General features: G+C 39.8%; 3 protein-coding genes across 3 annotated transcripts; 2 read left to right on the top strand and 1 right to left on the bottom strand.

Moving 5' to 3' along the window:
* Positions 1-5,991: 5,991 nt before the first annotated feature.
* On the top strand, positions 5,992-7,227 carry LOC309840692 (olfactory receptor 10A6). The gene has a single exon (XM_082683006.1). The coding sequence runs from the start codon at positions 6,002-6,004 to the stop codon at positions 6,962-6,964; it is 963 nt and encodes a 320-aa protein (XP_082539132.1). The 5' UTR covers positions 5,992-6,001; the 3' UTR covers positions 6,965-7,227.
* Positions 7,228-27,389: 20,162 nt separating this feature from the next.
* On the top strand, positions 27,390-31,537 carry LOC309840693 (olfactory receptor 10A3-like). The gene is made up of 2 exons (XM_082683007.1): positions 27,390-27,479; positions 30,354-31,537. The coding sequence occupies exon 2, from the start codon at positions 30,542-30,544 to the stop codon at positions 31,484-31,486; it is 945 nt and encodes a 314-aa protein (XP_082539133.1). The 5' UTR covers positions 27,390-27,479; positions 30,354-30,541; the 3' UTR covers positions 31,487-31,537.
* A 2,192-nt stretch (positions 31,538-33,729) lies between these two features.
* LOC309840696 (olfactory receptor 5M5-like) lies at positions 33,730-65,880 on the bottom strand. The gene is made up of 3 exons (XM_082683010.1): positions 64,858-65,880; positions 41,690-41,810; positions 33,730-33,777 (listed from the first exon to the last, which is right to left on the bottom strand). Exon 1 carries the CDS (start codon positions 65,823-65,825, stop codon positions 64,890-64,892), a length of 936 nt encoding a protein of 311 aa, XP_082539136.1. The 5' UTR covers positions 65,826-65,880; the 3' UTR covers positions 33,730-33,777; positions 41,690-41,810; positions 64,858-64,889.
* Between the last annotated feature and the right edge of the window lie 664 nt (positions 65,881-66,544).

Below are 66,544 nucleotides of genomic sequence, written 5' to 3'. Positions count from 1 at the left end.
TGCTCATGGATTGGAAGAACAAATACTGTTAAAATGTTCATAGTCCCCAAAGCGATCTACAGATTTAATGTAATCCCTTCAAAATATCAGCAGCATTTTTCATAGAACTATAACAAATAATCTAAAAATTAGTATGGAACCACAAAAAACCAAAAATAGCCAAAGCAACCTTGAAAAAGAGGAAAAAATCTGGAGGTATCACAATCAAACCCATGATTATATGGTCAAATAATTACTGAGAAAGAAGGCAAAAATTATGCAATAAGAAACAGATAGTATCTTCAAATGGTGTTGTGAAAACTGGATAACACATACACAAGAATGAAACAATCATTTTCTTACACCATACACAAAGGTAAACTCAAAATGGATTAAAGACCTAACCATGAGTCCTGAAACCAAAAAGACCTAGAAGAGTGGACAGGCAGTAATTTCTCTCACATTGGTTATAGCAACATTTTTCTATATGGTCAATTAATCCTCGACAAAGTAAGAAAGAATATCCAATGGCAAAAAGATGGTCTCTTCAACAAATAGTATTGGGAAAACTGGACAGCAACTTGCAGAAGAATGAAACTGGACCACTTTATTACACCATACACAAAAGTAAGATCAACCCATTAAAATCCTAGAGGAGAATACAGACAGTAATAATCTCTTTGACATTGGCTGTAGCAACTTCTTATTAGATATATCTCTTGAGGAAAAGGAAACAAAAAACAAAAATGAACTATTGGGACTACATCAAAATAAGAAGCTTCTGCACAGCATAGGAAACAAGCAACAAAACGAAAAGGCAACTGAATGAATGGGAGAAGATATTTGCAAATGACATAGCTAATAAAGGGGATTGTATCAAAAATATATAAAAACTTACATGACACAACATCAAAAAACCCATAATAATCGTTAAAAAATGGACAGAGGACCTGAATAGACATTTTTCCAAAGAAGACATTTAGATGGCCAAGAGAAACATGAAAAGATGCTCAACATCACTCATTGTCAAGAAAATGCAAATCAAAACTACAATAAGATATCATTTCACACCATTCAAGAAACAACAGGTTGTGGGAAAGGATGTGGAGAAAGGGGAACCCTCTTGAAATAATGGTGGGAATGTAAACTTGTAAATACATTCTGGAATATGGTGTGGAGGTTCCTCAAAAATTTGAAAATGGGGGACGCCTGGGTGGCTCAGTGGGTTAAGCCGCTGCCTTCAGCTCAGGTCATGATCTCAGGGTCCTGGGATCGAGTCCCGCATCGGGCTCTCTGCTCAGCAGGGAGCCTGCTTCTCTCTCTCTCTCTCTGCCTGCCTCTCCATCTACTTGTGATTTCTCTCTGTCAAATAAATAAATAAATAAATCTTAAAAAAAAAATTGAAAATGGAACTACCATACAATGCAGCAATTGTACTACTAGATATTTATACAAATGATAGAAGAATACTGATTCAAAAGTACACAGGCACCCAGCTGTTTGTAGCAGCATTATCAAAAATAGCAAAATTATGGAAATAGCCCAAATGTCCATTGACTGATGAGTGGATAAAGAAGATATGCTGTATCTATCTATAAAACTACATATATATATATACATATATATATATGTATATATATATATATGAAATTAGTTATAGACATAGATATATAGTGAAAGAGATAGATAAAGAAGATATGTTATCTATCTGTAGATCAAAATATAGGTATAGATAGGTGATTGACAGATGATATATAGATAGATAGATGATAGATAGATAGTGGAATATTATTCAGCCATAAAAAGAATGAAATCTTATCATTTTCAATGACATGGATGGAGCTAGAGAGTATTATGCTAAGCAAAATAAGTCAGTCAGAGAAAGACATACACCATAGGAGTTCACTTACATGTGGAATTTAGGAAACAAAACAGATGAGGATATGTGGCAAAAATAAAAAAGAGAGAGTCAAATGTCTTTATACACTTTTCATTTCAGTCTAATACACATGGAAGAAAGTGTATAATTGTGACCCTACATGTTGATGAACGCTCATAACATGTACATCACCTGTGTTACCATCACTGACACAAAAAACTGACCATATATGACAGAAGCTCCCATGGGAACTATGGGGCATGAATCATAGAGAATACATATGAGGCAGCATTCCCCTGCCTGGGGCATAGGACTGTTTCACAATGGGGTGTAATTCCACCATGGTGAATGACATGGGAGGGATTCCTGGATTCCTGGGTTGGAATGTGGAAGTGAAAATCCCTTTACCTCAGGATAATGGCTCTATTTCCCACTGGACACAGAGTAGAGAGAATGAATCCCTAAGTGTTGTTGGCAGCCTTATTGCTATGGGGGGAGGTGAGCTTCCTTGAGAATGGAACCTGCTTTAGGAAAGTGCAGCGAGAAGTAGACAAAGGTAACCTGCATTCAGTCACAATGTCCAGTTCAGCACAGAGCCAGATCTGCAGAGTGATTCAGCTCTTCACTCTGTGGGGACTGAGCCAAATGGTCTCCTTGATTGTTCACCCAGTGTCGACTGATCTCTGAATCTCTTGATTTTCCTATATATTCAATGAGATTCATCACATTATGTTTATTTTATGGAGAAAGTTATAGAAGCAGTAAACGTTAAATGATTTGCTCAAATCTCACAACTAGTCCAGATCATTGGAGTCATAGTTTGAAAGCTCTTGCAATACAATCAATTTTAATGATATTTTTCTCACAAGTTTTCAGTGGCTCTATATTTCTTCTACAAATGATTGGAAGTTCTTGGATGGTGGGAGTAAACATTCAGTTGTCTAGAACTCGGCTTCAATCCACTTGCCTTAGCTAGTTTCCCACCATGACCCAAACTGTGCATTTCACCCAATCATCCTCTACCTGTAGCTCACCTGCCTTCCCTCACACTCTCACACCACTGATCTCTTCTTTCCTGGTTTACAACTATTAGTCAGCCTCTGTGTTCACCTCCTACTGGAGATGTCATGGTGAACTGAGTCTCTTGTGTGAAGAGGTACTTATCCCCATTAGGAATATGAAGGAGTATGCTCTTGAGGATTCTCATGGGGTTCTCCAGGGGTGTGCTCTTGAGGGTTCTCATGGGGGCAAGATCAAGCCTCTTTAGTCATCATGCAAAAATAGGAGAAGGTGTTTATGACACGATTCCATGTTCTCCAGGGAGCGATTCTACAGGGCATATGATTCATTGTCATATAATGTTCTAGAATCAGTGCCCTGAAGCACTGAATTGTATGTATGAGCAGGTGGCTTTTGAGTAGAGGTAAAACTTCTGGTACAGTACCGAGAAATTTCAAGAGACAGAGTCAATAGGTAAGAAAGGGAGGATTCTGCTGTGTGTGTGTGTGTGTGTGTGTGTTGGTGGGTTTTCCATTTATAGTTCCTCTCCAACTGATCGTGGAGATGCTGTTGAAGTGATGTGTCCATGCTCAGGAATCACTGGACATAGCTGACACATTGCCATAAGTAGACTCCTTGGTTTTGATGCTGGTGAATTTTCTTTTCTCTTTTTTTTCAGAGAAAAATTGAGGCAATAATTAGAGATGTAAGTACTCTGCACACATCAATCTCAAATCTTAGACTGTTGCAACTGAAAGGGAACTTGGTATAAGTGCCACTCCCATCTCCTCATCTGGAAGGGTGAAACCTACTTAGGGAGTGATCTGCCTAAATCTTCCTGTTGGGAGTTCTGCAAGACAGCATTGGGCCTCTAACTTCCAGAGCAAAGGTGCAGACAGGGCAGTCAGTGGCTTGTTACCAGTCATGAATGGCTTTTTTTTTTTTCTTCATAAGATGCTTATAGTCCATTTTATAAAGTTTTTCTATTTTATTTACATTACACTTTAAATTTTCCAATTTTCAAGATCTATCCACTTCTAAATATTTGGAACTAAATACACTTTATTCTTTTTTCTCATCAGAAATGGATTTCAAGTGTTTGATCCTGTGACTATAATTTACTGATTTCAGGAGTCTTTTCAATATGCAAATGATAATTAGCATGGTTAGTATAGACATTTACTCTTTTAAAAAAAATTTTATTTATTTTTTTCAGCATAACAGTATTCATTGTGGACATTTACTCTTAATGGATGATATGGTCAAATGTAGAAATAAATCAAGCTGCCTTCTACTGTCTGCTAATGCCCTACTGGTCTTTACTCAAGGTGACATGAGCTGTGTCCTGTTCTCTTGGGTACCTCAGCTCCCACAGTGTACTTCTGCTGGTTTTCAAACATCACACAAAGGCTAGTAGGTTTCCATTGAAACACTAGGGTGTCATCAAATACACGTGCTTTGAGTAGAACCATCTTCTTCCTTATGCCTTTTTCCTTCCACCGACTGTACCTTCCCCTGGTGACATGCTATGATTCAGTTATTCACACTCCCTCCACATTGAGAAGTATCAAATCCCTTACATAAATATCTCATAAACCCTTGTTATTACCTCTGCTTGCCAGTGTTGTATGTTGGCTTCACTCTTCTTTTTGGTACTCTCTTTCTTAAAGCCAGAGTGGATTTCCTCATTTTTTTATTCCATCATTCATCAAACATTGGTTTAGTATCAATTATAGGTCAGGGACTATTGTAGACATTGTGAATATAGCAATGAAGAAAACAAAATCTTGGATTCCTGGAGTTCATATTCTGTAAGGGAGTAGGACTTCATGTATCTATAATATATAAATATTATCATTAGGCAATATATACATATTTATACATGTAAAATGTAGCTTCCTCACTTAAAGGTGTCAGCTGGAGATAATAGAGGAAAAACAGAGCAAGATAGAAGAGATAGGAATTCAAGAACTGAGAAAACAGTGGAATGATATTTTATGTATTATTTCAAGCTCTCTGTGGAGTGTGAAATCAGTGTATCCCTGTGATTACTGAGCCCAGAACATTGTAGGTGCTCAAACAGTATTTATTTAATAATTAATGATTAAATCAACTTCTTGATCAGAAAGGTAGTAGGAGAGGGAGAAAAGGAAGACAGAGATAGCAGAGACAGAGGAAATGTTTAAATCACATTTTCAGAATGATCGAAACTACATGATTCTATATTATTATGGTCACAAGGATTAGCCATTGAGAAGTGGCTCTTAAAACTTCCCATATAGGCCAGGGCACCAGGGTGGCTCAGTTGGTTAAGTGTCCAACTCTTGATTTTGGCTCAGGTCATGATCTCAGGGTGGTGAGACTGAGCCCCTCTTGGGCTCTGGGCTCTGCACTGGGCACATAGCCCAAGATTCTCTCTTTTCCTCTCTCCCTCAGTTCCTAGCACATTTTCTCTCTCTTAAAAAAATCATGCAGGTCAATCTCACTAGAATTGGCCATGACAGGCTGCAAAATCAGTAAACCTAAAGGCATTCACACAATTTACAGATTGCCTAAGACAAGTACATCCAAGTTCAAAGCCCTCTATTCCTGCTGAGATTACAGGAATCAAGTCACACATAGGCATTTTGAACATGGTGAATATTCATAATAAGTCAATTGTCCTATAACTTTAAATTATTAGGTGGTTTGGCAACTTGCATATCTTTTCTCATTTCACTACCTTTTAATACTTTGACATTTGTAGTTTTAAAAATTTCTACTTACATAAAATTGAGAAAAACAGATGATATTAATAGATAGCAACGTTGTGGGAAATGGAACCTCAGTTATAAATATTGACGTTTACTTTAAGGCGGGTTTAATTTTCAAACTGTTTAATGTACACATCACAAAAACATTTTGATAATATTTTGTGCTTTTCAGACAAGACTCCAGAACCGGCATTCTTCACTTTCTCTTTTTTATTTAAAACGTTCATTATTCAGAGTGATTGGCCATTTCTAAAATCACCAAAATGAATTTAGTCAGGACGTGTTCCTCTTTACATCTTCAGCCAAGAATATTTGGGGGGAATTGCAGACGCAGACTCCCAGCTATTGGACTCTGACTTCATAATTTGTATACAATGTCCCTAAAAACAAAATGCTCTCCACCACTGAAATGAAAAGGCAAAATCAAAGCTCTGTGGCTGAATTCATCCTCCTGGGCTTTTCTAACTTTCCTGAACTCCAAGAGCAGCTCTTTGGGGTTTTCTTGGTTGTCTACCTGGTGACTCTGTTGGGAAATGTCATCATTATAGTCATCATCTCCTTGGAACAGAGCCTCCACGTGCCCATGTACCTGTTCCTCCAGAACTTGTCTGTGGTGGACGTGAGTTTCAGTGCAGTCATTATGCCTGAAATGCTGGTGGTCCTCTCCACTGAGAAAACGTCAATTTCATTTATAAGCTGTTTTGCACAGATGTATTTCATTCTTTTTTTTGGTGGTGCTGAATGTTTTCTCCTGGGGGCGATGGCTTATGACCGATTTGCTGCAATCTGTCATCCTCTGAACTACCCAATGATTATGAACAAAAGGGTTTTCATGAAACTACTTATAATGTCATGGGCCTTAGGTTTCATGTTAGGTACTGTGCAGACATCATGGGTTTTCAGTTTTCCCTTCTGTGGTCCCAATGAAATCAATCATATCTCTTGTGAAACCCCAGCAGTGCTAGAACTTGCATGTGCAGATACCTTTCTGTTTGAAATCTATGCATTCACTGGCACCATTTTGATTATCATTGTTCCTTTTGTGTTGATTCTCTTGTCTTACATTCGGATTCTCTTTGCCATCCTGAAGATGCCATCAGCCACTGGGAGGCAAAAGGCCTTTTCCACCTGTGCCTCCCACCTCACGTCTGTGACCCTCTTCTATGGCACGGCCAGTATGACTTATTTACAACCGAAATCTGGCTACTCCCCAGAAACCAAGAAGCTGATGTCATTGTCTTACTCACTTCTTACACCTCTGCTGAATCCACTGATCTACAGCTTGAGAAACAGTGAGATGAAAAAAGCTTTGATGAAACTGTGGCGCAGAAAAGTGGATTCACACCCATTCTGATAGTACTGAGAAGACATGTGATATTTGGTCACTGTTTGACTGAACTCGATATAAAATGGCCAAACATTCTATATTCCTATGTATGAACATGTTTAATTTGATTTTTCCACATTCAATATTAGGGATCTTCAACAGTGTACTGCTGTTATTCATTTTTTATAGAACATAGAATACAACACTTGATCCATTCCTGTACTACAACATCCAGGGCATTAGTGGACTGTGTCATTAGAAGGACGTTTCAATAAACAACTTCAACCCTCCATTATATGTACTGATATTTTATTTCTGATACATTCTTCAAAGAGATTCTGATGAAATCAAAAGTATGTGTCACATAAACATGACAGTTAACATTCTTTGAAACCCATTTCCTGTGATTGGCCGGACACAAGGACTCCATGTGGGATGTAAAAATGTAGACTCTCAACTCCCACCAAAGACTTCATGAATTCCAACTGCATGTTAAAAAGATCCCAACTTTAAAGTGGGGGAAGCATTGGTGTATAGCACAGCTTATATCCTTATAATAAAGATGAGTTTGTTGTTCCTTTACTACTGCTCTGCCATCAGATCATCAGAACTCACATTGCCCCATATTATCCTCCTGACAGACAGCTTCCAGAAACTGTGACATATTTGTGGGATCCTCTGATCATCCATGCCTACCTACTTTTCCCTTTGTCAGAGTAGGTCCAGGGAAACCTTTGAGAACCCTAAGTTCTAGAGAACTCTTCTAGCTTTGTCCAAATTGTCCCCCATGGAATCCCCTCTGAGTCTTCATGCATCATGTTTTGACCCTCACTGTTTTCGACAACCCTTTTCTCATACTGTAATTTTGGATAAGACATGTAGCAGTTGCTTGGTATATGAATTTGAGGTTTACATTCTCATTAGTATTGCCAATTTAGGGAAATTTCCAGGATGCTAATACCATCTCTACTCTGAATTTTATGCTGCTGCATTTCATGTTGTATTTTTAAATAGAAACCTTGCCTTTAATTTTTTACAAAAGTACTTACTTTTTTAAAATTAAAAGAGTACATAGATATATAAACTAATGCAAAAGTCTCTCAAAAATACCTCAACTCTCATCCCGATTCCATTGCTAGAGCTAATCACTCTAAATTATTTATGTCCAGGCTCTTGATTTTTCCTGTGCATGTCCAAGGACTGGGCAGGTTTACATACAGTTCTTTTTATCAGAATAGGAGGAGAAGAGTTTAAACCCTGTTTTCCAAGTCTTCCATTTCATGTCTTTTTTCAAGGATATCATTTGTGTCTCTATGCAGATTGTTTTGTTCTTTTCAATAAGTGCATCATATTCTAAACGGGTAAACATCACATTGTGACCAATTTCCTCAAGAGAATATTTTACTTCCAACTTTTCACTCTTATGAAACTGTTGACATGAAAATCCCTCTACACACCTCCACATGCATTTACTGTGTATCGAAGTTGAGGAAATAGAATGCCAGATCAAAGAATGTCCTACTAGATTACTAATAAATGGTAGTATCTTAGATTTTCCTGCAGTAGGGCTTAACCAACCACATCTTCCAACAGAGTATGAGTGTCCCTTTGCAAAGTTCTTGCCAGTTCTAGGTATTCTGTCCCACAATGCTTTGTTCATCTCATTTGCATGTTTAATTACTAGTAAGACACATTATTCAAAAACAAAATCAGATGCCAACCACTCTGATAATCACGCTTGAAGCTCATTGCATTTCAGAGCTACTCCATGCAAACTTTAATTCACATATTTCATTATGGACTTTTTCTACCCATTGATTCAGTAATTGGACTACTGGGTATTTACTTCCACGATACAAAACACTAATTCAAAGAGATACCTGGACCCTTACATTTATTTCAGCATTATTTACAGTAACCAAATTATGGAAAGAGACCAAGTATCCATGGGTATATCAATGGATAAATAAGAAGTGGTATATATATAATGGAATATTACTTAGCCACAAAAAAGAATGTAAGCTTACCATTTGCAACAACATGGATGGAGTGAGAGGATATAATGCTAAGTCAGACAAGTCAGTCAGAGAAAAATAGATACCATATGGTTTCACTCATATATGTAGAGTATAAGAAACAAAACAAACAAACAAAGAGAAAAGGAGACAAACCAAAAAACCAGACTCTCAACTCAAGAGAACAAACAGGTGGTTACCGAGGGGAGGCAGGTGGGGGTAGTGTGGGTGAACTAGGTGAAGGGGATCAAGAAGACCATGTGATAAGCACTGAGTAAATATAAAGTATTGTTGAATCACTCTATTTTACATCTGAAACTAGTGTAACACCATGTTAATTATACTGGAATTAAAATGTCAAAAAATCATAAGGAAGAGAAAAAAGAACCTTTGCATCTTTAGGTACATTGATTATGCATGCATTGGATCTTTTTTGTTAGCTTTACAAATTTATGTTGTTTACCTTGATCATTTAAAATGAGTTCATTTTAGTGCCTTCTTAACGCAGTAGGTAGTGCATTAGTCTCATAAATTGTGTTCATTTTATTTCATTTTGCTTGGCTAATCTTCTCTCAACTACTATGTTTGGGCAGTGTCTATTTTGTTTTTCAGTACTTCCAACATGGACATCATATTTGTGAATATTTTGAAAAAATTCAACATCTTTCCTGAACACTGCCAACTAAAGTTTCAACAGTGTCTGTTGTTTTACTTTGTTTTCCCCGAGCATGTGTGATTTTTCCTTTGTGCTCGTCGTTACAGGAGCAGTAACTTCCTAAATGGTAAACATTCCTGGCAATATTCTTGCTGATAAATTTTATCCACTTTGTGGCTACACTTTCTAGTGAGTGTTTTATTCATCATTTGCTTTTCCTGTTCCACTCCTCCTTTTACCCTTTAGTTTCTGTGTGTTACACTGGTTCAGCATCTCTCTGATATCCCACAGTTGGAACACAGTGTACTCCCTCTCGACCAGCCATTTGCAAAACGTTTGTGTGGAGATGTGCCAGGCCATATTTCACAAGTTCCCAGGAATTAGCCATAGTGAACACTAGCACTCTTTCGAAACCCGTTCCTCAATTATGGGTCAGACATAAGGGCTCCATGTGGGATGTAAAAATGTAGACTTTCTGCTCCCACCCAAGACTTAATGAATTTCAGTCTGCATATTAACAGATCCGCAGGGCCCGTGGGTGGCTCATTCTGTTAAGCCTACAACTCCTGGTTTCTGCTCAGGCCCTCATCTCAGGGATGTGGGATGGAGCCCAGAGCCCTGGGTTGGGCTCTATGCTCAGGGTGGAGTAGCCTTCAGATTACACATACTCTCTCTCTCTCTCACAAATAAATAAATAAAATCTTTAAAAAAAACAAAAACAAAAAATAAAATAGAAGGATCCCCAGATGACTTGGATACACTTTGAAGTTAGAGTAACATTAGTGTACAGCACGGCTCATATCTTTATAAGAAAAATGTGTTTGTTGTTCCTTTACTACTCCTCTGCCAACAGATCATCGAACTCACATTGCCCCGTATTTTCCTCCTGATAGACAGCTTCCCGAAACTGTGGCGTATTTGTGGGATCCGCTGATAATTCATGCCTACCTGCTTTTCCCTTGTGCCAGAGCAGGCCCAGGGAAGCCTTTAACAATAGCATACCCACCCAGCTCTCTTTGTTGCAAACAGCAGGATGATTGTCCTGTCCTCTTGGTGTGCTGCTCATGCTGATTCCCAGGTGTGGTTATGATGCACAGACTCATCTGGATGGAGATAAAGACCCTGATTGCAGGCCCCACCTAAGGAGTCTGTTTCAGTAGGTCAGTAGTGGCCCCTGCTAAGTTGCATGTGGAGTAATTCCCCAGGTGGTTCTGAAACTGTTGGTCCAGGGACTACATTTTGAGAACCCTAAGTTCTAGAGAACTCTTCTAGCTTTGTCCAAATTGCCCCCGTGGAATCATGAATCATGTTTTGACCCTCACGGTTTTTGACAACCCCTTTCACATACTGTAAATTTGGATAGGACATGTAGCAGTTGCTTGGAATATGAATTTGAGGTTTATGTTCTTATCAACATTGTTGATCTGGGTAAATTTCTAGGGCGCTAATGCCATCTCTACTCTGACATTTTTTGCTGCTGTATTTCATTTTGTATTTTTAAATAAAAACCTTGCTTTTAATATTTTACAAAAGCAATGAATTTTTAAAATTCAAAGAGTACATAGATATATAAACTAATGCAAAAGACTCTCAAAACACCTCAACTCTCATCCCGATTCCATTGCTAGAGCTAATCACTCTAAATTATTTATGTCCAGGCTCTTGATTTTTCCTGTGCATGTCCAAGGACTGGGCAGGTTTACATACAGTTCTTTTTATCAGAATAGGAGGAAAAGAGTTTACACCCTGTTTTCCAAGTCTTCCATTTCATGTCATTTTTCAAGAATATCATTTTGTGTCTCTATGCAGATTGTTTTGTTCTTTTCAATAAGTGCATCATATTCTAAACGGGTAAACATCACATTGTGACCAATTTCCTCAAGAGAATATTTTACTTCCAACTTTTCACTCTTATGAAACTGTTGACATGAAAATCCCTCTACACACCTCCACATGCATTTACTGTGTATCGAAGTTGAGGAAATAGAATGCCAGATCAAAGAATGTCCTACTAGATTACTAATAAATGGTAGTATCTTAGATTTTCCTGCAGTAGGGCTTAACCAACCAAATCCTCCAACAGAGTATGAGTGTCCCTTTGCAAAGTGCTTGCCAGTTCTAGGTATTCTGTCCCACAATGCTTTGTTCATCTCATTTGCATGTTTAATTACTAGTAAGACACATTATTTAAAAACAAAATCAGATGCCAACCACTCTGATAATCACACTTAGAGCTTGTTGTTTTTCAGAGCTACTCCATGCAACCTTTTTTTTTTTTTCAGCATAACAGTATTCATTATTTTTTCACCACAACCAGTGCTTCATGCAATCCGTGCCCTCTATAATACGCACCACCTGGTACCCCAACCTCCCTGCCCCTTCAAAACCATCAGATTGTTTTTCAGAGTTCATAGTCTCTCATGATTCACCTCCCCTTCCAATTTCCCCCAACTCCCTTCTCTCTAACTCCCCATGTCTTCCATGCTATTTGTTATGCTCCACAAATAAGTGAAATCATATGATAATTGACTCTCTCTGCTTGACTTATTTTACTCAGCATAATCTCTTTGAGTCCTGTCCATGTTGCTACAAAAGTTGGGTATTCGTCCTTTCTGATGGAGGCATAATACTCCAAAGTGTATTTGGACCACATCTTCCTTATCCATTTGTCCATTGAAGGGCATCTTGGTTCTTTCCATAGTTTGGCGACCGTGGCCATTGCTGCTATAAACATTGGGGTACAGATGACCCTTCCTTTCATGACATCTGTATCTTTGGGGTAAATACTTAGTAGTGCAATTCCAGGGTCATAGGGAAGTTCTATTTTTAATTTCTTGAGGAATCTCCACACTCTTCTCCAAAGAGGCTGCATCAACTTGCATTCCCACCAACAGTGTAGGAGGGCTCCCCTTTCTCCACATCCCCTCCAACACATGTTGTTTCCTGTCTTGTTAATTTTGGCCATTCTAACTGGTGTAAGGTAATATCTCAATGTGGTTTTAATTTGAATCTCCCTGATGGCTAGTGATGATGAACATTTTTTCATGTGTCTGATAGCCATTCGTATGTCTTGATTGGAGAAGTGTCTGTTCATATCCATGCAACCTTTAATTCATATACTTCATAATGGACTTTTCCATAGGATAGACTTTAGACAGCTTTTTTTTTAAAAGATATATGCTCAGAAGTCCTTGATTCTTTTGATTCTTAGATATTTTTAAATTTACATTTTCTAATATTTTTGCTTGTGCATAAACAATAATTTTGCAATGGTGATCTTGTCCTTTTTGATTAGATTTACTAGTAACTTGATACTTCAGAAATTTTTAGATTCAGTTTTATATCATTTGCTGCTGGTCTTTAGATATAACATTTACTTTGGTTATTGATTCCTTATCTAGAACACTTGTCAAACTCTGTTGTTAATAGCAATACATCATTCCAGGATCACTAAGGTGTTCTGTGCACACAATCATGTCATATGTGAAAATGAGCAGTCTTGGTTCCTTATTTCTAATCCTTATATTTGGAATTTTTCCTTTAGCATTACAGGCTACAAGTTCTAGGGAAATATTGAGACAGCAAGAGTGGGGATCTTTCTTGTGTTCAGCATCTGAACGGGAACAGGTTTTTATTTTTTCCCTATTAAAAGCCATTTTTGCTATAGTTTGTGGATACCCATCATCAGACTGAGGGACTTCTCCCACATTCCTAGTTTACCAAGAGTTTTTGTCAGGGATGGATGTTCAGATTTGCAAGATCTTTTCTGCATCAATGTAACAATTAGGAGATTTTTCTCCTTCTATCCATAATGTGGTGAATTTGCTGATTGGTTTTCTTATACTTAACCAACTTTGCATTCCTGGGGTTAAGCAAACTTGGTCATGATGTATTACCATTTTATATGTATTCCATCACTTAATTCACTGATGTCTCACTTAGGATTTCTGTACCCATGTTCACGAAGATTAGCCTGTGATTTTCCACTCATGTAATTGTCCTTGCTCTGTTTTGATATTACAGTTATGTGGACCCCCCCAAAAGCTGGGAACTGTACCCTATTTTTAATTTTCTGATAGATTCATGAAAGATTGAATTTATTTCTTCTGTAAATGTTTGGCAACAAGTACTAACAAATCTATTAAGCATGGAGTTTACCTTTTTTTTTTTAAGATTTTATTTATTTATTTGACAGGGAGAGATCACAAGTAGGCAGAGAGGCAGGCAGAGAGAGGAGGAAGCAGGCTCCCTGCTGAGCAGAGAGCCCGATGCGGGACTCGATCCCAGGACCCTGAGATCATGACTTGAGCCGAAGGCAGCGGCTTAACCCACTGAGCCACCCAGGCACCTGGAGTTTACATTTTTTTTTCTTTTAAATTTTTTATCTTTTATAAACATATATTTTTCTCCCCAGGGGTACAGGTCTGTGAACGGGGTTTACATTTTTAACCTGTAAAGGTTTAATTACCCATTTGATATCTTGAGTGGTTTTGGGTCTATAGGTTTTCTATTCTTGTCTCAATTTGGATAAGCTCTATATTTCTAAGAGGTCATATGATCTAAATTTCATATTTATTGTGCAACATATTGTCTGCATGTTCCATGGTGATATCCTGTTTTAAAATGCTTGATAATGGTTATAATTCATTTTATCTTTTTTTTTTTAGATTTTTAAAAAAAGATTTTATTTAATTTTCCCAGCACCATTTATTGAAGAGGCTGTCTTTTTTCCATTGGACATTCTTTCCTGCTTTGAAAATTGGACAGCCACATGCAGAAAAATGAAATTGGACCATTTCCTTACACCACACACAAAAATAGACTCAAAATGGATGAAGGACCTCAATGTGCGAAAGGAATCCATCAAAATCCTTGAGGAGAACACGGGCAGCAACCTCTTCGACCTCTGCCGCAGCAACATCTTCCTAGGAACAACGCAAAAGGCAAAGGAAGCAAGGGCAAAAATGAACTATTGGGATTTCATCAAGATCAAAAGCTTTTGCACAGCAAAGGAAACAGTTAACAAAATCAAAAGACAACTGGCAGAATGGGAGAAGATATTTGCAAACGACATATCACATAAAGGACTAGTGTCCAGAATCTATAAAGAACTTAGCAAACTCAACACCCAAAGAACAAATAATCCAATCAAGAAATGGGCAGAGGACATGAACAGACATTTCTGCAAAGAAGACATCCAGATGGCGAACAGACACATGAAAAAGTGCTCCATATCACTCGGCATCAGGGAAATACAAATCAAAACCACAATGAGGTATCACCTCACACCAGTCAGAATGGCTAAAATCAACAAGTCAGGAAATGACAGATGCTGGCGAGGATGCGGAGAAAGGGGAACCCTCCTCCACTGTTGGTGGGAATGCAAGCTGGTGCAGCCACTCTGGAAAACAGCATGGAGGTTCCTCAAAATGTTGAAAATAGAACTGCCCTATGACCCAGCAATTGCACTATTGGGTATTTACCCTAAAGATACAAATGTAGTGATCCAAAGGGGCACATGCACCCGAATGTTTATAGCAGCAATGTCCACAATAGCCAAACTATGGAAAGAACCCTGATGTCCATCAACAGATGAATGGATCAAGAAGATGTGGTATATATACACAATGGAATACTATGCAGCCATCAAAAGAAATGAAATCTTGCCATTTGCAACAACATGGATGGAACTAGATCATATCATGCTTAGCGAAATAAGTCAAGCGGAGAAAGACAACTATCATATGATCTCCCTGATATGAGGAAGTGGTGATGCAACATGGGGGCTTAAGTGGGTAGGAGAAGAATCAATGAAACAAGATGGGATTGGGAGGGAGACAAACCATAAGTGATTCTTAATCTCACAAAACAAACTGAGGGTTGCTGGGGGGAGGGGGTTCGGGAGAAGGGGGTGGGATTATGGACATTGGGGAGGGTATGTGCTTTGGTGAGTGCTGTGAAGTGTGTAAACCTGGTGATTCACAGACCTGTACCCCTGGGGATAAAAATATATGTTTATAAAAAAAATAAAAAATTTAAATTAAAAAAAAAAGATTTTATTTATTTATTTGACAGAGACAGAGAGAGAGTACAAACAAGTGAGTGGCTGACAGAGGGAGAAGCAGGCTCTCAGCTGAGCAGGGAGCCTGACATGGGACTTGATCCCACGTCCCTGAGATCATGACATGAGCCAAAGGCTGATACTTAACCGATTGAGCCATCCAGGCACCCCATGTTTGGCTCTTTTGATCCTCCCACTATATAGTTCACTTTCCATTTTATTAAGAGATACTTCTTCACTAATAATCTTCCAGGTCTATGTCCTATGTTTTTTTACTTTTATGAAACATCTGGAAGTGCTCACTAGGCTCACTGTTCTTCATGCTGACTTTAGGGCAATAGAGGTATTCTGTGCCTCATTCTTGCTTTGCATACTCTCTAATTTTCTTGCCTCCTCTTTCTTTCTCACATGTTATGTAGACAAGTATTTCTCAGGTTCAAACATGTGGTTATTTCACAGTTATATTCAATTATAGAGTCTCAACAGAAGGTACTGTGATCGCACAAACTCCCATGGAAGGTGAATCCTTTAATGGTTGTTGATCATTGCTTTGTGGCCCAGGGTCCTATCAGGTTCATGAATACTGCATGTGACTGGAAACAATATGCTTTCTTCCCAGGGCTTGATACACTGTTCTCTACATGTGCACTAGGCTAAGGTGTGGTGTGAGTATTTTCTTACAAGTTAGTTATTTCTTGTAAAGATTATGCAAAGAAGCATGTTGGGTTCTCTGGCTATGGCTGACAGTCCTTTAGGTTTCCTTGTGATTCTGTTGATATTTGCTTAATATTGTTGCTATCATATTATTGCTTACTTGCAGGTTTCTAATTGTTATATCTTCTTGGAAACAGTTGCACCTTTGCTCGTTACAAAGTGACTCTCCTTATCCCTAGTAAGTTTCTTCCTCTGAAGTCAGCTTCTTCTGATAATAATATAGTTGAATAAATTTCCCTTGATTAGCATCTTGGGCTATCTTTCTCCACCTTTTTATTTTTAACCTTCCCATGTCCTTCTTTAGATGCATCTCTGCTGAGGAATGCTGTGGAGAAAAATAAGTCAGGAGAGTAGAGTAGAGTTGGGGTTGGAGTTGATTTTCACGAGCATTGACTTGGGAGGAGCTCCCGGAGGAGATATCCCTGGGACCAAGGGACATAAGTGAGTTAGCATTTTGGAGAGTAATAGTCTATGTTCAGGGAAAAGCATGGAGAATGCTCTGAGAGGGGAACACAGCTGTCAGATTCGAGAACTAGTAAGGAGGCCAGCATGGCTGGATGAGAAGGGACAACAGGATGTAGTGAGCTCAGAGAGTAACAGGGAAATAGATCTTTAATATATGAATTTGGCTTCTCACCAGAAGGGATAGTGTGCTATTGGAGGGTTTTGAGCACAGGCGAGGAAGGAAGAAGGGAGAAACTGAGAGACCATGGCAATTATCCAGTTGAGAGACAATAGTAGCTTGGACCAGGGTGATAGGCCAAGTAAAGGTAGAATGTTCAGTTTTTGGACACACTATCAAATGAAAATGCAATAACTTCATTTGAAACTGTTATTTTAGTAGTCTGAATTTCATTTCTAACTTCCTGTTAGCTAGAGATACCTTCAGAGTGTTTTGAAATTTCCAAGGCTCCAGTTTTCTTTTTTACATTTGGCTGTGGTTCTGTTGTTTTATTTCACAGTATGTTATGTGTTTTAACCCCAAATATTTGAATTTGTTGCTATATCCTTCTTACAATTATATCATGACTTTTTACCATATTTTATCCCATAAATATTTTGAAAGGAAAACGTAAACTTAGCAGCATAAAAAGTGTTCACTCTCATATTTACTGTTATTATAATCTGTTAGAGCAATATTTTATTATGATAACCTCATTTCAATATCTTTTTGGTCTATTTTATCTATCAATCATTGAGGGAGGTGTTTTTTTTAAATTTTTTATAAACATATAATGTATTTTTAGCCCCAGGGGTACAGGTCTGTGAATCGCCAGGTTTACACACTTCACAGCACTCACCATAGCACATACCCTCTACAATGTCCATAACCCCAACACCCTCTCCTGACCCCCCTCCCCCCAGCAACCCTCAGTTTGTTCTGTGAGATTAAAAGTCTCTGATGGTTTGTCTCCCTCCTGATCCCATCTTGTATCATTTATTCTTTTCCTACCCCCCAAGCCCCCCACGTTGCATCTCCATTTCCTCATATCAGGGAGATCATATGATAGTTGTCTTTCTCCGACTGACTTATTTCACTAAGCATGATACCCTCTAATTCCATTCACATTGTCGTGAATGGCAAGATTTCATTTCTTTGGATGGCTACGTAGTATTCCATTGTATATATATACCACATTTTTTAAAATTTTATTTTAATTTTTTATTTTTTATAAACATATATTTTTATCCCCAGGGGTACAGGTCTGTGAATCACCAGGTTTACACACGTCACAGCACTCACCAAAGTACATACCCTCCCCAATGTTTATAACTCCACCCCCCTTCTCCCAACCCTCCTCCCGCCAGCAACCCTCAGTTTGTTTTGTGAGATTAAGAGTCACTTATGGTTTGTCTCCCTCCCAATCTCATCTTGTTTCATTGATTCTTCTCCTACCCACTTAAGCCCCCATGTTGCATCACCACTTCCTCATATCAGGGAGATCATATGATAGTTGTCTTTCTCCGCTTGACTTATTTCGCTAAGCATGATATGATCTAGTTCCATCCATGTTGTCGCAAATGGCAAGATTTCATTTCTTTTGATGGCTGCATAGTATTCCATTGTGTATATATACCACATCTTCTTGATCCATTCATCTGTTGATGGACATCTAGGTTCTTTCCATAGTTTGGCTATTGTGGACATTGCTGCTATAAACATTCGGGTGCATGTGCCCCTTTGGATCACTACGTTTGTATCTTTAGGGTAAATACCCAATAGTGCAATTGCTGGGTCATAGGGCATTTCTATTTTCAACATTTTGAGGAACCTCCATGCTGTTTTCCAGAGTGGCTGCACCAGCTTGCATTCCCACCAACAGTGGAGGAGGGTTCCCCTTTCTCCACATCCTCGCCAGCATCTGTCATTTCCTGACTTGTTGATTTTAGCCATTCTGACTGGTGTGAGGTGATACCTCATTGTGGTTTTGATTTGTATTTCCCTGATGCCGAGTGATATGGAGCACTTTTTCATGTGTCTGTTGGCCATCTGGATGTCTTATATAGTTGGCTGCTCCCAAGTTGGAGGCATAGATCTTCTTGTTGGACAGACCCTTTGAGTATGATATAGTGTCCTTCCTCATCTCTTATTATAGTCTCTGGCTTAAAATCTAATTGATCTGATATAAGGATTGCCACTCCTGCTTTCTTCTGATGTCCATTAGCATGGTAAGTTCTTTTCCACCCACTCACTTTAAATCTGGAGGTGTCTTTGGGCTTAAATGAGTTTCTTGGAGGCAAAATATAGATGGGTTTTGTTTTTTTATCCATTCTGATACCCTGTGTCTTTTGATTGGGGCATTTAGCCCATTAACATTCAGTGTAACTATTGAGAGATATGAATTTAGTGCCATTGTATTGCCTGTAAGGTGACTGTTACTGTATATTGTCTCTGTTCCTTACTGATCTACCACTTGTAGGCTCTCTCTTTGCTTAGAGGAACCCTTTAAATATTTCCTATTTCCTGTAGAGCTGGTTTGGTGTTTGCAAATTCTTTCAGTTTTTGTTTGTCCTGGATCTTTTTTTTTTAATTTTTTATTTTTTATAAACATATATTTTTATCCCCAGGGGTACAGGTCTGTGAATCATCAGGTTTATACACTTCACAGCACTCACCAAAGCACATACCCTCCCCAATGTCCATAATTCCACTCCCTTCTCCCGAACCCCCTCCCCCAAGCAACCCTCAGTTTGTTTTGTGAGATTAAGAGTCACTTATGGTTTGTCTCCCTCCCAATCTCATCTTGTTTCATTGATTCTTCTCCTACCCACTTAAGCCCCCATGTTGCATCACCACTTCCTCATATCAGGGAGATCATATGATAGTTGTCTTTCTCCGCTTGACTTATTTCGCTAAGCATGATATGATCTAGTTCCATCCATGTTGTCGCAAATGGCAAGATTTCATTTCTTTTGATGGCTGCATAGTATTCCATTGTGTATATATACCACATCTTCTTGATCCATTCATCTGTTGATGGACATCTAGGTTCTTTCCATAGTTTGGCTATTGTGGACATTGCTGCTATAAACATTCGGGTGCATGTGCCCCTTTGGATCACTATGTTTGTATCTTTAGGGTAAATACCCAATAGTGCAATTGCTGGGTCATAGGGCATTTCTATTTTCAACATTCTGAGGAACCTCCATGCTGTTTTCCAGAGTGGCTACACCAGCTTGCATTCCCACCAACAGTGGAGGAGGGTTCCCCTTTCTCCACATCCTCGCCAGCATCTGTCATTTCCTGACTTGTTGATTTTAGCCATTCTGACTGGTGTGAGGTGAAATCGCATTGTGGTTTTGATTTGTATTTCCCTGATGCCGAGTGATATGGAGCACTTTTTCATGTGTCTGTTGGCCATCTGGATGTCTTCTTTGCAGAAATGTCTGTTCATGTCCTCTGCCAATTTCTTGATTGGATTATTTGTTCTTTGGGTGTTGAGTTTGCTAAGTTCTTTATAGATTTTGGACACTAGTCCTTTATCTGATATGTCGTTTGCAAATATCTTCTCCCATTCTGCCAGTTGTCTTTTGATTTTGTTAACTGTTTCCTTTGCTGTGCAAAAGCTTTTGATCTTGATGAAATCCCAATAGTTCATTTTTGCCCTTGCTTCCCTTGCCTTTTGCGTTGTTCCTAGGAAGATGTTGCTGCGGCTGAGGTCGAAGAGGTTGCTGCCTGTGTTCTCCTCAAGGATTTTGATGGATTCCTTTCACACATTGAGGTCCTTCATCCATTTTGAGTCTATTTTCGTGTGTGGTGTAAGGAAATGGTCCAATTTCATTTTTCTGCATGTGGCTGTCCAATTTTCCCAGCACCATTTATTGAAGAGGCTGTCTTTTTTCCATTGGACATTCTTTCCTGCTTTGTCGAAGATTAGTTGACCATAGAGTTGAGGGTCTATTTCTGGGCTCTCTATTCTGTTCCATTGATCTATGGGTCTGTTTTTGTGCCAGTACCATGCTGTCTTGATGATGACAGCTTTGTAATAGAGCTTGAAGTCCGGAATTGTGATGCCACCAACGTTGGCTTTCTTTTTCAATATCCCTTTGGCTATTCGAGGTCTTTTCTGGTTCCATATAAATTTTAGCATTATTTGTTCCATTTCTTTGAAAAAGATGGATGGTACTTTGATAGGAATTGCATTAAATGTGTAGATTGCTTTAGGTAGCATAGACATTTTCACAATATTTATTCTTCCAATCCAGGAGCATGGAACATTTTTCCATTTCTTTGTGTCTTCCTCAATTTCTTTCATGAGTACTTTATAGTTTTCTGAGTATAGATTCTGTGCCTCTTTGGTTAGGTTTATTCCTAGGTATCTTATGGTTTTGGATGCAATTGTAAATGGGATTGACTCCTTAATTTCTCTTTCTTCTGTCTTGTTGTTGGTGTAGAGAAATGCAACTGATTTCTGTGCATTGATTTTATATCCTGACACTTTACTGAATTCCTGTACAAGTTCTAGCAGTTTTGGAGTGGAGGTTTTGGGTTTTCCACATATAGTATCATATCATCTGCGAAGAGTGATAATTTGACTTTTTCTTTGCCAATTTGCATGCCTTTAATTTCCTTTTGTTGTCTGATTGCTGAGGCTAGGACCTCTAGTACTATGTTGAATAGCAGTGGTGATAATGGACATCCCTGCCGTGTTCCTGACCTTAGCGGAAAAGCTTTCAGTTTTTCTCCATTGAGAATGATATTTGCGGTGGGTTTTTCATAGATGGCTTTGATGATATTGAGGTATGTGCCCTCTATCCCTACACTTTGAAGAGTTTTGATCAGGAAGGGATGCTGTACTTTGTCAAATGCTTTTTCAGCATCTATTGAGAGTATCATATGGTTCTTGTTCTTTCTTTTATTGATGTGTTGTATCACATTGACTGATTTGCGGATGTTGAACCAACCTTACAGCCCTGGAATAAATCCCACTTGGTCGTGGTGAAAAATCTTTTTAATGTACTGTTGAATCCTATTGGCTAGTATTTTGTTGAGTATTTTCGCATCTGTGTTCATCAAGGATATTGGTCTATAGCTCTCCTTTTTGGTGGGATCCTTGTCTGGTTTTGGGATCAAGGTGATGCTGGCCTCATAAAATGAGTTTGGAAGTTTTCCTTCCATTTCTATTGTTTGGAACAGTTTCAGGAGAATAGGAATTAGTTCTTCTTTAAATGTTTGGTAGAATTCCCCCCGGGAAGCCGTCTGGCCCTGGGCTTTTGTTTGTTTGGAGATTTTTAATAACTGTTTCAATCTCCTTACTGGTTATGGGTCTGTTCAGGCTTTCTATTTCTTCCTGGTTCAGTTGTGGTAGTTTATATGTTTCTAGGAATGCATCCATTTCTTCCAGATTGTCAAATTTATTGGCATAGAGTTGGTCATAGTATGTTCTTATAATAGTTTGTATTTCTTTGGTGTTAGTTGTGATCTCTCCTCTTTCATTCATGATTTTATTTATTTGGGTCCTTTCTCTTTTCTTTTTGATAAGTCGGGCCAGGGGTTTATCAATTTTATTAATTCTTTCAAAGAACCAGCTCCTAGTTTCGTTGATTTGCTCTATTGTTTTTTTGGTGTCTATTTCATTGATTTCTGCTCTGATCTTTATGATTTCTCTTCTCCTGCTGGGCTTAGGGTTTCTTTCTTGTTCTTTCTCCAGCTCCTTTAGGTGTAGGGTTAGGTTGTGTACCTGAGACCTTTCTTGTTTTTTGAGAAAGGCCTGTACCGCTATATATTTTCCTCTCAGGACTGCCTTTGTTGTGTCCCACAGATTTTGAACCGTTGTATTTTCATTATCATTTGTTTCCATGATTTTTTTCAATTCTTCTTTAATTTCCCGGTTGACCCATTCATTCTTTAGAAGGATGCTGTTTAGTCTCCATGTATTTGGGTTCTTTCCAAACTTCCTTTTGTGGTTGAGTTCTAGCTTTAGAGCAATGTGGTCTGAAAATATGCAGGGAAGGATCCCAATCTTTTGATACCGGCTGAGTCCTGATTTAGGACCGAGGATGTGATCTATTCTGGAGAATGTTCCATGTGCACTAGAGAAGAATGTGTATTCTGTTGCTTTGGGATGAAATTTTCTGAATATAGCTGTGATGTCCATCTGGTCCAGTGTGTCGTTTAAGGCCTTTATTTCCTTGCTGATCTTTTGCTTGGATGATCTGTCCATTTCAGTGAGAGGAGTGTTAAAGTCCCCTACTATTATTGTATTATTGTTGATGTGTTTCTTTGATTTTGTTATTAATTGGTTTATATAGCTGGCTGCTCCCACGTTGGGGGCATAGATATTTAAAATTGTTAGATCTTCTTGTTGGACAGACCCTTTGAGTATGATATAGTGTCCTTCCTCATCTCTTATTATAGTCTTTGGCTTAAAATCTAATTGATTGATATAAGGATTGCCACTCCTGCTTTCTTCTGATGTCCATTAGCATGGTAAATTCTTTTCCACCCCCTCACTTTAAATCTGGAGGTGTCTTCGGGCTTAAAATGAGTTTCTTGGAGGCAACATATAGATGGGTTTTGTTTTTTTATCCATTCTGATACCCTGTGTCTTTTGACAGGGGCATTTAGCCCATTCACATTCAGGGTAACTATTGAGAGATATGAATTTAGTGCCATTGTATTGCCTGTAAGGTGACTGTTACTGTATATGGTCTCTGTTCCTTTCTGATCTACCACTTGTAGGCTCTCTCTTTGCTTAGAGGACCCCTTTCAATATTTCCTGTAGAGCTGGTTTGGTATTTGCAAATTCTTTCAGTTGTTGTTTGTCCTGGAAGCTTTTAATCTCTCCTTCTATTTTCAATGATAGCCTAGCTGGATATAGTATTCTGGGCTGCATGTTTTTCTCCTTTAGTGCTCTGAAAATATCATGCCAGCTCTTTCTGGCCTGCCAGGTCTCTGTGGATAAGTCAGCTGCCAATCTAATATTCTTACCATTGTATGTTACAGACTTCTTTTCCCGGGCTGCTTTCAGGATTTTCTCTTTGTCACTGAGACTTGTAAATTTTACTATTAGGTGACGGGGTGTGGGCCTATTCTTATTGATTTTGAGGGGCGTTCTCTGGACCTCGTGAATTTTGATGCTCGTTCCCTTTGCCATATTGGGGAAATTCTCCCCAATAATTCTCTCCAGTATACCTTCTGCTCCCCTCTCTCTTTCTTCTTCTTCTGGAATCCCAATTATTCTAATGTTGTTTTGTCTTATGGTGTCACTTATCTCTCGAATTCTCCCCTCATGGTCCAGTACCTGTTTTTCCCTCTTTTGCTCAGCTTCTTTATTCTCTGTTATTTGGTCTTCTATATCACTAATTCTTTTTTCTGCCTCTTTTATCCTAGCAGTGAGAGCCTCCATTTTTTATTGCACCTCATTAATAGCTTTTTTGATTTCAACTTGGTTAGATTTTAGTTCTTTTATTTCTCCAGAAGGGGCTTTTATATCTCCCAAGAGGGTTTCTCTAATATCTTCCATGCCTTTTTCAAGCCTGGCTAGAACCTTGAGAATTGTCATTCTGAACTCTAGATCTGACATATTACCAATGTCTGTATTGATTGATCCCTAGCCTTCGGTACTGCCTCTTGTTCTTTTTTTTGTGTTGAATTTTTCCGCCTTGTCATTTTGTCCAGATAAGAGTATATGAAGGAGCAAGTAAAATACTAAAAGGGTGGCAACAACCGCAGGAAAATAAGCTTTGACCAAATCAGAAGAGATTCTCAAATCTTGAGGGTGGAGAAAGGGGATAAAAAGAGGTTCAAAAAGAAATAAAGAAAAAAAAAAGAAAGAAAAGAGAAGAATTTAGAAAAAGAAAACAAATAAAAATATAAAAATTAAAATATATATATATTAGATAAACTAGTTAAAAACGTTAAAAAAGAAAAGGGTAAAAGTAAAAAAAAGTTTAGCAGAAGAAGAGAAAAAAATGAAAAAGAAAAAAATTAAATTAACGGCAAGACTAAAAAAATCACAGGAAGAAAGCCATGAGTTCCGTGCTTTGCTTTCTCCTCCTCTGGAATCTGCTGCTCTCCTTGGTATTGAAACCGCACTTCTTGGTAGGTGAACTTGGTCTTGGCTGGGTTTCTTGTTGATCTTCTTGGCGAGGGGCCTGGTGTAGTGATTCTCAAGTGTCTTTGCCCCAGGCGGAATTGCACCACCCTTACCAGGGGCTGAGTAATTCGCTCGGGTTTGCTTTCAGGAGCTTTTGTTCCCTGAGCGCTTTCCGTAGAGTTCCGGAGTATGGGAATACAAATGGCGGCCTCCTGGTCTCTGGCCCGGAGGAGCCGAGAGCCCGGGGCCCCACTCCTCAGTGTGCCCTCAGAGAACAGCGTCCAGTTACTCCCGTCTGCCTGACCTCTGGCCGCGCTCCGAGCTCACTGAGCCTGCGACCGGTTCAAAGTAAGGCCGAGCTGTGATCTTACTGTTGGCTCTGTCTCTGTAGCCGGCTTTCCCGTTCCAATACCCGCAAGCTCTGCGACACTCAGACACCCCCGATTCTTCTGTGACCCTGCGGGACCTGAGGCCACGCTGCCCCCGTGTGGGCTTCACCCTGGTTTAGCCTCTGGAGCGATGTCCCTCAGCGGAACAGACTTTTAAAAGTCCTGATTTTGTGCTCCGTTGCTCTGCTGCTTGCCGGGAGCCGGCCCCTCCCCCCGGGGTCTATCTTCCCATCACTTTGGATTCACTTCTTCTCCAGTGCTACCTTTCAGAAAGTGGTTGTTTTTCTGTTTCCAGAATTTCTGTTCTTCTTCTTTTCGATCTGCCGATGGATTTGCATGTGTTTGCAATCCTTAGATAATCTATCTGGCTGATCTCCTGCTAGCTGAAGTAGTCTCAGCCAGCTACTTCTCCGCCATCTTGACTCCTCCCCATACCACATCTTTTTTATCCATTCATCTGTTAATGGACATCTAGGTTCTTTCCATCGTTTGGCTATTGTGGACATTGCTGCTATAAACATTTGGGTGCACGGGCCCCTTCGGATCACTATGTTTGTATTTAGGGTAAATACCCAGTAGTGCAATTGCTGCGTCATAGGGTAGCTCTATTTTCAACTTTTTGAGGAACCTCCATGCTGTTTCCCAGAGTGGCTGCACCAGCTTGCATTCCCACCAACAGTGTAGGAGGGTTCTGAGGGAGGTGTTTTAATATTTCCACATTTTGATCTTTCTTTATTTAGTACTATTGGCTATGACATTATAGTTTTATATTAATACAATTTCCTTTTTATCCTGCTTGCATGTATCTGATTTTTTTCCACACACTTTCATTCAAGCCTAACATACATATATGAAGTGCACAGATCCTGACCCTACATGTTGATGAACGCTCATAACATGTACATCACCTGTGTTACCATCACTGACACAAGAAACTGACCATATATGACAGAAGCTCCCATGGGAACTATGGGGCATGAATCATAGAGAATACATATGAGGCAGCATTCCCCTGCCTGGGGCATGGGACTGTTTCACAATGGGGTGTAATTCCACCATGGTGAATGACATGGGAGGGATTCCTGGATTCCTGTTGGAATGTGGAAGTGAAAATCCCTTTACCTCAGGATAATGGCTCTATTTCCCACTGGACACAGAGTAGAGAGAATGAATCCCTAAGTGTTGTTGGCAGCCTTATTGCTATGGGGGGAGGTGAGCTTCCTTGAGAATGGAACCTGCTTTAGGAAAGTGCAGCGAGAAGTAGACAAAGGTAACCTGCATTCAGTCACAATGTCCAGTTCAGCACAGAGCCAGATCTGCAGAGTGATTCAGCTCTTCACTCTGTGGGGACTGAGCCAAATGGTCTCCTTGATTGTCCACCCAGTGTTGACAGATCTCTGAATCTCTTGATTTTCCTATATATTCAATGAGATTCATCACATTATGTTTATTTTATGGAGAAAGTTATAGAAGCAGTAAACGTTAAATGATTTGCTCAAATCTCACAACTAGTCCAGATCATTGGAGTCATAGTTTGAAAACTCTTTCAATACAATCAATTTTAATGATATTTTTCTCATAAATTTTCAGTGGCTCTATATTTCTTCTACAGATGATTGGAAGTTCTTGGATGGTGGGAGTAAGCATTCAGTTGTCTCCAACTAGGCTTCAATCTACTTGCCTTAGCTGGTTTCCCACCATTGCCCAAACTGTGCATTCCACCCAATCATCCTCTACCTGTAGCTCACCTGCCTTCCCTCACACTCTCACACCACTGATCTCTTCTTTCCTGGTTTACAACTGTTAGTCAGCCTCTGTGTTCACCTCCTACTGGAGATGTCATGGTGAACTGAGTCTCTTGTGTGAAGAGATACTTATCCCCATTAAGAATATGAAGGAGTGATGCTCCAGGGGTGTGCTCTTCAGGGTTCTCCTGGGGGGGCCAAGGTCAAGCCTCTTTAGTCATCATGCAAAAATAGGAGTAGGTGTTTATGACATGATTCCACATTCTCCAGGGAGGGATTCTACAGGGCATATGATTCATTGTCATATAATGTTCTAGAATCAGTGCCCTGAAGCACTGAATTGTATGTATGAGCAGGTGGCTTTTGAGTAGAGGTAAAACTTCTGATACAGTACCGAGAAATTTCAAGAGACAGAGTCAATAGGTAAGAAAGGGAGGATTCTGCTGTGTGTGTGTGTGTGTGTTTTCCATTTATATTTCCTCTCCAACTGATTGTGGAGATGCTGTTGAAGTGATGTGTCCATGCTCAGGAATCACTGGACATAGCTGACACATTGCCATAAGTAGACTCCTTGGTTTTGATGCTGGTGAATTTTCTTTTCTCTTTTTTTCAGAGGTAAGTACTCTGTGTATATTTTTTAAAAAGATTTTATTTATTTATTTGACAGACAGAGATCACAAGTAGGCCTAGAGCCAGTCAGAGAGAGAGAGGGGGAAGCAGGCTTCCCGCTGAGCAGAGAGCCTGATGCGGCGCTTGATCCCAGGACCCCGAGACCATGACCTGAGCTGAAGGCAGATGCTTAACCCACTGAGCCACCCAGGTGCCCCAGTACTGTGCACATATTAATCATCAAGTCGTTTAATGTTGCAGTTGGAAGGGAACTTGGTATAAGTGCCTCTCCCACCTCCTCATCTGGAAAGATGAAACCTACTTAGGGAGTGCTCTGTCTAAATCTTTCTGTTCAGGAGTTCTGCAAGACAGCATTGGGGTCTCTAAGTTCCAGAGAAAAGGTGCAGCTAGGGCAGTCAGTGGCTTGTTACCAGTCATGAATGGGTTTTTTTTTTCCCCTCTATAAGATGCTTATAGTCCATTCTATAAAATTTTTCTATTTTATTTACATTACACTTTAAATTTTCCAATTTTCAAGATCTATCCACTCCCTAATATTTGAAACTAAATACACTTTATTCTTTTTTCTCATCAGAAATGGATTTTAAGTGTTTGATCCTGTGACTATAATTTACTGATTTCAGGAGACTTTTCAATACACAAATGATAATTAGCATGGTTAGTATGGACATTTACTCTTTTTTTTTTAAAGTTATTTATTTATTTATTTATTTATTTATTTATTTATTTATTTATTTGAGAGAGAGAGAGAGAGAGCTTGAAAGGGAGAAGCAGACTCCCTATGGAGCTGGAAGCCCGATCTGGGACTCGATCCCTGGACGCTGGGATCATGACCTGAGCCAAAGGCAGTCGCTTAACCAACTGAGCTACCCCGGTGCCCTGGACATTTATTCTGAATGGATGATACAGTCAAACTTAGAAATAAATCAAGCTGCCTTCTATTGTCTGCTAATGTCCTACTGGTCTTTACTCAAGGTGACATGAGCTGTGTCCTGTTCTCTTGGGTTCCTCAGCTCCCACAGTGTATTTCCGCTGGTTTTCAAACATGACACAAAGGCTAGTAAGTCTCCATTGAAGTGCTAGGGTGTCATCAAATACATGTGCTTTGAGCAAGACACCCTTCCTCCTTATGCCTTTCTCCTTCCACTGACTGTACCTTCCACTGGTGACATGCTATGATTTGGTTATTTACACTCCCTTCACATTGAGAAGTATCAAATCCCTTACATAAATATCTCTTAGGCCCTTGTTATTACCTCTGCTTGTCAACAGTGTTGTATGTTGGTTTCACTCTTCTTTTGGGCACTCTCTCTTTTTTTTTTTTCTTTAAAGATTTTATTTATTTATTTTACAGAGAGAAATCACAAGTAGATGGAGAGGCAGGCAGAGAGAGAGAGAGAGAGAGAGGGAAGCAGGCTCCCTGCTGAGCAGAGAGCCAGATGCGGGGCTCGATCCCAGGACCCTGAGATCATGATCTGAGCCGAAGGCAGCGGCTTAACCCACTGAGCCACCCAGGCGCCCCTGGGCACTCTCTTTTTTAAAGCCAGCGTGGATTTCCTCATTTTTTTATTCCATCATTCATCAAACATTGGTTTAGTATCAATTATGGGTCAGGGACTATTATAGACATTGTGAATGTAGCAAAGAAAAAAAAATTCTTGGATTCCTGGCGTTTATATTTATTGATGGAGTTAGATTTTGCTCATATGGAATCTGTAAATATTATAAACATACAATATATAAATTCTAACCCCTTTATTCACACACATACACACACATACACACACACACGTCAATTGCTGACAATGGAAAAACACAGAGCAAGGTATAATAGATAGAAACTGAATTACTGGCATAACAGTGGAATGCTGTTCTATGTATTTTTTCCCACTTTTTGTTGAGCCGAGGATCCAATGTTTGCCTATGATTACTGAACCTAGAAAATGGTACTTGTTCAATCAGTGTTTGTGGAATAATTAATGATAAGAAGGAAAATAGGAGGGAGAGAAAAGACAGACAGACAGGAAATGTTTAAATCAGTTTAGAATGATCAGAATTGGGTGATTCTTAAATATCATGGTCACAAGGATTAGTCATAAAGAACTAGCTCTTAAAATTTCCATTGCAGGCCAATCTCCATATAATTGTCCATGACTAGTGTTTGTAAAATCAATAATCCTGAAGCAATTCACACTATTTACAGATCATCTAAAATAATGAAATATGAGATATGAAAACTGTGCAGGAATCCACAACTGCAGTTGAACTTAGATATATTTTTCATATTTAATAAGCTTTGTACTGGTATTTTGAAATGATAAATATTTATAATAAATATAAATCAACTGTGCTGTATCTTTGAGTCATTAGGTTGTCTGAAAAATTTTTGTGGATATCTTTTTCCCTTTGTCTATTTTCAATACTTTATTTTTATTTTTGGTAGTTTAAAATACAACTATTTATATAAAATTGAGAAAAACAGATAACTCTGATAGCAATGTTATGGGAATGGAATCTCAGTTATAAAATATCAATGTTTGTTTTAAGGCTAGGTTTAAAATCAAACTATATAACATGTAAGTTATAAGAGCATTTTGATAATATCTTATACTTTTCAGGCAAGACTCCTGAACTGGCATTCTTCATTTTCTCCTTTTTATTTGGAAGGTTCATTATTCAGAGTGATTGTCCATTTCTAAAATCACCAAAATGAATTTGGTCAGGACGTGTTCCTCTTTACATCTTAGGCCAAGAATATCTGGGGGTAATTGCAGACGCAGACTCTCAGCTATTGGACTCTGACTTCATAATTTGTATACAATGTCCCTAAAAACAAAATACTCTCCACCACTGACATGAAAAGGCAAAATCAAAGCTCTGTGGCTGAATTCATCCTTCTGGGCTTTTCTAACTTTCCTGAACTCCAAGAGCAGCTCTTTGGGGTTTTCTTGGTTGTCTACCTGGTGACTCTGTTGGGAAATGTCATCATTATAGTCATCATCTCCTTGGAACAGAGCCTCCACGTGCCCATGTACCTGTTCCTCCAGAACTTGTCTGTGGTAGAGGTAAGTTTCAGTGCAGTTATTATGCCTGAAATGCTGGTGGTCCTCTCCACTGAGAAAACGTCGATTTCATTTATAAGCTGTTTTGCACAGATGTATTTCATCCTTTTTTTTGGTGGCACTGAATGTTTTCTCCTGGGGGCGATGGCTTATGACCGATTTGCTGCAATCTGTCATCCTCTGAACTACCAAATGATTATGAACAAAAGGGTTTTCATGAAATTAATAATGTTCTCCTGGGTCTCAGGGATCATGGTGGCTACTGTGCAAACATCATGGGTTTTCAGTTTTCCCTTCTGTGGTCCCAATGAAATCAATCATATCTCTTGTGAAACCCCAGCAGTGCTAGAACTTGCATGTGCAGATACCTTTCTGTTTGAAATCTATGCATTCACTGGCACCATTTTGATTGTCATGGTTCCTTTTGTGTTGATTCTCTTGTCCTACATTCGGATTCTCTTTGCCATCCTGAAGATGCCATCAGCCACTGGGAGGCAAAAGGCCTTTTCCACCTGTGCCTCCCACCTCACGTCTGTGACCCTCTTCTATGGCACGGCCAATATGACTTATTTACAACCGAAATCTGGCTACTCCCCAGAAACCAAGAAGCTGATGTCATTGTCTTACTCACTTCTTACACCTCTGCTGAATCCACTGATCTACAGCTTGAGAAACAGTGAGATGAAAAAAGCTTTGATGAAACTGTGGCACAGAAAAGTGGATTCACACTTACTCTGACTGCGCTGAGAAGCCATGTGATACTTGGTCACTGTTTGACTGAAATCTACTTAATAAATGGTGGCAACAATTTGCATTTCTTGGTGTGTGATGCTTAACCTCTTGATGTCTACATATTGGTTATATATTCGAGGTATCTTTATATATTAGTGTTTTATTTCTTTTTTAAAAATAAATGTATGATGTTCATTAATATTGGATATAAAAGAGTCTTTAAATTTCATTTATTGGTGGCCATATAGGTGTTTATGTTAGGTTTTTCCCCTTGCAGTATGGTAAATAAACTAGTTGTAAGCACATAAAAAAGGTGGCTTTAATTTCTGTAGAGGAGGTTTCATAATATGGGTTTAATGGGTCAAAGCAACTGAGAGTTTGCAAACTTTTATAAATATTACCAAATTACTTTTAAAATTGATTTATTTATTTTAGAGACAGAGAGAGAATGTGGGCAGAGGGGAGCAGAGGGACAGAGACCATCCTGAAGCAGGCCCCCGTTGAGTGCAGAGTCCAATGGAAGGCTCCATCTCAGGATCCTGAGATCATGACCGGAGCGGAAATCAAGAGTTGGCTGTTTAACTGACTGAGCCACCTGGGTGCCCCCAAATTACTTATTTAAAATGTAATTCAGATTGGCTTTGAAGGCCCATTGTGCCCCACTGACTGGATTGAGTGCTAAGAAAATAATAAAGAGATGGGCTTTTTTTTTTTTTGAGTGAAAATCTGTTCCATGTATGAGTTGAAAAGAGCAGTTCTTTACTGAAAGGATCACATGGCTCTATGGCTCTATTCTGGGACCTACAGAAATTATAGCCCATATTTAGCTTTCATCATGTTATCTTAGAGCATATTCGCCTATGACACCTAGGTGCCTCAGTGGGTTAAGTGGCTGCCTTTGGTATAGGTCACGATCCCAGGGTCCTGGGATTGAGCCTCACATCGGGCTCCCTTCTCAGTGGGGAGTCTGTTTCTTCCTCTCACTCTGCCTGCTGCTCCCTTTGTTTGTGCTCTCTCTCTCTCTCTCTCTCTCTCTAACAAATAAATAGATTAATTAAATATTTGTTTTTTTAAAAAAAGAATATTCACCGAGTGTGTGACTGGAAAGCAGCATGGGATTGTTTTTGAAGATCATTTATTTGTTTAACAATATTTGTTGAATGACTTCTATATATCAGAAACTGTACTAGGTCCTGAGAGTACAAAGTTTAGTAAGATAGTCTCATGAGAGAGATAACTACTAAACAAATAGCCACTGAAAACATAATTAGAGTTGTGATAACTGTTAAACAGGAAAAGCACAAGATACCATGGGATCATCACAGGAAGGCTTTATCTGATTTGGAGCGGCTGTGGAGGAGAGCAGTGGCATTGGGAATGACTTTCTCAGGAACCTCCCTGAGAAAGTGACATTGAAACTGAGCCTCAAGGACAGGTAGGAGTTATCCTGGCTCAGCTCCAGCATGAGGGGGTAGAGTCATCCATGTGGAAAGAAGGATGTGTGATGGTCTGGATGGGAAGGAACTTAATGTCATTCCAGGAAAGGGAGGAGAGTGTGCAGCGAGGGAGGAATGAGATGATGATATGAAGAGGGAGGCATCAACTAGACCAAGTAAAATCTTGTCGATACAAGAACTCTGAACTCACCTACTAATGATAGGTGGTCAGTGAGTTAAGTGAAGCAGCAACACAGACATGTCTGTAGTTTTAAAATGTCTTTCTGGCTTATTATTAATATTATTATTATTGATATTAAGGTTCAAGAGTGGAAACAGGCAGGAGAAGACAATTGCTACAGCCCAAGTGAGAGTGATGTGCTTGGTCTGGGGTGACAGCAGTGAAGGTGAGCAGTGTAGATATATACTTAAGAAATCAAATTGACATCACTTCATAAGGGATTGTATGGGGGAGAGGGTAGGAGAGAGAAGAGTGAAAGATGAACCCACATTTCTGGTTGGAGCAGAAAGCGCATGGGGTTTCCATTTGTTGAGAGAGGGAACACTGGAAACTAAGAATTTGGGAAGAGAAATCCAATTTTGGATGAGTAAATTTTGGGATGTCTGTGTGAAATCAAAGTTAAGTTGATTGCTGGGATATACAGGTCAGGCTCAGAATGGAGGTTCTGAATTAGGGGAACAGAGCTACAGGGTAACACCTAGAGAGGGATGCATGATTCAGGGAAGGTCTTCTTAAGATGAAGAGACTCTAGAATGTCTGAAGTTACATGGAAATAATCCAAAAAAGCAGGAGATGTGCTGAATCGGTGTGTCTCGGACCTGGTGCTGAGATGATCCTACCTGAGGAAGAGAAAGATACAAATGGACAAAATGTTGCATAGATCCCAGAGGGAGAAAGACAGAGCTGTGAAGTCGTAGGGATTCCAGGGACAAAAGAGCTAATAGGAGGAGGCTGGGGGAAGAGTATCAGGAATAAAGGAAGTGGATCTGGAAAGAAGGGTCAGGATGGTACCTCTAAGCCTTAAAGGAATGAAAGCTCCAGGAGGGATTTATGAACTCTGCCAAAGGATGGACTAAATTCTTACTGCTGTCTAGTGGCTCAAGCATATAATTGCTTTAATCTCAGGGCTGAAAGCTCAGGGAGCTAAACCTGTTCGTGGTTCACCAGTATCATCTCTGGTGAACTCAGAGAAAGTAATAGAAGCAATCACATCAGTCCTGGGGTCAAAGAATGTGGGCAAACGACAAATGCAGTGGCAAGTTTCATGTCCTTAATAGGTGTAGATGTACCTTTTTTGTCAGGCTGAGGAGCAGAAAGGCTGAGGGTCATATTCATTCTTCCCCTTTTCCCACCTCCTTTCTTTTGCCCTCCCCCACCATGACCACCTCCATCCTCACCTCTATCACTACCTTCACCACCACCATCACCATCACCATAAGCATTATCTCATGTCCCACACATTACACATTCACAATAGTGCATTATGTCTGCAATCTCACTTGACTATCCATTCATAAAATCAAAACCATTTGTTGGGTACCTAACATGTGTCCGTTGCTGTGTAGGATGTTAGGCAAAACTTCTAGGAGATTACTTGAGTGATGAAGCAAATAAACAAACCCTTAACAATATTGTGTGGTGAGTGTTAGAACTGTGGTTAGCACTTGTGCTGTGAGACTTCACTGGATAAGACTCTTAGGACTAGGAATCCAGGAAGACTTCCTGGAGGAGATGATTGTGGTTATAGTTTGTAAAGACTGACAAGAGTTAGTTATTTGGCAAAAACAAGAAAGAAAACTCTACACCTAGAGAAAAGCTGGTCTGAAAAGCATGGTGGATTTTTTTTTTAAGTAAACACTATTTTTTAAAATTTATTTTCAGCATAATAGATTAATAGTATTCATTATTTTTTCACCACACCCAGTGCTCCATGCAATCCGTGCCCTCTATAATGCCCACCACCTGGTACCCCACCCCAACCTTCCACCCCCCCGGCCACTTCAAACCCCTCAGATTGTTTTTCAGAGTCCATAGTCTCTCATGGTTCACCTCCCCTTCCAATTTCCCCCAACTCCCTTCTCCTCTCTAACTCCCCATGTAACATGGTGGATTTTAAGATCTTGAGCGGAATTGTGTAACAGTTGCATAGAAGACTTGAAGAATGACAGAAAATAAATTCAGACTGTGAATGACTTTATGAGCTAAACAAAGGCATTTGAACTCAGTGAGTCACTGAAGGATGTTCCATAGGGGAAAGACAAAAATCAAACTTGCATTTTAAAAGTAGCTAGTATTTATAGGATATTTACTACATATCTGGCTAAGCCCCTTATGTGGTTGAGCTCATTTTATTCTTCACAACAATACCATTTAACAGAGGAGGTGAGAATATTAAATAATTTGTCCAAGGATTCAAGATTATTTTGCGGCTGTATAGGATGAGAACACATGTTTCTTGGATGTCTGCTTTCATGCTTTTGGACCATCCGCTGCTTTATTGTATCTTCCATAATGGAACCAAAAGAAGTGAAAACACTCTCAAGTTGGGCTTACGTGTCCCAGGCATTTCTCCTATGGCCACACCCTGAGCTGTTATCCCAGGGTACATCCCAGGCTGGAGCACCCTCCTGGAGGGGGCCACAGTGCCTAGCGCTGTAGTGCCAGAGCAGGTCATTAGCAGAGATTGTGGGCAGAATGGTTAAGATCAAATACAGCTTAAAAAAAAATTTTTTTTTGAGGCTTCATTTATTTGACAGAGAGAGACACAGTGAGAGAGGGAACACAAGCACGGGGAGTGAAAGGGGGAGAAGCAGGCTTCCAGCTAAGCAGGGAGTCCGAAGCGGGGCTCAATCCCAGGACCCAGAGATCATGACCTGAGCTGAAGGCAGACGCTTAATGACTGAGCCACCCAGGCACCCTCAAATACTGTTCTTGCAGGAGAGACAAGACCTAGGATCATCACGTGGTCCTCGTGCAACTCTCCTGACACTCCATGTGAACAATATGGGCACAAGAAATAGTTGCTTTGTGGTTCTAGACAAAGGTAATTCTTTTCAGAAACCTCACATCTCCCCTAATTTTTGACTTTTCCACCAGGCCTTAAGAGGGGACAGCAGGCATTCGTTGCACACAAAAATTCTTTCAATCTCTGTTGTTACTGTTCCCCAGTATGACCTTCTTCTTTTGCCAACATTTTAGCCTTTGCGACTAAACTTCGTAGACTTGTGATATTCAGCAATTTATAGACTATCAAGTCAATGTTTTAAAATAAAAATATGCCAAACTTGGTTTCCGTATTAGGGCTTCTAGATGGGCTATTTCTCTGATTTTCTGATTATCACCCACAAACAGGAGCTGACCATCCCTGGTGCCATTATGGCAACATCCCAGCAGTAGGCCAGAACTCCTTCTAGGTCGCGATGGTCAAAAACAGTGGAAATATCAAGAGTAGGGCACAGATACTTCCATCTTAGTACCTGCAACCTTTTTTTTCTTGCTCCATTTCTTTGTTTCATTTAGAAATAAACTCTTCAGGGACCATATTTTATTGCAGTTTTGTTTAGAACAGTGGTTCTCAAACTTAGTTTGGGGACTCCTGACAGATGCTGAGACCCTTTTAGGAGTTCTGTGAGATTAAAAATTACTTTAAAGATATTATTTGCCTTTTATCTCTCATTCTCTCAGAAATGTACAGTAGAGTTTGCCAGAAACTACATGATACATCATATCACAACAGACTGAGAATTCAGCTATGTCCTATTAAGCCAGACATCAAAGAGATTTGCAAAATTGCAAAAACAATGCCCCTCTTCTAAATGCTTTTTGAAAATATAATTATTTTCCATCAAAATATGTCTTGTCTTTTTTTTTTTTTTTGGTTTGAAGTGGCGGGGGGTGGGAAGTTGGGGGAACCAGATGGTGGGTATTAGAGAGGGCACGGATTGCATGGAGCACTGGGTGTGGTGCAAAAATAATGAATACTGTTATGCTGAAAATAAATTACAAAAATTAATCACTCAAAAATATGTCATTTCTGTTCATGTGGAATGGATCACTATTGTTATTTTTAAAGGAGTTAAGTAAATATTTTAAAAATGTCTTTGTTTTCATTTCTAATATAGTAAACATCAGTTACTATAATCTGTATGAATAAAAGCTCTTTGAGGTTCTCTATAAATTGTCAGAGGATAAAAAAGTCCTGAGACTACAAAGTTTGAGAATGGTAGTCCTAAGAATTCACTGTAGACAATTTCTCAATGATTTTGGAGAAGGCTATATCCCTTGATTTGCTTGGCATCCCCCTTATGCTAAAGGAAAACAAAAGGCAGCAGAAATACACATGCTTACAACTTCCTGGTCAAATATGGCTCCCTGTACAGCTGATCTGTTTCCTTGGTAACTAAACTGTACCTGCCATGTGCGGTCTACTAACAACCTCCCTTGGCTAGCTGGATTCCACAGGGTGATGGCTGTCTGGGAATAATTAGGGAACTTGGTAAGGAAGTTTCCTCAAGCAGGAAATTGGTTCCTGTGGAACTTGTTAAACATTAACTCTACAGTGAAATCATGAAAACATTTACTGAAATCAGTAATAGTGTTCAGGACCTCTGGGAACATTTACCAAGGGCGAACAGTGTCAGGAACCAGGGATATGAGTTTATTCTTAAAGGTTTAGGTGTCAGTTTTAAGCTGTGATGAGGGAGCAATTAGGTTAAAATGATTCCTGCGTTTCTAATGAAGCCACACTTTGAAGCCTCTTCCCAGAGTTAAAACCCTGGTCTAGAGTAGTGGTGTGTGATGTAATTAAAGTCTACTTAAATCCAGATGTTCCCATTCACTGAGCCCCTTCTGTCACCGCTGACAAGTCAGACTCACAAACGCTTGATCCTGGAGAAGTTGGCCAAATTTCACCAAGCCTCAGTCAATCATGAATTTCCGACACCTTGGCCAATCTCAACTCCGAGGAGAAAGCAACAGTTTTCCCTAGCTAACTCTTCCAGGCTTTCAGACTTGTCTAACACAAGCAAACACAGCTCTGTATTCCCTAAAACAAAAACAAAAACAAAAACAAAAAAACAACCCCTGAGAATACAATACAGGTGAAAAAAAAAAAAAAGACAAAGAGCAGAGCGTAGAGACCCCCACCTCAGGACACATTCTGTGAGCCCCAGAAGGAGTCCGTTCTGGGGCTGCAGCCTGTGCACCCCCGCTCTGCACCCCAGCCATGGTAGTGCTGTCATCTCCTGTCTGGGTGTCATTCAAATGCTTTATAGATGGGCCCAAAATGGAAGTTTCAGGAGCCCTTGAAAGGTCAGCAAATCACATTGAAAAGCATGTGAGCAAACAGGGAGAACATGTCAATGTGAAGATTTTGCAATAGAAGAAGAAAAATAAAGAAGGATGAAAATATAGTAAGTCACACTTTGGAGTGCCTGCTAGGAGCTGGGCCTGCGGGAGTGCTCTTGAGCCCTCTGTTAATGCTCTTAACGATCCTGTGGCTTGTGACCCCCCTTTTACACAGGAGGACATCTAGCTGTGGATAGCTTACAGACGCTGTCCAAGGATAAGCAGCAAAAGTGGAAATAGAGGGTCTTTTCCTCTAATCCCAAGTTCTGAGTTTTTGACCAGCGCCTATGCTCATCAGGTCCCACTGACTTCTTTATTCAACTACTATGTACTCAGGCGTCCCTCTGTGTCAGACTCTCAAATATGGAACCAAGATACTGTGTTCCTGCCCATGGTAAATCACAAAAGACGCAAATCAAATAATCACACAAATGTGCATATCGTTCTAAGTCAAGATGTGCATGAAGGAATATATAATGCAAACCAATGACCACACACAGACACGCGTGTGCACATGCACACACACACACACACACACACACACACTTCTCCTTGCTGAAGAGGTCAAGAAAGACATCTATGAAAGTGATATTTGCCTTAATATCTGCAGTTTAAGTAGGAAATCGCAAGAAAATCTGTGGAGGGCAGGAGGTAGGAAGAGTGTTGTGAGCAGAAACAACAAAGGCTCTGCGGAGCAGGCCGCCCATCCCAGGAAAAGAACCCAAGGAAGTCGAGTGTGGGATTCATGACTGGAGAGGTAGCGGGAGCCAGGCATGTAGGACCCTACTGGTGTGTTAAAGAAGATACTGAAAAAGTTCTGTTGCTTTGCTTTGATTTTGAGTTTGGTTTGGTTTGAGATTTTTTGGGCTGTTTTTCTCCTGTGAGAAATAGTTCATGTATGGAGTACAGAGAAGACTGTGAAAGCTGTTCATGGAACCACTACCAAATTAAGTGAAGCATTATCATTAGAGGATGCTTTGGCTAATATGATCTCAGCTCTAATTGAAGTCTCTTGTATACCCCAATGACACTGAAAAATTTTAAGCCAAGGGCAAGCATGAACAGACTGCGTTTTGAAAATGTCTTTGGGAAGTTGTGGAGTAGAGAGTGAATTAAAAGGGAATCAGCGTGGATGCAGACATTCCCATCAGCTGACGGATGAGGCTGTCCCAGTGAGTGGGGTGCTGGCAGAAGGGACAGGGATGACAGACTGGGGAGAGAGTAGGATAATACTGGCACGACCGAGACTGAGGGATTGGTGAAGAGGAATAAGGCGCTGGGATGGAGCTGAAGAGAGCTCCTGAAATGCTCTCTCATGAAATAAAGTGCTATTTCTAGGAGGAGAGGTATTGGTTCTTAATGATGATCTCCAGAATTAAGAAAAAAAAAAAAAAACCACAACCGAATTAAAATAGACACAGAACAAATAAGGGGATTGTTGAAAGCATACAGTTAGATTATGCATATTTTCAACTTTTCTAGATAATAGTTAACTGTATTCCAAAGTGGTTGTACTAATTTGCATCCCAGTGTAAACTGGTGAGTTACGTTTTTGAATGAGTTAAATTCTTAAAACTTTCAACTTGGGTTTTAGATTGATCCATCACTCACCAACATCTCTATCTACCATATCCTTCTCCTTCAGTAAGATTAAAACCTTAGCACGCTCTTGTCTCCTTCCTCCCCAAACCCCCTCCCTCACCCTGAATTATTATCTGCCATGTTGAGATTGCTTGCAGCACTGGTTACTTGGGTTGAGTTCTATGGTTTACTTGTTTCTTACTTAGCATTTTGGTGTGTGTATGAGAGAGAGAGAGAGGCGGGGGGGGAGAGGGAAGGAGAGAGAGACCTTCCTTTAGTCAGGTATACCTGGAGTATATCTTTGAGTAGTCCTTTCAGGAAGATTCTGAGAACAATAAACTTTCTGAGTTCTTTTATGTTTGAAAATGCTCTATTCTTTATCTCTACTATGTGCTATTTGGATGCAGAGCTTTAGGTACAAAAGCAGCTTTCCTCAGATTTTTTTTTTGAACATGCTACTCTGCTGTGTTCTTGAAACAAATGTGTTGCTGAAGAGCAATGTGGATTTTTTTTTCCTTTTAGTTCTTCAGAGTGAAATTATATTTTCTCTCAAGAAAAATTTGTAGCATTCCCCTTTATTCTTGCTACTCTGGACTTTATCATGAGATCTACATTTGAACCTCCATCCATCACGCTTACTATTCAGGGAGACTTTGTGACCTAAAGACTCTGTGTTTCTTCAGCTGTATGGGGTTTTCTTAAAGTTTGACTGTTTCACCTCCTCCATTGTCTTCATTTGCTTTTCCTTGGAACTCCTCTCAATAAAGCCTTGGGTTTCTGGATATATCTTTCATATATCAACTTTTCTCATATGTTTTCCAAATCTTTTCCTTTTTAAAAAAAATGTTTATTTTAGTAACCTCTGCACCAAAGTGGGGCTCGAATTCACAACCCCAGGATCAAGAGCTGCACACTCTGCTGACAGAGCCAGGCAGGCACTCCCCCAAATTTTGTCTCCCTGTGTTGCTTTTGGGAGCAAATAACTTGACTTACTTTTCTAGCCCACCCATCCCTTCTTTGACATTACTCACTTCTATAGCCAGTCCATTCTCTTTCTTATCTAATAAGTTTTCTAATATTTTTTTCAATGGTTATAATTTAAAGTATTTCTCATATAGTGGAAGCATGATTTTGTAAAACATATATGATTATATTAATTGAAATAATTTTTACCATCTTTTTTTTTTGTGATGTTGTTAGGTATTATCTCTTCTGTTTATAAAATTGGGTTCCTCTTTTTCAAAGCAAAAGCTTTCCTCCAGTGCTTCGTGTTTCTTGATTTTCATCTCACCTTGGGACTGAAAATTCCAATTTATTTATCTAGGGATATGGTTTCTGATGAACTTCCCTTCATCTGTTTGGAGGAACAGAACATGCTACTGCGTGGAGTTGGGCCAATGGTTTTAAAATTTGTTTTGATTGTTAGTACATCCATCCATCATGGTTTTCTCACTCTACCTGGAAAACTATCCTGAGTCTCTTTTCCCCTTACCCACATAACTGCTTTTGTTTCACAGAAAACGAGATTTTGGCCTACTGTTCAGCGGAAGAAAAGGAAAAGGCATTGACCAACCACTGGTAATTCCTCACTAACCATTCTGGTAATTAGCTCCAATGTTTCCTCCTCATGCTTGTATGTATTGATTCTGAGTTTAGAGTTCCCTTGAATAACCCCCAATGTTTCTGCTTCTGGTTCTTTCTTGGGGTGCTTCCTATACTTTTCTCTGCCAATTTAGATAATAATATCTGAAAAACATGATAATTTTGGTCATTTTGTTTCTTTCTTTCAGCATTTTCTTCCTTATTATCTCCCCTTACCCTCACCTTGGTACGTTGCATGGTCCAGGACTTCTAGAAAAGAGCTTCCAACTAGCTGACCATAAATATAGAGGTGCTGGGATGGCCAGAGTCATAATGCCTATTGTGTCCAGGAACAAATAAAATCCTTTAAAAAAAAAACAGCATTATAACCTTAATATTATCATTTCCAAATATTCTATGATGTGAGAAAGATTGGAAACTACTGCTCTAACACAGTATGGACAATAACCCCCTTCATTTATATTTCTTAAATTATATGTTACAAAATGGTACATAGCATCATATTGAATCTAGCAAAGTATTTTTACCCCTGTGGTGATATATTTTTCCTCATTCATATTTTGCATTTTCTTCTCTCTTTTCCTACATCATCTCCTCCTCCTCCTCCTCCTCCTCCTCCTCCTCCTCCTCCTCCTTCTTCTTCTTCTTCTTCTTCTTCTTCTTTTTTTTAACTTCTTTAGACAGACTCGCCCAGGAGGTGCCAATTATTGGTCATTTCATAGAAGTATTTTATTCCCCCATTAAATCAAGTATACTGATTTTTTGTAGTTTATCTAATTTGTACCTTTATATATATATCAGTTTATTTTTTTTACATTAGCAATAATATTTTTATATTTTTCTAGCACTTTGAGTAAATGTTTCATTTTATAAATCACACTCATTTTATAAATCAAACTCATTTTATAAATCACACTCATTTTTAAATAGTGTTAAGGCTAAAAATTATCTTCAGTTTACCACTTTGGAAGGCAGCTATGCTCACCACTATACCACCAACGCAGTTTACCACTTTGGACAAATAGTGATGCACATTGCTTTCTTCAGAGGATAATGACTCATTTGTAGTTATGCCATAAAATGGAAAATATTTTCAAAAATTCAAGTCATTTATAACAGGGGTATTTATTTCTAAGGGCTTAGAAACCCTTTTTTTTTTCCCGGTTTTCTATTACCAATTTTCAGCCTTAATTTGTTTTGGTGAAACACAGCACCCTATACGATTTCTATCTTTTGAAATTTATTGAGATCTTGTTTGTAGTCTTATATGTGTTCAATTTATGTAAGCGTGTCATTGGCATTTGAAAAGCATATGTATTCCTGTTGGAATCTCATGTTAAACACACACATTCATACACATGTGCTCGTATGTACATCTCATTTTCCACCTATGAGTTCACTTGATCTTTTGCCTGCTGCCCCCTGCTGGCCGGGCAGGAGCTCAGCTGCCTTTGTGAGGCTTGGTGTGGATGTCGACCACCTCACCGTCCTAGCTGCCCGCAGGGCTTCATTTGGGTCACCATTATTGTAGAGAGACCTTGATTGCTGCTAGAACCTGGATAGTTTGGGCAATTCAAGACAAAAATAGAGTCTGGTGGAGAGATTCAAGTAATGTTCACTAAATTTGCTAATACTAGTATTTTATAGGTCATGGGGCATTAGGAAGAAGAAAGAATCAATAATGATAAGTGATTTATGGCTATTAGGGAACCAGGAAGCTTACAAAGTTCTTGTTTTAGTTGATTATCTTGGACTTCACAGGAAAACAATGATAACTGGGTGTGCTTCTCTTCAGTATTGAGAGACTTACAAGTCTGATGGTGGCTAAATCATCAGAGACTTTTCTTGGTCCTGAAGAATAAGAAGAACCCAGCTGAGATCTGGGTTGTAATGGCGAGCCCCTCTGACTCCCAGTGCTTCCAGTAAGTGGGCATTAGTAAGAATTAGAACAATAGTTGAGTGCTATCCAGATAGAGCCAGAGCCCAATGATTCACTTCCTCTGAGGTCACTTGAAGACGATAGAATTAGGGAGATAAATCGCTTCCAGCAAGGATTGTTCTAATTAGGAAGAATAACTCATCAAACCAACTCCAAGGATATTGCAGTTCCTATATTGGAGGGGGTCATGGAGAGGACATAACCACCAGTTGACCTAAAAGTAGGATCCCAGGCAATCAGAGGCTCCTCGCTCCCTTTCTTGTCCTTACAATGTGCCTTCTGCCCACAGTTCCCACAATAACAACCAGTTTCGAGGACACGGCCTTGAAAGAGTAAGGTGTTGTTGAGACCATCTGGGGTGTCATATGTAACAAAGCCCAGTTAAGGCCCCATGAAAACTTTAAGATTCTGGTGGGTGGGTGCAGACATCTACTCATTGTGCAGCTGCTGAAAAGAAGCCTTGAATGTAAGTCCCCATGCTTACTAAACCTGCCACCTACCAACGTAGAGTGGTTTGCTTCTCTTTTTAGGTCTTTCTACATGTACAGGAGCCAATTTGCTAACCAAGACTGTATCTTGTCTATTTTGAATACCCCTGGTCCACCCACTCTCTAAGGGATTGCACAAAGAGAAGACACATTCATGGGGATTTGGAAGTGAATTTAATGAAGGTAGTATTTACCAAGGTATAGGCAGGCTTAAGGGGACCCATGAGGGATGGTGAAACACCCTGAAACTAGTAAAAGCATTATACCTCTAGGCAGGAAATGGAAAAAAGGAATGAGAGCTACCAGAGATGAGTGAAGGCTGGAGCTAAAGGCTGACCAAAGGGTTGCCTAACAGAAGAGCTAGTTGTAATGGGAATAGACACAACCAGATCCATGGTGCCAGGGCAGAGACAGAGTCTGAGAACACATATCCTGGCCTCCTTCTCCCCCATCCTCTAATCTTCTGCTGGTGCCTGACATGGGCTGGATCCAATGGGAAAGCAGAGGCGTAGGTGCCGGAGTGAGGCACGTGTGTGCGTATGTGGGCATGTCATCCAGTCACGCTGCCACATAAAATTAACCATCACACACTTCTAGGGCTTTATTCCTCAGAATAAATTTTTCACAGTACAATTTTTATGTGCAAGAAAACTGAATTTTTAACTTTGATAAATAGTGTGAGATGATTGGCCAGAAAATAAAAATGCCTTTTCCTCCATGGTCTCACCAGCAAAAATTCTTAAATTTTTTATTTATTTTTTTACCTTTTTAGAGGTTTTTTTTGTATTTATTTTTATGTGTGAGAGAGAGAGCACAAGGAGGGGGAGGTGAAGAGGGAGAATCAGGATCCCCACTGAGCAGGGAGCCCAATGCATAGCTGGAACCCAGAGCTCCAGGATCATGACCTGAGCCAAAGGCAGGCACTTAACTGGCTGAGCCACCCAGTCACTCCTATTTACAATTTTTAAGTCTTGGTCAACCTGGTGGGTGAGAATTAGTATCTCACTGTTTTGTTGGCATTGTTCTGGTCTCAAATAATGTTGAGCTTCTTATTTTACGTGTATTTTGTTTCTTTAAGCCATATCTCTGTGTGTAGATACATACATTTATATACAGAAGAAGGACTTCTAAAAAAAAGTTATTATTTATTTAGAGAGTGGGAGGAGAGGCAGAGAGAGAGAATCCCAAAGAAGCTCCGTGCTCTGCACAGAACCCGATGTGGGGCCTGATCCAAGAACCCTGATATCATGATCTGATATCATGATCTGAGCCGAAATCAAGAGTCAGATGCTCAACCAACTGAGCCACCGAGGCACCCCCAAGGAATCCCACTTTTATTCTCAATATATTGTTGGAATATTTTAATTTTTAAAACAATGTATTTGTTAACATAATTAAAAAAAATTGAAGAAGAAAAAAGCCTTCAAGGAAAGCACATGACAGTTTGGTAGTGGTTAATTTCTAAGAAATGAGATTGTGGGAGGCTACAGTATTTACTTAATTTTAATATTTTAAAGCAATAACCCTGTGTTACATTTGTTATGATTCATAAACTATAACAAAAATGTATTAGTAAGTTTTTTTTTCCTCATCTTAGGCAATAGGTAGCCTCTCCTGAATTGTATTATTTCTTACATTTTGGGAACACTTTCAGTGTCTTAATGATAATTAACATGTTGCTACTGTTTTGTCTCCCTTAGCATAGTCAATTATATTAGCAGTTTTTATTTACATTTGACTTCTTGAAATAAACCTTTCCTGATCATGGAGTTGATTGTTTAACACATTGTTGAATTAAAATGTCTCGTATTGGATTTAGAACTTTGGCTCTATATTCATAAGAGATTTACATAAAGTTTCATTTTTTGTGCCTGTTTGGTAAAGTCATCAAGGTTATGTTATCTTCAAAGAATAAATTTGGAAATTATGTAAATAAAACTTGCACACCTCCCACACTTGTTATTTTTAATAGTGGGATAGGTTTATGCACGGGTCAAAAGTCAAGTTCTATGTTCTCATATTCTTGTTAGACTCTTGGTACATATTGAACAGTCTCTTTTATGTAATATTGTTTTTCAATTTTAACTCTTTCCTTGATTAGATTTTTCTAGAGGCATTTCTATTTACTGCATTTTTAAATAAAAGAACCAACGTTATAGGGCACCTGGGTGGCTCAGTGGATTAAGTCTCTGCCTTCAGCTCATGTCATGATCTTGGGGTCCTGGGATCGAGCCCCACATTGGGCTCTCAGCTCAGCAGAGAGCCTGCTTCTGCCTCTCTCTTTATGCCTGCCTCTCTGCGTACTTGTGATTTCTGTCTGTCAAATAAATAAGTAAAAAATAAAATCTTTAAAAAAACTTTTTTGTATATTGTTTTCCTCTTTGCAAACCATAGTTGACCCTTGAACAATACAGAGGTTAGGATTACCAACACTTCACACTGCTGAAAATCTCCATGTAACTTAGACTCACCCAAAACTGAACTACAGATAGCCTACTGTTACCCAGAAGCCTTACTGATAACATGGCCAACTAATATGTATTTTGTGTGCTGCATATATTATACATGGTATTCTTACAATAAAGTAGTCTAAAGAAAAGAGAATGTTAAGAAAATCATAAAGAAGATAAAATAGGGACACCTGGGTGGCTCAGGTGATTAAGTATCTGACTCTTGATCTCAGCTCAGCTCAGGTCATGATCTCAGGGTCCTGAGATAAAGCCTCAAGTCGGACTGTGTGTTGGGTGTGGAGCCTGCTTAAGATTCTTTTTCTTCCCCTCCCTCTGCTCGTCCCTCCTCATGCTCTCTTTCTCTCTCCCCTCTCAAAAAAAAAAAAAAAAAAAAAAAAAGAGAGAGAGAGAGAGAAAATACATTATGATACAATACATTATGATACAATACTGTAGTTGTTTTCTTCTTTGAGCATAACCCCTTACTTTTTAATATATTTTATTCCTTTATACTGTTTTGAGTTGAATGTGCAGTTAATTTTTTTATTTTCTAGGTTTTATAATAATAGTATAATAATAGTTGTAATAATAATAGCTTTAATAATCATGCAGATTTTTTAAGTACTACTCTGATCTGAGGGAGCCCTTATTTCCTTACTTGTCTCTGTGATTCAAGCTTCACTATGTCTTGGTACATGGGGCAGGACTAGAATGTAAGTTTGAGATACAGCTTGTTTGACTTTTAGGTTTATGATAGATTTATTTATTTACTAATTTAATTTATTTATTTGACTGAGAGAGACAGTGAGAGAAGGAACACAAGCAGGGGGAGCGGGAAAGGTTCAAGCAGGCTTCCTCCTAAGCAGGGAGCCCGATCCAGGGCTCGAACCCATGACACTGGGATCATGACCTGAGTGGAAGGCAGATACTTAACAACTAAGCCACTTAGGCACCCCTATGGCTGAATTATTTATTTAAATACTGCTTTTTCTCTGTTCTCCATATTGAGATTCTATTTTTCTATTTTGTTTATTTTCGATTCTATTTTATTTTCTTCATATTGTACTGAATCTCTGAGATGAGATACATTAAAAAAGCCTATCATTCTCTGACATGATATTATACATAGAAATCCTAAAGACTCCACCAAAAATTATTAGAAGTAATAAATGAATTCACTAAAGTTGCAGGATGCAAAGTTAATAGCCAGAAATTGGTAGTGTTTCTATACACTTATAGCAAAGTAATAGAAGGAAATTGAGGAAACAATACCATTTATAATTGCACCCACAATAAGAAGGTACCTAGGAATAAATCTAACCAAAGAGGTGAAAGACCTGTACTTTGAAAACTATAAAACGCAGATGAAAAAAACTGAAAAGAACACAAAGAAATGGAAAGACATTCCATGCTCATGGTTTGGAAGAATTAATGTTGCTAATTCTTGGACCTGAGTCATGATTTCAGGGTCCTGGGATTGAGCCCCACATCGGGCTCTCTGCTCAGCAGGGAGACTGCTTCCCCCCCCCTGCCTGCTTCTGATCTGTCTGTCAAAATAATAAATAAAAAAATCTTTAACTCTGGAAAACATCATGGAGGTTCCTCAAAATGTTGAAAATAGAACTGCCCTATGACCCAGCAATTGCACTACTGGGTATTTACCCAAAAGATACAAACATAGTGATCCGAAGGGGCATGTGCACCCGAATGTTTATAGCAACAATGTCCACAATAGCCAAACTATGGAAAGAACCTAGATGTTCATCAACAGATGAATGGATAAAGAAGAGGTGGTATATATACACAATGGAATACTATGCAGCCATCAAAAGAAATGAAATCTTGCCATTTGCAACAACGTGGATGGAACTAGAGGGTACTATGCTTAGCGAAATAAGTCAATATCATATGATCTCCCTGATAGGAGGAAGTGGAGATACAACATGGGGGGTTAAGGGGGTAGGAGAAGAATAAATGAAACAAGATGGGATTGGGAGGGAGACAAACCATAAGTGACTCTTAATCTCACAGAGATTAAGGGGGGAGGGGGGTTGGAACAAGGGGGGGTGGGGTTATGGACATTGGGGAGGGTATGTGCTATGGTGAGTGCTGTGAAGTGTGTAAACCTGGCGATTCACATACCTGTACCCCGGGGGTTAAAAATATATTATATGTTTATAAAAAATAAAAAATTAAAAAAATAAAAATAAAAATAAAATCTTTAAAAAAAATGTTGCTAAAATGTCCATATTACTAAGGCAATCTACATATTCAATGCAATCTCTCCCAAAATACCAACTGCATTTCTCACAAAACTAGAACAAATAATAGAAATAATACGAAATTCGTGTAGAGTCACAAAAGACCCGAAGTAGCCAAAGCAATCTTGAAAAAGAAAAACAAAGATGGAGGTTTCACAATCCCAGATTTCAAGATAAACTACAAAGTTGTAGTAATCAAAACAGTATGGTACTAGCGTAACAACAGACACAGATCAATGGAAGAGAATAGAGAGTCCAGAGATAAACCCATGATTATATGATCAATTAATCTGTGACGAAAGGGGTAAGAATATACACTGAGGAAAAGACTGTCTCTTCAATAAATGCTGCTGGGAAAACTGGACGGCTACATGCAGAAGAACAAAACTGGACCACTTTCTAACATCATACACAAAAATAAATAAAAATGGATTAGAGACCTAAATGTGAGACCTGAAACCATAAACACATCCTAAAAGATCGCACAGGCAGTAACTTCTTTGACATTGGCTATAGAAACATTTTTATAGCTATGTTTCCTAAGGCAAGGGAAACAAAAGCAAAAATAACCTATTTGGACTAACTATATTAAAATAAAAAAACTTCTGTGTAGCGAAGGAAACCATTAACAAACAAAAAGGCAACCTAGTGAATGGGGGATATTTGCAAATGATGTATCTGATAAAGAGTTAATATCTAAAATATATAAAGAATTTATATATTTTATATATATATTATATATATTTATATATAATATATATATTTTATATCAACATCAAAAAATCAAACAATCCAGTTAAAAAATGGACAAAGGATCTGAACAGACTTTTCTCCAAAGAAGACGTACTGATGGCTAACAGACACATGAAAAGATGCACAACATCACTTGGCATCAGGGAAATGCAAACAAAACCATAATGAGATATCACCTCATACCTGTCAGAATGGCTAAAATTAAAAACACAAGAAACCATGCATTGGAGAAGTTGTGGAGAAAAAGGAACCCTTGTGCACTGTTGGTGGGAATGCAAACTGGTACAGCCATTGTAGAAAACAGTATGGAGTTTCCTCAAAATATTAAAAATAGAAATACCATATGATCCAGTAATTCCACTACTAGATATTTACCCAAAGAAAACAAAAACACTAATTCAAAAGATAAATGCACTCTTATGTATATTGCAGCATTATTTACAATAGCCCAGGAATGGAAGCAACCTGTATCCATCCACAGATGAATGGATAAGGAAGATGTAGTGTACACACACACACACACACACACACGCACACACACACAGTAGATTGCCGTGTCATAAAAGGCTGAGACTGTGTCATTTGCGACAACATGGAAGGACCTAGAGGGTATTACGCTGAGTGAAATAAGTCAGACTGAGGAAGACAAATATCATATGCTTTCATTCATATGTGGAATCTAAAAAATAACATGAATAAGCAAAAAGGAGGATCGGACCTATAAATCCAGAGAACAAGCCAATAGTTTCCAGAGGGGAGGAGTGTGGGGGATGGGCAAAACAGGTGAAGGGGAGGGGGAGATATGGGCTTCCAGTTATGGGGTGAATAAGTCACAGGAATAAAAGGCACAGCATAAGGAAAATAGTCAGTGACATCAAACAGCATCATACCGGGACAGATGGCAGCTACCCTCGTGAGCACATCATCAGGGGTAGAGAGGCTGGCAACGAAGTTAAACCAGTGAGATGGAGAAGGAGTCATGGGGCTTTGTAGCCACCAGTCATTATGAAGATGTAGAAATTATTCATCCAAAGAAGTTCAAAAAGTAGAAATCATGGAATATGGGACAGACATGTAAAGCAGGTGGAGAAAGAAGAGGGTCGGTAGTGGAAGGGGGTGGGATGAATTGTACCAGGTAGCTGAGTCATGCCAGTGGCACCCACATGCCCACATACTGGACACCGCTTTGCTCAGAACTTCCCAGTGGTTTCCTAGCTCACTGAGAATCATTCCCAAGCGTACAAGGCCCCCATGCCCTGCCCTCCTGCTGGGCCTCCATCTCGTTTCTTGTGACGCTCTTTCTTGCTAACTCCACTGACCCCCATCTGCCCATCTTGCTGCTCCTCCAGCATGTCAGCACACTCCTGCTTCTGGGCCTGCGCACATTCTGTTCCCCCTGCTGCTTGGAACACTCTTTTTCTGGCCACCCTCGTGACTCACTTTGTGAAGAGTTCTCTTCAGAGGCCACCTCTTCAGGGACAGCTTCCCTAAACAATCACCCTGTTGGAGACAGCGGCTTCCTGTCACCTTTCAAACATGCCCTGCTCATCTGCGGAGAATCCTTTCAGCTCACTGTATCTAATGCTGCATGTAGAGACAGCAATTTAGTTTTCTGTTATTTACACACTTTAGGGGAAAAAGAAGTGGAAGGAATTACCCAATATTATTTACAGTGCATGCTTCTGGGCTGATGAGATTAGAGGTCATTTATATCATTTAAAATATTTCCTGGTATTTCCAAGTATTTTCTAATGGGCACGGGTAACTGTTCCAATATGAAGCAGAACTCTGAGAAGTACAGACAAAGAGCACCGCGTAACTGAGGCCCGTGGGTGTGGTTGAAGACACAGGCTTCTCTATAGCCCAGCTCACCATGCAGCTCCTTCCCTGTCACCTTTAGCCCCTCTCAGAGCAAGTGTGGGTTCCTTTGCACCTTTCCTCTCTGTCTAGATGTTTCTCACCGTCACTTCGATTTCCCTTTTCTTTGATTCTTTTCTCTCATTTTTTCCACTTGCACCCTGGTCTTTTCTTTACCCGCCTTCACTCCATTTTCTGACTGTAAAGAACCCCAGACAGTGACATGGCAAGAAGCTCCTGCATTAAACTGTTTGACCTTGTGTTCTGTAATCTGCAGGGTCGCCAGGCCAGTGGCCCCCCTTCTGTGTACAGTGGGCACTGACTGGGTGCTTTCCACGTGCCAGGCTCTGTCCCAAGTACTTTACCCATATTCTCTTACAGAATCCCCAGGACACCTATGCAGCTGGTACTATAGTTGGCCCCATGTTATGAAGTTGGAACAGAGAGATTATGCGAGTGGTGGCCCCAAGATTTAAACTCAGGCCACCTGACTCTAGGGCCTTTATCCACAGTGTAGCCCCGTCCCTTATTCCAGCCAGGGAGCTGCTGACTCCTGACCCCAAGCCTGCCTGGGTGCTGTGGCCTTCTTCTGCATTAGGGGAAAGAATTCTACGTTCTTATTTTGCTGGGTCCCCCATTCACTTAATAAAGGAGACACTTCAAAATATAAAGGCATTTGGAGACTCTAAAAATGTATTTATTATACATAAAAAACTCTAAATGCTTCCTGAGTTTACTTAGCCTTTACACTCAGTCAGCTTTGTAAAAACATCATTTAGTCAATAAAACCAGTCAACCTCAAGGTTCCCTGATAATTTTAGTGGTTCCCTATGTTTTCTTTAGTGTCTCGTCCCTGTTGTCTCCTAATGAATGCTGTCCTAATCCTGAAGGATGTGTATGGGAAACACACCTTTCTCCCCAAGTGCAGACGGCTCCTCTCCCACACCAAGGTAGAAGAGATGGTTCCCTTCTTTGGTTCCCACTGTGCCCGTGCAATCTTCCACTATAGCACACAGGGTGTATTTCCTCCATTTTTCATTCAAGAAACTCTCGCAGTCTGGGATCCTGTCCAATTCAGCCTATCCACTCAGGCTCAAGGACACGCCTGAGGACATGCAAAATAGAATACTTTTGGAGGTAGGTGTGTTATCCAGAAGGGGCCAACTTGCAAATTCACTATCACCCCTGCACGGAAACTCTCTCTTTGTCCCAAATTTGATTGGTTTCAGGGATCCCAAATTGTCCTTACAAAACTCACAAAAGATTTACGGGTACGGTCAAGTGCCACCTTACTCAATTACAATAAGAGAAATAAGACACCGGAGTTCAAGTGGTCTGGAAAGCTTCCCCTCCCCTAAGCCTGGAATCAGGATGGGGGAGTTCTGCTAGTGATGTAGCATCAAATGTCAGGAGGTCCTGGTATCTTGAAGCATCCTTTGTCTAATCAGGAGGACCTGGTATTTGGGTTGGATCTACAGGGCCCCTCTCCCATGGATGGTTTTTAGATGGTACTGTTCTTGGTTGCACTGACAACTTTCTTGCTTCCACTGCTGACACAGTCTCCTGTTAAATGGCACATGATTCTGTAGCACAAAGAATCCTGTGCAGTATTCAGTAAGCACTGGGGCCACCGTACATGAGTGGAGGGTGAAGTGAACAGCAACACAAATGAGAGAAGTTGAGCATCCAGATGAGATTATGAATCACTTCCTGTCCTCAAGGAGCTTACGGTCCAGTGGGAGCAACAGACGTGTCAACATCCATTTCATCCTAGGTGGTGGGTGCAGTGGAGAAGGCCTGGGCGGGAGGGACTGGGTCTTTTTCTTTTGGCCTGGCCTAACTTTTCATTGTTGCATTATTTCTGCAGGGCTGGTTTAGGCTGTCATTGCCTTTATAAGGAAGAAAAAGGCACACAAATAAAACCATTTAGCAAAAGCAGAAATAACTTTCGACATGATGTCGAGATTACAAAGGCGATAAAGACAGGGCAGCATGGGTGACCACGACACTCCTATTTTTCAAGAGGGTGCAAGTATGGGGAGCCTGGGTGGCTCAGTGGGTTAGAGCCTTGGCCTTCCGCTCAGGTCATGATCCCAGGACCCTAGGATTGAGCCCCACATTGGGCTCTTGGCTCAGCAGGGAGCCTGCTTCCTCCTCTCTCTCTCTACCTGCTTGTGATCTCTGTCAAATAAATAAATAAAATCTTAAAAAAAAAAAAAAAAGAGGGTGCAAGTGCTGTGACTTTCCTAATAATGTCCTCATAATTTTCTCAATAGCAGGATTAGTACCAAATCCCAGGGGAAAGTTGCAAGAGCCCATTTTCTCAACTTATTTAAAAGTCAGACTTGACAGACTCCCCCCATTTATACCACAGTACGAATCTGGGGACCAGACCTTCAAGGTATAGTGAGGGCATGCGTGTACGGGGCTGCCGGTGACAGTGCCTCAGATGTTTTTCAAAAAGCTTCAAGAGGTTTAGAAAGTTAGACTTGAATGCATTAGAAGGCTACATATATCTGACAGTTCAGTTCAACTCAAATTTTAAATCAATATTTTAAAATATTTTTCATACTATACTTGAATTCTGCAAAGTTTTTAAGGTACGGTAACTGGGGACATTATTTTTGTTTAAATGTTTTAAAGGCTCTTAATTAAAATGTTTCTTTTTCATTCCTAGTTATTCTTTCTGCGGTGGTTTACAAATTACTTGTTGCCGCTTTACTAAACAAGTAAAGATTTGTAAGGTCTTAGAGGCTGTTCCTTTCTTTTCTTTTCTTTTTATTACAGAATTTTAGCAATTGTTCAGGACTCATATATCATGCCTCGAAATTTGGTTTTCACTACAAAACCCAGAGGTTTAAATGGGATTTACATTGTCAAAAAAATTGGGTCCACTCTAATGCTTTTTGAATCATGCCAGTAATTTGATCCTGTAGCTTAAGAAGATAGAGGATCTGGAAATGTAAAGAAAAATAGGGCTCGGACGCCTACTCTGAGGCAGTGATTTACCAGAACGGCCCACGAGAGGAGACCCACCTCTTGCCATAAAGAGCCTGAAGTGAATATTCCTTGGAAGAGAATATGTAAAGCCTTCAAAAAAGCCTACAGATGTGTTTATTATTTTTAATTAAATTTAAATTTTTTCAGTGTTCTAAAATTCATTGTTTATGTACCACACCCAGTGCTCCATGCAATATGGCCCTCCGTAATAACCACCACCAGGCTCAGATGTGTTTATTTTTGTCTCCAAGAACAGTCTGGACAAAAACAAGCTACAGAGGGAAAGCTGTGCTTTGCGAGGGTAGCGGCTGAGAAGCGCCTCTAGCCAGGCCGGTAGGGCCTCGCCTCTCCTGTGTTCCCAGCGCTGGTCTTCCCGCCTGAGAGCAGTGAGGGGAACAGGTCAGTCCAGGTATGAGAAACAATAGGTCACAGCCCACTTCTGCACTCCCCAGAAGCAGTTTGGGGCCCAAACCCAGCCCCATCTTTCAGTTTTTGTGCTATATTCAGCCGCCGCTTCCATAACATGCCTGCCACATCACTAGGTTTCTTATTTTGTTTTTCTTAAAAGGAAAGTGAAAATAATTAACGAATAAAGCTGTAAAACCTTTCAGGAGGGCCTCAGACCTGGAGCCTCTGTAAGTAAGAGCAGATGACCAGTCCTCCCCCCCAGTAGAATCTGACCGCCATCATCAGCACACTATGTGACCCAGGATATGTCCCTTCGCTTCTCTGGGTTCTGCTTTAGTTACACCTGCTGGCGTGAAGATGCCAGCAGGTATAAACCCCGGTAGGCAGTGTGCTCAGCGCTGCCAGCAGGGCATGGAGAGCCCAAGGACGGGTAAGTGCTGGGATTAAGACCCTTGAGAACGGGCTACCTCTTTGGCGCCGGTATGCCTGCTATCCTGAGTAGGCTCCTCTGTGCCCTCTTCACAATAACGAAACTAAATACGTCAGTGGCAAGTCCAGACAAGAAGGGCAGAGACTTGTGATTTCCTAGGTATCAGCGGAACCCTGAAAACTAGACAAGTGAGAACAGGAGGAAGGGACTTCTTTCTTTTTCTTGAGATCTGGAAGTTATGGAAGACCTCTCTGAAAAAGTGGCATTGAAGTGCCAGTGTGGAACAAGAGGATCCCTAGGTAGAGGAAAGGGTGAGGTGACAGATAGCTAGCTGGTGGGTAAAACAGATCTCTCGATTCCCATTTCAGTGTTTTCTTTACTGCCTCGAACTGCCTCTCTCAGTCTCTTCTTGGAATCTCCGGAAAATATTGCTGATAGAGTACTGACACATGAAACTATAATAAGGGTCACAGGGAACCATAGTCATTCCTTAAAGAAAAGTTGATTACTGCTATGAGCAAGGCTCTGTGTGGCATGTCTAAATACCCAGCATCTTCCTGTTAAACCATGTCCCTTTTGGGCCAAGGGCCTCCCTCTCAGACCTATGGGAAACCTCACCATCTTCTTTTTTCCTCCTTTCTGCTCCCCTTACTCACTGGACATCTAGAATGTGGCAGCAGCCTTTAACTTGGCTCCCTGCTCTGGGCTTCATACTGGGCACTAGGAAGGTAATTGGAATTAAATATGTAGGATAGAATCTTGGCTAAATGTTTAAGACTCTATCTTGAATTCTTATTTTTTGTTTGTTTATTTATTTATTTTAGATTTAAAAAGTTATTTGAGAGAAAGCAAGAGAGGGCATGAGCTGGAGGGGAGAGGGAGAAAGAGATTCCCTGCTGAGTTGGGAGCCTGGTGCAGGGATCGACCCCAGGACCCTGGGATCATGACCTGAGCCAAAAGCAGACACTTAGCTCACTGAGCCACTCAGGTGCCTTGTTAATTTCTAAATAATCAGCAAAAAGCACCTGGGATTCTGTCATCTTGAAATAACCAATACCAACCACTACTAGCAATATGTAGCAATCTCTACATACTTTACAAAATTTTTAATTTAATTTTTTATTTTTTTAAAGATTTTACTTATTTGACAGAGAGAGACAGGGAGAGAGGGAACACAAGCAGGGAGAGAGGAAGAAACAGGCTCCCCACTGAGCCAGAAGCCTGATGCAGGGTTTGATCTCAGGACCCTGGGATCAAGACCTGAGCTGAAAGCAGATGCTTAACCAACCAAGTCACGGAGGCGCCCCACTTCACATAATTTTTAAAAAATGAAATGATGTCATATGCAAAATTTAAAATCCTTCATACATATACCCTGAGTATTTTAATGAAAATATATTCACGGGGCGCCTGGGTGGCTCAGTGGGTTAAGCCTCTGCCTTCCCCTCAGGTCATGATCTCAGGGTCCTGGGATCAAGCCCCACATCAGGCTCTCTGCTGAGTGAGAAGCCTGCTTCCCTTCCTCTCCTTCTGCCTGCCTCTCTGCCTACTTGTGATCTCTGTCTGTCAAATAAATAAATAAAAATCTTAAAAAAAAAAGAAAATATATTCACATTATTTTAATGGATGCATTATTATATGTTATTATATCACTATTGCTTTATTTAACCTTTCATTGATTTACCTTTGTATTGCTACTAATATTTTACTGTTATAAACATTATTATTGTAAATTATAAAATACACAGATTTTGTCTGTTTCTTGGAGTGTTTTTTTTTAATTTTTTATTTCTTTTCAGCGTAACAGTATTCATTGTTTTTGCACCACACCCAGCGCTCCATGCAATCCGTGCCCTCTCTAATACCCATCACCTGGTTCCCCCAACCTCCCCCCCACCCCGCCCCTTCAAAACCCTCAGATTGTTTTTCAGAGTCCATAGTCTCTCATGGTTCACCTCCCCTTCCAATTTCCCCCAACTCTCTCCTCCTCTCTAACTCCCCATGTCCTCCATGCTATTTGTTATGCTCCACAAATAAGTGAACCTATATGATAATTGACTCTCTCTGCTTGACTTATTTCACTCAGCATAATCTCTTTCAGTCTTGGAGTGTTTTTATCAAATAAAGTCTCATATAAGAAGTTGCTAGATCAAAAAGGTGTTTAAGTCTTTTGGTGAATATTGTCAGACTGCCCTCAGGAAGTTTTATACCAATTTACACTCCCCAAAGTAGCCTACAAGCATGGCTTTTTTCCTACACTATCATCTGCTTATTGATATTCTTTAATATCTTTGCCAATCTGCTAGGTGACAAATGGTCTCATTATTGTATTAATTTGTATTTCCTTGACTACTAAGGAAACTAAACATCTTTTGCATATTTTAGGTTATTTATGTTTTTTATTTTTGTTTTCTATTCATATCCTCTAACTATTTATTGATTTATCTTATTTACCTGTATTAATTCTGTCATATATACATTATAAATATTTTCCTACTTGATGTTTGTTTGTGTTTACTGATTAGTGCAGCAGAAACTTAAAATTTGTTTTCACCAAAACTGTCACACCTATATTTATAATTTCTGCCCTTAGTTCTTTTCTTAGAAAGACTTTTCCTATTTCTAGACTAACAAATATTCATCTATACTTTATTTGAGTTTTTCTTTCTTTTTTTTTTAAATTTTATTTATTTATTTGACAGAGAGAGAGATCACAAGTAGACAGAAAGGCAGGGAGAAGCAGCTCCCTGTTGAGCAGAGAGCCCAATGTGGGGCTCCATCCCAGAACCCTGAGATCATGACCTGAGCTTAAAGCAGAGGCTTAATCTACTGAGCCACCCACGTGCCCCTATTCAAGTATTTTTAAAGTTTCATTTATTTTATTAAAATCAGCTTGATACTAAATTTATGTTAGTATAAGGCAAGACAAAAAAGTATGTGTATGGCTTAATTTGCTCTCATTGGTTAATAAATGCATCATTTCCCCACTGGTCTGAAGTGCTGATAATATCACTCACTAAACTCACACATATGCAATCTACAGGGATCTTTGAGGTGGGCTGTTAGAAGCAAAGCCATAGGGAGGTCCAGGTATAAAATAATGATAAGGGCAGTAATAAGAATGAAAGGAAGAGGATTAATGCAAGAAATCTTGTATTGATGCATAGATAGAGATTGAATCTTGCTTCTTCTTTGAAATGTGAAAAAGGAGAGGTCAAGAGTAACAATAATTTTTCTGAGCCAGGTAACTGGGGGAAAGTGCCAAAACTATGAAAAGCTGAAGTTGGCTGTGAAGTAGAAGATGATGATGATTTGATCATGAAGATTTTGAGCTTATGGTCCCCACAGAGCCTCTATGTGACATGATGATGGTGGTGATGGTGTTGGGTGGGTGTGTGTGCATGTGTGTGCATGTGAGAGAGAGTGAGAAGAGGACGAAGAGGGCAAGGGAGAGAGAGTAGATTAAACCAAAATTCAGCTAACTTTTATTGAGCATCTACTATATTTCATAGGCAAAAGGCTGTTTCCTGGATGGTTCGTCAGTCCTTGAAAGATTTTGCTCTCTTCCTCAGAGAAGTAAGGCAACAGCCGGCACCACCACGGAGTCTGAGAAATGGCACATCAGTTGCTCCCTAGCGCTCCCCTCCTGCTCAGCCTTAGAGCCTCCCTGTCCCAGGTCCCTGATCACCCTCCACCTGGAGAAGAGATGGAATCCCCAGCCCGGCAGCCTGCAGGGAAGGTAGGGAGCTTGGGAGGGAAACCTGTAGGGGCAGAGGCTTCAGTGGGATGGGAACTGTGGGGCTGTTTCCTCGAAACTTCTTCCAGGCCTACTGCTAGTCCAAGCAGAGGATGAGGGAAAGGAGCAGGAGAAAGTGAGTGAGAGCCCCAACACTGCCCACCACCAGCCTGGCCTCCATCCCGCAGCTCACCTCTAGCTGTTCTTTCAGAGGCTGGGGTGCAGCCAGAGCAGCCCAGGGCAGTCACCGTCTTGGACATGAGAATGTTGCCTTCCACAGAGTTAGCTGTCATGGGTAGTAGAGCAGTTCCTACTGGCTCAATTTGGAACGTCAGACCTCTGTTCTATGAGAACACGTGACCTGGAGTGGTTCAGGGTCAATGAAATGTCAGTGGAGATTCATGATGAATCAAGAAGACTTTCATGGTCTGTTGCCACATGCAACTGTGTTTCCATGGACAGGGTGTCCATGTTCCAAGTCACTGACTTGAGAATAGACATTAGGGCTGAGGCTCCTGGAAATTGGAAATGGGCTGTACTAAGTTTTCCAATCAAGTTAATGAAATTTAAAAAAAAAATCCATTATTGGATGCATTGCAAACTTCCATGCTTTGTAGAGACATTTTTTTCAGGTAAGAATTTTCCAAATACTTGTTTCAAATCAAAGATTCTTTAAGTTGAATACTATCAGAAGTGGGAGTCTGGTTATTAAAGATAAAAGCTTTATACTTTTAAATGTTTAAAATATACCTTAGCACATCCTGTACTATTTGGTTCCAGAGTAACCCTGCAAGAGATGATTTTCCCCACTTTCTAGATGAAAGCCAAGACTGGGATGGACCAACCCACTTGACTGATACTGTGGTTCAGAGCAGACCTGGGGCTCAAGTGAGGACCCTGCATTCCATCTCCATCCTCCTCCTTCCTACCCCACCAGCAATGCTACAGGCTTTGAAGCTCTGCTTTTTTGAGATCACATTTCTTTTTTAAGATTTTACTTACTTATTAAGTGAGAGAGAGAGAACACATTAGAGCACACTAGCATGGGCAAAGAAAGAGGGAGAAGCAAGCTCCCCTGCTGGGCAGGGAGCCCAATACGGGGCTAGACCTCAGGACCCTGAGATCATGACCTGAGTCAAAGGCAGGTGATAAGCAACTGAGCCACCCAGGCACCCCAAGACCACATTTTTTTTTTTTTTTGATAAGCATACATTTGTTTCAGGCCTCAGCATGATTTATTTAGTTTGGCATGCTGACAGGTGTCACCTATCCCCAAATGTGAATTTACACTGTGTGATCAGAAGTCTGTTACGGGTTTAGTGAAGTGATCACATAGACATGGCCTCCTTTTGATAAACTTAATAATTTAATGTCCTGGGAACATGAATAGGCCAGGATGGCAAAGCTTAGCAGACAGCCCTTTAACACCTAATCAGTTAAAGCAGAACAGAATACTATACTCTTAGATTAAAGGCCACAGTGTTATTTTGTGCCTATGGACACCTTAGGAACTATTTGTGGTGTGTGGTAAATATAAGAAGGAAATATAGTCCAACATTTGTGGAAGATATTTTAACATTTTTTATAAAAATGACTCCCCTCAATATAAATAGCATTAATTAGAATTTCTTTCCAAGTTGCTACATTATGACAACATTAATTTTACCATTAATTTTACATTATGGCATTTGTAATTTTACCATTGCTGTATTACTTTTACCATTCATTTAAACTCTGCCTCTGAAAGATTTGTAAGGAAAGTTCCTCTCTACTTTTGGTAAGGCAGATGATAAGGAAAGATACTATTTAAGATACCAGCTTTCAGATGAAATAGGAGATGACAGCAACTAGGAGAGGTAAAAACGGGTTTAAGAGGAAAGACACTGAAGACGGAATGAAAACCTAATCCAGAGATGAAACTAGGAGCTCTCTGTACTCTTACCGTATGAAAAACCTACTCTTGTCCGTATGAAAAACCTACAGGGGTGTGGCACACGGAGCAAAAGAGACGCAGAGCAGGGTTGGAGAGTGCAAGCCTGGCCGGTTCCTTGTTTTAGTCCTTCTCCTTGTGCCATCCTCCCTGCGAAGGGCAAACAGGATTGACTGAAAGGAGGGGCAGAAGACTCAGGGGGCAAGTGTCCAGGTGCCAGAGTGGTCCACGCAGCCAAGCAAAGCAAGGGAGCTCGTAGGAGTAAAACATTTTCTTTCAGGACACAGACTCTCATTTTCTGGGAACTATTAGGACAGGTCAGCTATTGTAAAGGTGTCAGAATTATTTGTTTTTTAAAAATAAAGATTACCTTTTCCTTGCTGCAATTTGCATGCTCTTATCAGAGATGAAAGTTCTTTTTAAAATGTTTGTATTTTTGTGGGGGGGGGGGAGAAGAGCTTGAAAGAATAGGGCTTAATCTGTCACCTTCCCAGGAGCCTCAACTCCCCAAGTTGGCTCCCTGTCTCTCTGGTGGATGGGCCCCTTAATTGTAGGCAGGCAGGAACCACTCTTGAGCTCTGAATTAACATCTTCCTACTCTACCTTACTCTCCAAAGAATGCTAGGATTGTACACCCAGACAGAGTTGAGTATTTGGGGACACAAATATGAGATTTTTAAATTCTTCAGTTTTTGAAATACTATATATCAAATAATACAAAAGAAAATGAACAGTATTTGCCTTCTCATGTTTCCTTTTTCATGATCAACATCTAAAAAATCCTTTGGCCTATTTCTAAGCATGACAAATCAGTAGCGTACCAAATGAGGAGAAATAAAGCATTTAAATTTAAGCTGATTAAAAATTCAGAATTTATATGCAAATGAGTATAAATTTATATTTATGCATTTTATTTATGGTTTAGTTACATATTACATTTGTTAATGCCAACTGCCTATTTGGTGAATGTTGCCAAATAACATTCATTTTTAGGATTACCATGAGGAAAATGGATTTATATTTTATTTATATGTGAGAACAGTTTTATTATTTTCATTTTCAATGAAATGTTAGACTCTGAAAATCCAATAAAAGTAAAACATTTTTATTTTGGTAACATTACATATTAAGATATTTTTTTATTTGGGGCTGAAAAATTAGTATAATTAAGATGAGTACTGATTAAAAGAGCCTCACTATATAAGTGAACAAAGATGCATATTCATGTTGGTTTCTCATATGGTTTAAATATTGTCATTTTAATACTACAGACATGTATAGCATGCTATATATATTTTTTTAATGTCAGTAATTGATTGGATTCTGTACCTGAGACTTTTCTTTTCAACATTTGGGAAGGCATAATGGAGAAAGCATTTTGATATATTGTCTTGAGTTCTCTCTAAAAAGAACTGAAGAGCTGATGACATTCACCCTTAGACCAAGCAGTCCTTTGGCGACATGAGTATGATTCATTTGCCAAGAGGCATGTATTAAAACATATATCTACTTACTATTTTTTTCTCTTTCTAAACCAAACTGACATGGAAGTAGTTCCAAAAATATTCAAGAAATGGGATACAGCATGGGGCACCTGGGTGGCTCATTTGGTAAAGTGTCCTCTTGATTTTGGCTCAGGTCATGATCTCAGGGTGGTGGGATGGAGCCCTGTGTCAGGCTCTGTGCTGAGTGTGGAGCCTGCTTAGGACTCTCTCTCTCCTTCTTCCTCTGCTCCTCCCTCCAATCTTACCCCCTACCCACCCCACCCCGGTTTTAACCCTTCAGGTGCTCTCTTTCAAAAAAAAAAAAAAGTGTGCCAGAGAAAGAGAGAGAGAGAGAGAGGGAAAAAGAAAGAAAGAAATGGGTATGGCTTTTTATTGGAAACATAAATTTCTCATCTGAGTGTTGGTACTTGCTCATTTTCTTTATTTCAATTAATGGCAACCTCTTCCTATGGTAACCGCTCCTTGCCTGTCACAGTCGGTTGTCAACTCTAGCTATTACCATCTTCCCAAAAGACCAACTTCCCCAATGCATCCCCTGTACCAGCCAGGTTGTGTTACATTTGTATGTGTTCCTGCCTCAAAGATGTTAGCCTCCCTTGTGGTGCTTGGGTGATGCAGTCAAAACCTCTGGTTTTGGCTCAGGTTGTGATCTCTGGGTAAGGAGATGGAGTCCCGAGTTGGGCTGAGTCCTCGGCTCAGTGCCGAGTCTGCTTGGGACTCTCTCTCCCTCTGATTCTCTGCCCCTCCTCCCTCCTGCTCTCTCTCAAATAAATAAATAAATCTTTTTTTTTTTTTTTTTTTTTTTTTTAAAGATGTTAGCCTCTTGGGGGAGTGGGTGCGGATATTGAAGAATGTTGTTCCTGCCATGACTGCATTAACTCCCTTCCCTCTGTTACTTTCCAGCCACAGGACCATTGCTGGGCAGCATGTCCACCCACCCACTGGAATCAGGAATAAATGTAGAAGAGTTCGGTTTGGTTCAGCAGACAGAGCTATGGTAGGTGTTGGGGTACAAAGTGAACAGATCTTTTTAGTCTCCAGGAGCTCGTGCTTCAATAATCTGTCTCATATTATCCTTCAGCATCATCCTGCCCACTTGGCTGCTCCTCTTTTGTTCGCTGTTGTGTGAGCTCTCAACGTCCTGGCATTGCTTCACACCTTTCCTCACTTTGTTCTTTAACCCTGGTACTAGATTTCTTTTTAATCACGGCCAACACCCCATCCCCAAGTGTTTCAGGGAGCCTCCAATTTAAGTCTCCAGAAAGCTTTCTGAGCTAAGTAAAAGGCATTCTAAACATTTAACTCTTTTTATTTTTCTAAATTACTAGATCATAAGCAGCCATAAAATAAAAGATGGTACCATCGTATCTGAAGTGGTCATCTGGGAGCAACAGGAATCTCTTAGTTTCTTGAGTAATTTTAAATTTCTATGTAATTGATTGGTGATATATGTTCTTAGCTATTTAAAAAAATTCAAAACAATAATGACATTTGAAAACAACGTAGGGAGAAAATCTAATGGTTTATGGCAGATTTGTACATCTTAAGAAGGATTTTGGATGAAATATTAAAACGGAGTCTTGGAAAGATCATAGAATGCTCCTATTCTTGCCTAAATACAAAATTAAAGGAGATTTTTCTTGCTCCTCTCCTCAACAACAGCAAGAATTTATAGATTTATATAGATTTCTAAGAAAGTGGGACAGTTAGATCTGTGAAAATAGAAATAAAGAACATGAAAACTGTTGCAAAACGAAAGTATTTCTCTAGATCATTCAGATTATTTAAGACAATAATTTCATTTCTCAGAAACACGCATGCTCTGGCCTGGTTCTCTTCGGAGACTCTCCCTGTTTCCCTTTCTTGAGATCAGGTCGGACTCCCCCCTCCCCCCTCCCCACTATGCTGCACTGTGGTGGGCTTCCCAGAGCCTAGAGAAAAATTAAACTCTGGCGGTTGACTAAATGACCACTTTGTCTCTGAAAGTAGCCTAAACCTTCTCACTTCTAATTAAACAAACAAAATCCCCCACATTTTACTGATTAATAGTTTTTCTATTTTTTCCTCCCCTCATTTTTGCTATAATACCATTATATCTACTGTTCATTTCAAACATGCAGTATTTCAACTACATTTAGATTAACTAAGCTTCTCACGATCTGGTCTTGAAACTGAACTATCACCTATCGTAGTATATTATGAAGAAATACGTTTCAAGACGAACAATGATTTGCTATAATATAGGCCATTTTATGCAGGAAACTGTTTATATAGGAAAATGTTTCTAATAACACAGACATTCATGTGTGGGGTTTTGTACTCAGGTTCGGTAATTTATAGTTGCACCCAGAATGTTGCTTTTGGGGATCTTTTTAAAATTTAGAACTCATATTATTACCTAATTGGTAGTCAGCCACTTCTTTTTCAACATATGAAGGATGTAGCTGTTAACTCTGTAGCTTGTAAATAGATTCTGATTAGTCCACGATAACTGGTTGGATTCAATATTACCATGTCAAGCAAGTGGCCTAGTACTTCTGGTCTTTACAGAAAATTCCCAACTGGGTGGACTGCATGGCAGCGGACCTGCTAAATTTCAGTCATGTTGGTTATACTGTGTCAGCATATCCTACCTCCCCAAAGCTGCGTCCTGCCAACTCACTCGCTATGGCGATTTGCCCTCAAGCATCTTTTTCAGGGTGTCCTTTACTTCTGTGTTCCTCAGGGTATAGATCAGGGGGTTGAGCAGGGGAATTACGAGACTATAAAACACAGAGACCACTTTGTTGGACTTCCATGAATCCCCTGCCTTGGGGTGCTGCAGGTACATGAAGAACAGGGTCCCGTAGAAGATGATGACCACAGTGAGGTGGGAGGCGCAGGTAGAAAAGGCTTTGCACTTGCCTTCGGAAGACTGGATTTTTATAATGGAAAAGAGGATGCAAAAGTAGGAGATAAGGACCGTCAGGAGGGATCCAGTGAGGTTCACTGCTGAGAAGATCAAGAGCTGCTTTTCTTTGTTGCCGGTGTCTGAACAGGAGAGGGCCAGGAGAGGGGGGTCAGCACAGTAGAAGTGGTGGATGATGTTGGAGTCGCAGAAGGACAACTGGAAAGTCAGAACTGTTTGTATTACAGAGTTCAGGAAGCCATAGGTGTAGACCCCTATCACCAACTCCTTGCAGACCCGCTGAGTCATAATGGCTGTGTAGATCAGGGGGTTGCAGATAGCCATGTAGCGGTCATAGGCCATTGTGGCCAAGAGGAAGCATTCAGTGGTGGCAAAAGCACTGGAGAAGTACAGCTGGGCAAAGCAGCCTGAAAAGGAGATGGTTTTTTTCTTCACCAATAAATTCTGCAGCATCTTGGGCCCAATGGAAGATGAGTAACAAACATCGATGAATGCCAGGTGGCTGAGGAAATAGTACATGGGAGTGTGGAGCTTCAAGTCCACCTTGATGAGCAGGATCATGCCAAGGTTTCCTACCAAGGTGATGAGATAAATTACCAAGAACACCACAAAGAGGGGAAGCTGGAGCTCTGGACGGTCAGTGAATCCCATAAGGACAAATTCTGTCACTGTGGTCTGATTGCCTCTTGCCATTTTGTTCTCTCTCTTGTTGGAAAAAGAAGAAATATGGCTTCAAAATGATTAGACTGAAAATAAAAGCTTCTTACCTCCTTGTTCCAGTAGCAGATGACAGAAATGTGCCTTCACAATCCCAGCATTACAGACTGTCATTAGCGATAGGGCTTTATTCTGCTAAAAGAGACTCAGAGGAGTCAGAGGCCAACCATTTTCTCTTCGGAGGGAGACTGACCGACTGACCTCCAGGTAAGATGCACCAAGTTACATGCCCAACAACACTGTATGAGAATGCTGGTTTTCCCACAAAACCCAGATCTTATCAAATTTCAAACCTTTGCCACCATCATGGTGAATTCTGGGTAACTCATGTCATCTTGATTTTTAAAAATGATGAGTAGGAGTTAATAACATTTTTCAAACAATTATTTGCATGTGTATTTCTTTTTCATGACTGCTCAGTTCAGTCCCTTTGATAATTTTCCCATTAGGTTGTGGGTCTTCTAAGCATTTTATTTACATGGACTCTTTGTTTATTAAGGAAAGCAGTCATTTGTTTGATACGTGTATTGCAAATTATTTCTTAGTTTGTCACTCGACATTGGTGTGTTATTTTTTTTCTTTGTGCTACATGGTAAATTTTAAAGAGTTTGGTGTCAACTTTATCAATCTTGTTTTGAATTCTGACATAGTTAAATAAGCTTTCTTTGATTAAAAATTATTTTAAAAATTATCTC

This window comes from Mustela nivalis, assembly GCF_964662115.1.
Source record: "Mustela nivalis genome assembly, chromosome: 9".
NCBI lineage: Eukaryota > Metazoa > Chordata > Mammalia > Carnivora > Mustelidae > Mustela > Mustela nivalis.
This window is presented reverse-complemented; position numbering and strand designations above follow the sequence as displayed.

What these genes read in the sequence shown, in the direction of transcription:
- LOC309840692 (XM_082683006.1), top strand. Translation starts at nt 6,002, where the DNA reads ATGCTCTCCACCACTGAAATGAAAAGGCAAAATCAAAGCTCTGTGGCT.
- LOC309840693 (XM_082683007.1), top strand. Translation starts at nt 30,542, where the DNA reads ATGAAAAGGCAAAATCAAAGCTCTGTGGCTGAATTCATCCTTCTGGGC.
- LOC309840696 (XM_082683010.1), bottom strand. Translation starts at nt 65,825, where the DNA reads ATGGCAAGAGGCAATCAGACCACAGTGACAGAATTTGTCCTTATGGGA.